Below are 50,956 nucleotides of genomic sequence, written 5' to 3'. Positions count from 1 at the left end.
AATAGCACGACGGCAAAATAGCAAGATATCTAAATTTGTATTTACAGTTTATCACCTGCTCATCTTAATTAAGATAATAAAGATGAGCAAAAAAGATTGTATAAAACAAATAGTACAAATACTGAACTATATTGTATGCCCCCCCCCAAAAAAAAAAAAAATCTGACCATAGCACCGCCTGGAGTTTGGTAAAAGGCATTGGCACTTGGATTGGAACTAGTGCTATAGTCAGAGGACATGAAAATAGAGCTGTTTGGCCACACACACCAGTGGTGGATTTGGTGTTGAAAAACAGAAGCATATGCAGAAAAGTACCTCATAAAATATAGGGGTGGATCTTTGATGTTATGGGGCTATTTTGCTTCCACTGGTCCTGGAGCTCTTGTTAAGGTCAACGGCAGGATATCAAGCATTTTCTCCAATCTCATAAAACATTTTAGAAAAAGGCTCATTGTCGTTATCCTCACAAGGGGAGGGTGCTGGAGTATGGAAAACAGGAGTGTTAATAATTTAGACCCCTATCTTCGTTTCTTTTACTTTTGAAACAAAATCTATTTTTTTTCTAAGCAATTGTATTAAAAAAATATATACATTTTTGTTGTTGTTATTGCATGCATTATAGCTTAGTATTTTTAGTATTTATTTTATAATATTGTTTGCTCATCTTTAGCAAGGATGCCAATAATTATGGACCTCGCTGTATATATCGGTACCACTAGTTTAAGAGGATGACATTTGTCTCAGCAAAACTCCTGGACTGTTTAAAACCCCTAGTTGTGGTTTTTTTGAAAACTTTATTCTCCTGACATTGTCTCTGCGCACTCTCACTTCTCTGTGTTTCTAGCGATTTTTTAATCCAGATAAAATCAAGGCTAATGCTTCATTAGCAGGTATTTTTACATAATGATCCTCATGATGCGCTGTTAATTTTTTTTGTTAACGCAATTACCAGGCTCTCAGTGGACGGGGTCTGAAAGGTCTAATTACCCTGTGGCATGCTGGGAAATAGTTGTTGGTGTCTTTGGGCAGGTGGCCCGGGAGGTGGGAGTCAGGAACAGGGCATGCCGAGGCGGGCAATTACTGGATGAATTTCACTTTAATAAATGTTGAGCTACATTTGGAAATGCAGATAACAGAGCTTTCTGCCTAATGGGTGCCGCACTGAAGCCACTTGAGCAAGGGAATGATCTGAAAGAGGGTTTAATTAACACAAGCTACATGATCCAGAGAGAGACAGACTGAATGTTAGAGTGAGGGGGAGAACGCTACAGGGATAATGTGGAAATTAGAGGAGGAGAGGAAGGGAGCGAGCGATATGGAGGGGGTGCCACCTGTGTTTTCACTCGTTTATAATCTCAGACACTCATATATTGACATAGACTGACACATCAATGACACACACACACACACACACACACACACACACACACACACACACACACACACACACACACACACACACACACACACACACGCATACATATACACACACACACACACACACATTTCTATGTACTAGCTAATATGTGTGTGTGTCTGTGTGTGTTTGCACACACATTTTATTGTGTATATAGAATTTCTAGAGGGATGTATGTATGACCTCTGAATATACAATCATATTATATAGTCTTCTCATACAAAGTTCTGTGTAGACAAGTTGTATTTATTTTCCCGTAGTGTACCATGTGTCTTTGTGTGTATACCATGTGTTCTTGCATGTGGGTACTGTAGAGCCTACAATGTATGGTGTGTGTGGATGGTGCGTGTGTTTGTGTCAGTAGTGTAAATGTGTGGTTTTGTGTGTGTAGGGTGCTCCTGGCTGTGAGCGGCCTGGTCTCCCTCCACTCTGCTGGAGCTAAAAGCCCTGAAACGGGACGGTAATTGCCCAATTAGGCCCCTCGCTCTGTGGGCCGCAGAGCACTACGCGCCTCCACACGCTCACAGAGTCACATAATTGAGCTGAAAGCAAACGAACGGACGGCAGACAAACAAGCTACTAGAAAATAATTACTTGGAGTGTTTCTTTTCAGTACCTGTACAGCGGATTTCATTATCGTCAATAGCCTCTAAAGCTGCTCGAAACGCTGGTAGTTGTCATTTTCATAGAGACTTGATAATGACATTAATTTGTCTTAATGGGTAGTTCTATTGTTATAAATAGTGAAATGAGCTGAAATTGTCTTGCCATGGCAGGCAGAGAGGACTTCATCGCGCTCCCGGCAGACATGAGGAGATAATTTAGTGTGCTTGTCAAATTTCCAATAATTTGTTATATGGAACATGAGTAATGCTAGTGCCATTAATGTTCATTTTCCTGTAAATTCATTACTACCCTTTTCCCTTTTATGTTTTTAATGCCTCTGCCCATTTTTCTCTGCCTCAAGTGGTTACACAAGGACTTACTAAAAACACGGACCCAGACCCCTACCACACACACACACACACACACACACACACACACACACACACACACACACACACACACACACACACACACACACACATGCACACTGAAGACTTGTATACACAAACACGTAAATACTTCTGCACAGTGAACTCAAACACATATATGTAAACACAGAATACTCATACTTGGCTACATGCAAACTTTATAGATTCATTTAAATGACAAAAATACACGTTTGTTAGATGTTTTCAGACCTTAAAGGATGACTGCACTTCCTGATTTGTCCTTGTTTTTCATTCTGGCTCATCAAGAAATGCTTGCTGTCATGACTGAAGGAAAACGACAGTTGTCTTGGGGGTGTGGTTTGATGTGGGTGTTTCTTAGCCATTCAATCACAACAAACAAGGGCAGTAGTGAGTACAGTTAGGTCAGTTAGGTCAGCTAGCTAGCTTTGCTATGGAGAGAACAACGCCATCTCAAGATGGTGATAGGATAGCCAGCTGCAGCTATCTAGCTGATGTTTCTCTGTCAAATCCGTTTTGGACTAGACTGACTTTATGACCAAAAGTATTCTATTTACACTTTGTAGTCCATTTGTACTCTAGATGTAATGTTTTTGACTCATATCGATGCGACATAGGACATTTAAAACCAGAGAAGTTGGTTCTAAGGGGAAGTTGACCTTTAAAAGTTGTCTATTGGGAGAGACCATCTACCATCATCAGTTTTAACCATGAAGCTGTGTAAGCACCATAGTGGGAACAAACCTTGAAGAATGGAAATCCAGGAAGATAAGATACCATTAATGTCCTTCTGACTAAGTTTGCATACTCATTGACATTTTTAAAAAGAGAAATGGATAGAGCTACTTTTAATTTCATGTTCACATTTTCATTGTGTCACGACATATAGTGTAGTGTCCTTCTGGACTGACAGGTACAGGGTCGTAAGTTCAGGTCAACATCAGGCTAACTCCTGAATTTCCTACATTGGTGTCAGAAATGAAATGGGAATACTAAGGCACCAGCAGTGTTGTATAAAGATGCAGGTTTGTGTCCCTGCAGATTACCCCCCAAATTTGCTACAATCACACTGCTACTTATAGTAACATCATATCACTGAATCTACCTTTAAGGTAGTATTTTATACCTTTAATTTAACTAGGCAAGTCAGTTAAGAACACATTCTTATTTTCAATGACGTCCTAGGAACAGTGGGTTAACTGCCTTGCTCAGGGGCAGAACGACAGATTTTTACCTTGTCAACTCTGGGATTCGATTTTGCAACCTTTCGGTTACTAGTCCAACGCTCTAACCACTAGGCTACCTTCGCCCCCACTGGCTGTATAATGTACAGCATATCTAATATCTAAGCGTTAAAACATTATCAACCTTCCATTGTATTATATTGTGTTTTTGACCCTGTCTTGTGTCTTTTTTTAAGTAATGAGGGAATCTTTGTAGAGTTGATGATTGGTCTCATTCCACCGAGATGAACAGTATCTAACTATCATCTTCAAGTTCCCAATGAACAATGAGCTTTGGGATGCTTTTTCCTCCATTGCTGCTGTTGACAAACCCTAATATCAAGTTCATTATTTGAAATACCAAAACGGATTTATCGTTAAATATTGTCATTCATTTGGCTTTAACTTTGTGCTTCCTTACATTGATTGATAGATGCATTTTCTATTATCTAGGTGTGCCTGTGTGGGTGTGTGCTTACACGTATTTACCTGTGTCTCACTGCAAATGTCCGTATGTGTGGGTGTGTCTGAGTCCTTTGAGAGTGTGCATAATATTATTTCGAAGTGAGATGAGAGGGTCCATAGAGGAAGGGCGCAGTGACTCAGGAGCTGATTGGTGACGAGGGGATGAAGCCGTACTCCTGATGGTGACTTCTTGTGTAATGCCATCTAATAATAGTTTTTAAACAGCCCTGTTTTACCTTTTCATCAAGCCAGTGGGAAATACAGTATCAAAGAGTAATTCTTGAAATAATATCTCATTAGTATTAGTAGCTCATAGGCCTGTGCCTCACACCCTCGCCACAGAAATAGCACAACACCACATAATGGAGCTGGAAACGGCGCAAAACTGGAGGTGCAACGTGGGGATAGAGCAAGACAGGAACTTCTACTATCGATACATTTAGTGTTTTGTGTGTGTTTTTGTTGTGTTTTGTCTTTGTTTATTTGAGCGAATGTGTTGCTTCTATACATTACTGTGCTTGCGTTTTATATGCAGTTGTGTGTATTCGTTTGCATGTGGGTTACTTTGTGTGATGATGTGTGACACACTCCAGATTAAAAGTCTCAGAGCCTCTCAGATCCACACAACAGCCAATGAAGAATCGGTGACTTTTATTGGGGTAGAATAAAAGGATGTGATGAAAGAGTCAAAGCCTAAAAGAGAGAAAAAGGGATTCAGAGGGAGGGGCGAAAGAGTGCAGAACAAGGCCCCATCCATCACGGGTGTGGAGGAGAGGAGACGCATTCCAACGCTCAGAGCAGGAGGATACACTCACTCAACGCCACAATGGAGGGGGAGGCAGGGAGGGGAGTCCATCAATACACATCCTTTCCCATGGACTTTCTGTCCACACAGTCTTCATTTGGCTCCCAGTCCAATTCACTGCCCTCTGTGGACATGACAATTATACATTTTTCTGATGCCAAAAGCATTCATACCCACCACAATGTACCAAAAACAAAATCCCACACATCTCTACTGCACAGATAGCTGATAGTTTAGATCTTAGGTTGTTGGTTTCAGTGTCACTTATGTCTTCTCCGGGTTTCGCATTTTGTTGTCTCTGCTACTCAGTCTGTTCCTGTGTTGGTTTCATTATTTTGAAGGACTCTCTCTCTCTCGCTCTGTCTCTTTCTCTCTCATACACACTCTCTCTTTCTCCCCACCCCAGTCTGTCAAAGTAGGCAGTGAGGAGCAGGGGGTGGTAGGAGGGTTCGGGGTGGGAGGGTTAGTGGGGATTGGAGGGCGGAGGGAGCAGGTGATGGCTTTCTGGAGTGCACCCTTTCACACCCCTCTCTTTCTCTGTCTGCGCAGCGTGAAGAGGTGGGAGAGATGAGGGGCCTCCGCCTCACACCCCCAGGGGCTGCACCTGCCATGGGTGAGGGCGGCGGGTGTGAACTTTGACCTTGTACCCTCCGGGCCTGCTCACTTGACGGCCATTTACAGCTAATGTACATATACAAATGCACAGTTACACACACACACACATGTTGAGACCCTATCATTCAAACATATTTTGTATTCACAAGCACACACACTTCACACACAGCTCAGCATGCTTATTGATTGACTCCCATTTGAAATATTTGAAAATGGAATTTCTTTCAGCATTGTATTTGGTGTTTAGGAATTAGGACTTGTTCGGCTTTTGTTTGTTTTCGAGCACTGTCGATTACTTTTAGTTCTGTGTTGTGACGATTGGATATTTTATGTAGAATATTACCTATCTCGTGAGTATGTATAGTTCTGAATGTAGTGCTGAGAAGTCCTGCACCAGAGGGTTCTGCTCCATGATGTGGGGTTTGGGTCTGTACTGGTCTGTGTCATCTTGGAGTGGTTTTGTTTGGATCTTTTCCAATTCATCTTATTCGCCTGTGGTCCATCATGGGAGTGGCAGCCCAAAGAGTAGGTCTCATTTATAAAAGTAATCTGTGCAGACAGGCTGTCATAGCGATGCTGGCAGCTCTTGTTATGTTTGACAAACTGGCTACAAATGGGTATTATTCAGTTTGCGGAGGTCCATTTGGGTTCTGTCAGGACTCAGAGCAGTGCGAGGGCCGGTGTCAGTGGACCCCTGGCCCGGGCCAGCTGAAAGTCAGTGTATTGGTTTCTATGGTAATGGGGAGTAGTAACCCCCACCCAGGAGCGTCCTGCCGCGTGTCGCCTCCTCAATAGAGCGCATCTGCAGAAAACTGGGGACCCTCTGAAATGGGCAGTGACCCGTCCCCAGCAGCCACAAAAAAAAAACACAAATGTTTATACCCCAGAACTGGCTTTTTCTCAGCGCTTACGTCATAACTCAGAGACAAAAAGCTGGGACAGAGCCCTGCACTGTCAAATGCAGAGAGAGGGAGAGAGAGGAGTGGTCGCCCCGGTCATTAGGGTGGGGGTAAAAGTCAGAGGCAGGAATGAATGAGAGAGAAAAAAAATCTAACAAAATCTTGAACAAAAGCAGACTCTAAAACACAATGCCTGCCATAGAGATTTGGGAAGAAAGGGGGATATTGGGTTATGAAAATGATTCAGGGGCCTATTCTTACTCATGCAAATGTCCCCAAATTTCTCATTCATTACCCTGAAAGTGTCACTCTCGCCTTGGCAACGGCTCACTCATTTTCAGGACTGGGTACAGTTTTACATTTCCATCAGAATTTATACACTGAATTGAGCGAGTCGACCTTCACAACAGCATTTCCACACCATGTCTTTCCTGCTGTAGCACCACTTCAGAAATAAAATTGCCTACAAAAAATAGGCTACTGCCTTAATATAATACTGTTTTACCAATTATACTGCAAAGTAACCAATGCCGGAATTCACGAAACATACCTTCTCTTCTATTCTAAAGCACTGCTTCAAAATACTTCAAATACTGAGTAGAAAACAATGCTTACATTAATATGACATTTTCTTCACCACAATAAACAAATAGAAAATTATACTGACTCTTAGAAGGAGACTTATTGGAGAGAGATGGGAAGGAAATAGTGAAAACAACAGGAGTTCTGGAAATGAAAAGGATATAAGCCACGCCTACTGAAGCCCGATCCTGAGAGCTTAATTATACCATCCCATTATTGTAATTAAAATACTGTAGTTGGAGTCAGAAATGGAAATAAACAAGTAATTACAAACACAATAGTTGATAGTAATGTTGACATAAAGTGTTTGTAGGCAGCCCCCCCTCCTCTATTCTCCCCCTCCCTCCCATGGCTCAGCTGTCATTCCCAGGGGGGATCCAATTAATTCAATTAACTGAATACACAAGTACTGTGGGACTCTATCAAATAGCCTTTGGTTTACTCATTCAAGTAAATCTGAAACGAGTTAGTTTGTTCACTAAGAACACATATTTTTTTAAATATATATATTTAGTGAATTTCAACATGTATTCCTCAACTTCCAACTTTAATCACAGGACAATACTCTATATTTGGTCAAAATAAAAAAAAATATTAGTATAATTGGAAATTGATTTAAGGATAGCATGGCAATTTTAGAAAAGTCCTTCAAAATCTGCACTTTCTCTCCATGAGCCAATGTAGCCAGTTCATAGAGAGACATAAGATAAACAAAAAGAGGGAATGACGGAGGAACAGATAAGTAAAACGGTGAAAAGGAGGGAGGAGTAGAAGAGAGACAGGCAGCACTCGTTTGGGTCATAACTCTGTGCACATGACTAGTTTCTGTGGGTTTCTTCTGACTTTTTCGAAGGAGCGGGAATGACAGTGGTGGAGAAAGTGCTTTTCATTCTTTCACATATTGTTGTTAGAGAGTGATTGGGTGTGAAAGAAAGGAAGAAACCTCAACACTTTGAACAACTTGTCAATGGAGATGCTGAAGTGGCCACATTCTAAGCATTCTGTCACATTTGTGTACAAACCCCTTGAAAAAGCTTACTGACCTGCCAATCGCCCTTTATTGCCGTTCAAATGGCAAGACGCTCGCATTGTGTCTGGGAGAGTTCATTAAATTCATTGGTTTGACCTGTTATTTTTTAAAGCCAAAAAGTCGACTGAATTGGACAAATCTGAGTCAGCCATATAAAATGGACCAATGACCTCCATAGAGAAACAAATCCCTTTGAGCAGCATGTCAAGGCTTTCAAATGAGAATGAAAGCCAAAGGGGACATTTTAAACATATCTATACCATAACAAATGGATTCACATCAAAAGTTTTTTTTAAATCAACCCATAATATTATGTATGCAAAGTGGCGTTATCAAATGTCCATTAGCTCTATACTTCAGTATAGTTTGATGGACATTTCGTCAAAATGCCTTAGGTGAACATGAGTTTTCAGTGTAGGCTACACAGATGGTAGGTCTAATTGTTGTAGCAAAGCATCAGGACTGCACATATAATCTCACTGACTGTAGAAAAAAGGGTCTGACTTCGGCAGCAAGGGCGAGACGCTGAATCAACACTTGAGTTCAATCGAACACGCCGCAGCAATTTTTACAGTGTCTTTCAACTACTGCCCTCAAATACTACTTAAGCACCTACTTGTCAGGGGATTCTGTACTGTTCGACCATGGGAAAAACAGCAACTCCATAGATACTAAAATGCGGGTTCGATTGAATTCAACATGGTTGATTATTATCGAATACTGTTACTCTGTTAATGCATTCCTTCATTGGGCATTATGAACTGGTATAATGTTGTAATGATTAGTCATAATATTATCTCATGATTTTAGAAGTATTCAGGTGACTCAGTAGGACAGTAGAGCTGCATCCCCTCAACACTTCCCAGAGACAGATAACCTGTAAATCGCTCTGGATGAGAGCGGCCGCTAAATGCAATCAAATTTGTCTTGATGTTCAAGTTCATCTTGATTGCTACCAAATGAATCGGGATACACACACACACACACACACACACACACACACACACACACACACACACACACACACACACACACACACACACACACACACACACACACACACACACACACACACACACACACACACACACACACTTAAGGATTCATTAGTCCCCATAGTGTGCTGCACATATTGCACTACTCAGCTGGTAGTTGGGTTAGCAGTGTCATCTGTTGGACTGGTGGCTCTGTTGAGCATATGAATGATAATCAGGCCTTTGTGTGCCTACCCATAGTGGTGCAGCAGGACCTGCAGTCTGTGCAGTCGCCTCGGGGGAAGATTAGGAGGGGGCAGGCGGCCCTCTGTGTCACATCGACAGTCACAGCACCCGTCCAGCTCGGCCAAACCCCACTGGGACCCTAAATCCTGTTACACTGTCAGCTAAGACCATCCCTCCTATTAGAGATGTGTGGGTGTAAAATGTGTGTACATATTAAGTACGGGGGCGGAGTGTCTCAAAACGATGAATAATTCATACTAGAAGAAAAGGAGATATTGACGACATCCCCATGAACTGAGTGCCCTCTTTATTTTATCAAATGGGAGCTCTTAAGACTCAAACACAAACCCATGAAAATACCCTTTTATGGTGGCACAGCGGGTGCTGGCCAATGTCATCATCATCATCATTATTATGCATAAAAGATATTTGACTGGAAACATGACTATTATTTATTTGAATATTTTATTAATGGTTTGCTGTATTTCAGTTGTGTTTTTTCCCCAGTTGTATAGTTTGTGTCATAACACTATTGGATACTTATTAGTGGGTTAGATGAAATGTTTATCGTATTGTTATTGTGTTTGTGGTTGGACGTGACTGAGGATTGTATTGGTTCTTGTTCTAATTGTAGCAGTTCACGCTGTTTGATTTGTTTCCGTGACAAAGTCCTTATGTTGAAGGGGATTCCTTGCACTTCTGGCCTGCGCCTCCAGAGGGACATGTTTTCGGAGGTCAAAGCTATTTTGTCGGTCTACAGTTATGGATACAAATGAGGATGAGCCTCCCTAAATAGCCCCTATATTCCTACCCACGGGGTGACAGCTATGATCGTAATTGTTTAAACGATTATCTTTGATAATATCTTGAAGCAATGGAGTATAGCCTACTCTAAACACCAACCAGCCAAGCATATGTCACTGTTATAATATTGACCAAACAATTAAATTCAACCCTCCTCTCCATGTTGAAACAGCACCAATTCCAGACCAATTGTAGCCTATTGTGCCACTGCCTTGTGAGATCATACCCCAACATACTCTGAGCCTCTAATTATTAAAAATGTTGATGTGAAAAGAAGGAAATGCATTCAATGAATTATGTGTTGCATTAACACAACATTATTAGACCATTTTGTAATTAAGGTTTAGAATAGCCTACAGCATGGAATTGAGAGGGGATGTGGCGGGTCAGGGAACTGGAGCAAGATTGGCCCATTAGTTAATGGAGGACGCCTGGCATGCGGAGTCCAAGAGAATGAAAGGCCTAATCCCACTCTGTCGCAGATAACAGGCTCTTGTCCGCATGACTCTGTACCTACAGCTTGTTTAAGGGTTTAATTGCTCCTAATTTGTGCGTTAAAGACCTGCTATTATGTCGCTGCAAAGTTGCGACCAAATTATACCCTTTATGCGAGTCGAGTGGTATTTTTCACAGAGCAGAGTCCATGGTCATTTTACAGGAGTTAAAACAAATAGGTTTTTGGCCCATTATATGGGCAGGCTCGGTTCTAGACTGAAAAGCATGAGCGGTGGAGCAGACAGGTAATTGTCACGCTTGTCAAGGACCACCAGTGACTCCAACGTCGCAGCCAGTAGGCCTAAGAAGTGTCCAGTCTCCTATGTGGTCATGTTCTGACCATATGTATTTTTGTAGATTTCCAAAATGAACAGACTAATAATACAATTTCATATACAGCCCATTGCATCATATTCCATTAGCCTACAAGTTGGTATTGTCATTCGTGGGAAAGCAATGCCATGCCATGGGAATTACAGAGTTCTGGACGTCCCTCCATATAGCGCAGCAAGCAGACTGTCTACAGCAGCCTGTGAAAAACGCATGTAGAAAGTGCACTGTCTACAGCAGCCTGTGAAAAACGCATGTAGAAAGTGCACTGTCTACAGTAGCCTATGAAATCGGTATGTAGAAAGCACACTGTCTACAGCAGCCTGTGTAAAATGCATGCATGTAAAATATAACATTTAACATACGAAAAAGGAAGAAGCCCTAGTCATGTAGCCCAAACGGGTGACAAAAGCTTATAAGACTAGTTCATATTATGATTTTATCAAGTGGCTATCTGATATATATGTAAAAGCGTTATAACCACCCACTGGGCATATACTGGTTGAATCAATGTTGTTTCCATGTCATTTCAATGAAATTAGGTTGAACCAACATGGAATAGATGTTGAATATATGTCTGTGCCCAGTGGGCAATTATCCATCTGATTTGCTCTCTCTTCCTCTGAGAAAGGACCGTTTTTTGAAGTTTTTCAGTTTTCATCTCAGTTTTCTGAGAGAGAAAAAAGTAGATAGGCTAATGTGGAGAAAAAATAGGGAAGCTTTTTAGGGACCATTCAAAAACAAAAAATAAAATAAACAATACGGTTGGGAGGAATATCAACCACATTCCACTGTTTACTCACACATTATTGGTTCCCATCCCTTTGAAGGTCTTGTTTAGAAGACCTAAAGTGAAAGAAAATGTTTTCCTATTACTTAATTCAATCAGAGCGAGGCGGGGGCTTTCACGCGCCACGCATTCGGCCTCTCAGTGACAGAGTCGCTTTTGTGTGAGTCTATCCGCCGCTGTCACACACTTTAATTCGAGTCTCTTTCTCTTGCATTGAAAACTCTCCACAATGACATTCAATAAGAGCCGGCGAGTGAAAACCTGGTTATTTTTATATATTCTTTCCCGGACTCGGCGGGGGCCGCGCACAGGAATTAATCACTGTTTTTTAACCGCATTGCCTTCAGGTTGTGACTTGGCCTGTGGCTATACATTGGCCTCAAAATGAACAATAACATTCACACGTTTTAAATTAAACACTTTGTGTTCTTGCATATAGGCTAGTCCTAACTGCATAGACCTGACTTTAGAAGCACTCATTATACATATATAGGCTATGTTTACTATGCCTTTGACCTAAAAAAAAAGATATGTCCTTTAGGCCTATATAAATGATGTGTTGACAAACATTACGACATACTTGCAAGTTCAACATTGAAGTCTTATCGATCCAAATTATGCGGATATGCATATGCTTGTATTCCAAGAAATATCAACATGTATAGCCTATTCTAAGTTAACATTACAGAGCAAATACCACTCCACTCCCCAACTTTCACTCATGGATTGATCGAGTCAAACATTCTTAGCTGTTAAATTACGAGGATATTGTAGGATAAATTCTGACGTTCCATAAATACAGGTCTCTTCTAAAAAAAAAGAGAGACCTTGGTCTCCATGTTAAAATAAAGGGTAAACATTTGAAGATTTTCGGAAAACAGAAAAAACAATAGAATGGACTACCCCAGTATATTGCCAAAATGTTTATTTCTCAAATTATAACGGCCTATATTAAAACGTCCTATAATACATGAGAGCGAAGCTAAGGGGAGAAGGGGTTCTGCCGCCTCTTGCGGCGTGGGTGGGGCTGACAAGAATAGACTACATTATGCAGTTAATTTAGTTAACAAGTGAAATAATGGGGAAGCGTGCAGTGTGAATGCCAAGAGAAAAGGCACAAACCCCTATTGAGAGCTCTTAGACGTTCGCGTCGTAACCGTCACATGGCCCATACCGGGACTACAACTATTTAAAGAGCAACAGTGTCCTTTCAGCACCACTCCGCTGTCCATCCGCCAAGCAACCAGTTCAGAACGAGACTCCGCGCTGACTGAAAAAGTTTACCAAGAAGTACTGAGCAGCACGTTTGCAAAGATGCCGAGGTCCTTTCTTGTGGATTCCTTGATTTTGAGGGAGGCAAATGATAAAGGGAGTGAAAACAATCCACCTTTATTTCCCTACGCTATGCATCCGTCCCACCCACTCCATGGGTTGTCCTCGGGTTCTTGCCACTCACGGAAGGCTGGCTTGCTGTGCTTCTGTCCGCTATGCGTATCCCAGCTACACCCGTCACCACCAACCTTGCCACTCCTCAAGGCATCCTTCCCTACCTTCGGCTCCCAGTACTGCCATTCCGCACTATCGAGGCAACACACGTCCTCCACTGGAGTCAACCTCAACCATGGTCCGGGGATATATCAAGCAACCTATTCGGTTCCAGACCCACGCCAGTTCCACTGCATCTCCATCGGTGAGTAAAACTTATGGAATGCGCTACGGATACCTTTGCACATAATGAACTGATGTTTTATTTAGCATTTTGGATAACTTACCTAAATTTGTATTTTTTGTGTTTTTACAGAAAACAACAACAGCCAACTTCAGAGCAGCAAGCGCATGCGCACAGCTTTCACCAGCACACAACTTTTGGAGTTGGAGAGAGAGTTCACTTCCAACATGTACCTCTCCAGACTTCGGCGCATTGAGATCGCCACATATCTAAACCTGTCAGAGAAGCAGGTCAAGATCTGGTTCCAGAACCGCAGAGTCAAACACAAGAAGGAGGGGAAGAGCGGCGCGCACAGAACCGGCTCCCACAGTTGCAAATGCTCATCCATGTCATCTGCACGGTGCTCGGAGGAGGAAGACGATATGCCTATGTCTCCCTCCTCATCGGGGAAAGAGGATGATGGAGAGCTGTCGGTCTCCCCCTGAACTTCCTCTGATCCTCAACAGAGACAATTGGTCCTCATTGCACCTGTGGAATTCTGAATGCAACCAAAAAGTCGACTGTTCTTATCGTGTTCAGTCACCTGTATATAGGAAGAGAACAAAATATATAAAAAGGGAATTCCCCTGGAATGTTGTATAATTGTATACATGTTGTACGTTTGGTATGTATTTTTTTTCTAAAAACGGTCTATTTGCTGTTGCCTATCCAAATGGATGCTATTACAACCAGACAGTTGGATATTTGTATCATGATATAGACCTACCCAAATAAATAGCAACATTTGTTAGTATTATTTTTGGGAAACAATAGCTGTATTTTGTATAATAGTGAACACTGGCTTAAGCACATCTATTTGGATGGAAATGTGACGGAGATATGGAATGTGTGCGGGACGGAACATTTTTTCCCTCACAATGTCACATCACTGAGATCAAATTGTTATTATACCTTCAGTGTATTTGAAAATATGTATTTATTTAAAAATGTTAATATTTAAATAAAGAATATTTCTTAGTGTTATACTCATGGCTTTGTGTCAAATGTTTTACACTGGCGCACCACTGGGAGCGCACACACAGAGCGGGTGCGCACTGAGTTCATGCGTATTATCAACCATAGTCCACAACACGGTCGGGAAACTTTATCAGAAATTTGCTTCAGACATAATGAGTAGTACAAGCAAAAAAACGACGATATGTTTTGTCAAAATATGTTACCAACAGAGTGTTGGATATGGCATTTGGGTCAAAAAAATTGTGCCATCCTCAGAAGGCATGTTTTGTTTGTTGCAACATTATCCATTTCACATGTATTTGTGTCTGCATGTTCACATACCATATACATCAAGTATATACATTATTCTATAGATTAATTCATGAATCCAAAGTAGGTGTTCGTTTATATCAGATTTTCGTAGGCAATGCTGAGTATTACGCACAAATACACTTGGTAATGTATGCTTCCCCCTTGCTACATTCAAATGGTGCAGCTTTACATTTAAGATGCCCGTTTGAATCCAGCTACAGTGCAGAAGAAGCCTGCGCGCAAGGAGTGAAAGTGTTCCAAAATATTTCCTTGTTTCCCTCTCAAAACAAGTGCTATGGTTATGATAATCTCAGTCAAGAAGTCCCAAGAAGACATTCATGTGGGTCCTCTCATGCTTTCCCTGGGGAGTGCTCTCAAAGCCCGCGTTAACATGCAGGGGCCATTGGATCTCCACACATCGGCTCTCACTCTTGTCATATCAGAAATCCGCTTCATCTCAATGTCCTGGTCCGTCTCGTGCGAGGGAGTTAATAACCACTACGGGGTGTATTAACGAGTGAATAAAAGTGAGCAAGTGAATACATTCATCACTGTGTAGGCGACATTTAAATAAATATGCTAAGATAAAGGCTCATATGCTATCCATATAATTCATTTTGATCTGTAATTATGTTGGTAAGCTCGTTGATCTCCAAGGTTGTTTTTATTCCTGGTAACTGAATTATCAAGACAACTAGGCTATAACTATGCCTATGTGTTAGGCTCCATGTCATTCCTGAAATACATTCAAATATATCTACTTCACGTTGCTGCTTACATTTAGGGACAGTTCTGCCAAAAAGCAATGATGAAAAAAATACTTAATATAGAGAGAATGCATATCAAGTGACTAGATTTTTTTTTTTTAATTAAAAAAATAAACGCCTGGTTTTGGAGACCATGGAGTGACAATGGGGCCAAGACTGTGAATAAGCCTGCTATTCTCGCGCCACATGTTTTCCTTGTTCATTACTGGCTTCTCAAAACTACATTACATTGAAATAGGATTTAAATGCTATTTACTTCTCCGAAAACTTATCATCAGCCCTCGGTGACAACAAAGACTCATCTAGGACTGCACATTCACTAAATTATTCAAGTTATTGTGCCTTTGGGCGAGAAGTTGCACTTGTAAACTTTCCTTTAATTGTTCACTTAAACATTTTAACAAAACTCCAATATTAGCATTTGTTAAGATAGGGGATTAGGCCATTTTGTTAATTGCACCATAGAGCCCAATTTTGCGTCCAAAGCGCCCTTTATCCATTCAATAGCCCGGGGGTATGCGCCCTGGAGGAGCTTATAAACCCAGTGCTCCAAATGCTCAATTTATTTATTCTTAATTTTGAGCCGATCAATTCATTGAAGCAAAAAAGGCTACAGTGTCTTTTTAAGAGAAGAAAAGCGAATTGTTGACGTGACCTTGACGGGGCTGCTGAGAGGGCTACCCGACGCTCGAGGACCGCTTGAGTCAACAGGCGCCCATCTAGCAGACTCGCCCTTGTCTTTATTCCAACTAATTTTTCATTTACGGCTTTTCTTAGACATGTCTCTTATCTATCAGATTAAAAGAGCAGCTTGTAACAAATCAGTCTGTCCGATTTACAAGAGCATTATGCGTGGACAAAGGGAGCAGGCCGTCAGTACCTGAGTCTGGTAGACGGTGCGGCGCTGCAGCTGATTCGATGGTTTGAAAATGCGCACGAAACAAAATACTTGAATCCTGAAAAAAAGAGCCTTTGTACGTTTCTTTAGAAATCAAGAAATTCTGCATGACAAAGGACAATTAATAAGCCGTCTTTTCACGACCAGCAGCTGGTTTCCCCGTCAAGGAAAGTTGGAAAAAATTCAGACTGAATGCGCGCAAAAGCCTTTTGCGCGCAGACAGCTACCCAAGGTGACCCATTTGGCACAGTTAAAATAACCAAGCCGAAGCAAAAGCGAGGGAACTGTCAAAAACATTTAAGCTGGAATATCTTGAAATTGCAAATCCCTTTATGTGGAGGGACGCTGCCGATGTGGGTTACTCTTACAATGGAGGTGGTTAAGTTGGAGAGGCTTTGGAAACGGACACGTGGCTTCTCAATGAGAGCTCCTTTGGACTCGCGTGGCTCGCTGCGGCACTACACATTCAAATCAAGTTTAAACACTATATTTAATCAAATAAATACACAAATACTATGCAACATCATTTTGCTAACACATCGTAATAGATTATGTATTCTTAATTTAAAAAAATACATGTTGTTTACATACAATTGTAAAGTAAAACCATAGAGCACACGGTGAATTTTTTCTATCCTCAGCTTTGCACATCAAGAATGATTATGAATCACTGGGCAGGCTATATGCTACATCTTTACCACTTTATTTCTGAAAAGGCAGTTAAATGTTTTCTTGCCTTGTACCAACAACATATTTAGTGAATAATTTGTTGTTCTCTGCCAGAACAATGGATCCATTATCTGAACAATGTTACGGTTGGAAATGGGAAAGCATCCACGTGAGAAAAAAACCTTAGCATACTGCAAAAAGCGATCGGCTATTATACAAGTGATCTACTTCCATCTTACTTTGACCTTATACAGGCTATTCAAAACAAATTAGGCTACCTTTAGATATAATCGTGTTGGCTAATATATATATATATGTTTTAAGCCTGCTCTAGCTAAAACAGCCAGTGAACTTCATGGGAGCGAAGATAAATAGTTTTTCACGACGGCTTTCATATGGGCTGTTTTTGTTCGTTTTTAAGCGATTTGCTCCGGGCTGTTGTAATGATGGTTTCCGAGCCAGTCTGTTAGAGTCCAGATTGCAACTGTGTAATGAGATCTTTTTCCATTTCACTAAGTTTGGTTTAAAATGTCTAGACTTGCATGGAGATCGAGGCCCTCAGAGGTCCTGGCTCGCGGGTATACGGGGCCGTTGGTTGGGGCCATCCAGGGAGACAGGGTCAACGGCTATGGTTCTGATTGTGGCGACGCACCCAGTCAGGTAATCGATCACGATAGGGCAGTAGTCATCGATCATGACCTTGTTAAACTCAATCCCATTTGGCCGTCAGCCTGTCACTCGTCGTTTCATTTTTCTTTGAAGATATAGCCATAATCCCAATAGCCTTTAAATTTAGGATCGACAACCTAATTCCACAAACATAGAACCTAGAGCATTGTGTGTATATATATATATATATATAGATATATATATGTGTGTGTGTGTGTGTGTGTGTGTGTGTGTGTGTGTGTGTGTGTGTGTGTGTGTGTGTGTGTGTGTGTGTGTGTGTGTGTGTGTGTGTGTGTGTGTGTGTGTGTGTGTGTGTGTGTGAAAGAGGGAGAGAGAGTGCGCGCGACACTTAAGAAATAACGCAACACTTTTCCTATTATCTAATATCCTAGTTGCCCTAGCCTTAAATAGTGAAATCAGTTAACGAAGTCTATTGTTGTGTTAACGGTAGCCTAACCCTTCTAAATCTGCAACATGTAGTTCTACTGTTGTTCAGTATATAGGGAACTAGAATTTGCAGCTATTGGTGTCTGCACCTGCAATGTCAAGGCTTCGCAAAATAATGAACTGCGCTGAATTGGAACTGAGCTTTCAGTTAACCTTTGTAAGCGATATAGAGACATGAGAACAATACCATAGGGTGCAAAAATTATGTGGCACTCACGTTTCCGCCCGCATGTACCTCAAGTGTATACCGAACTGTTACAATCTCTAAATGTATCCTTTTGGTATAATTTTGCACAGCTGAACAATTCTCACTACCTCATATGCTATTGAAATCTTTCTAACCTTCTTGCTAACAAAGTGCGCTTGGCTGCGGTCAAATGGGCATGTTTCGCCCGATCACATTTAAATATGCGAATTAGTCATGAGTCTTGACGCAAACTGCCGAAGTTGCTCATTTGTTTTCACTATGGAGAAGGAGGGAGGTTACTACAGTCATCATTTTGAATTTAGCGTCGAGGTGATAGACCTCTTTAAGCAGTCTTTTACCGGAATGTCATAACAAGAAAATGATCTGGAAACGAGAATTCGCACATGCCGCCAGGGAATGACAGCTGTCACAATAGATTATCTTGTTGCATTTTCTCACTTATCAGCCTTTTGTGGTGTACCTTGTGTATGATACCCTTCCTGACACTAGCAGAATACGTAAAACAAATCTGAGAGAGAGACTGAAGAGAAATGTGGAGATTTTATGACAGGCAGCAATATAGGCCTTTACTTTAATCCCAATTTATGACGTTTGATAACCACATCCACAATGGCCTAGACTCATCATTGGATGTAGCTACCTAGGACAAATACTTACGGCAAAACACAGAAATTGTACGTGAAATATGTTGTCAGTCTCTGCTCATCGCCAGGGAAGGAAACAAATCGTGCTAGCCACAGGCTGGAGTAGGAGCGTCATCTAGTGACGATATTATTCAACACTTCTTTATTTGGAATGCTCCTCTTCCTTACATAGGCGGCCTATGTAAAGAGGGGGAGCGTTCCAAATTATAGATATGTTAGGCCTATGATAGGCCGAATGAGTTAGGAGTTTACAGATGAATATTTCTGTGGGGATATGGAGGTAGACTTGATTTCAAACAATACATGTTAAGGCTGAAACAGGGAGTCCTGTCATAGTGGCCGTGGTAGTGTGAAAAATGTAGTCAACATCACTAACATCCACATTATCAGTTGTCTGTTCTGGTGAGATACAATAAAAAAAAAACATAGTCTATACTATATGTTTTTGGATTCACTTCTGAAGACTAATAAGATTGAGTGTGGTGGGCTACAACCAACCAACTCAATGCACCAAGTACACATGTCGATCAGGAGCTCTACCGGGACAGTCCCATTAGTTCTCTTATATACAGACAAGTGATATTTGCATAATTTAGCTTATTCATCACTCATCAGTAATGCACATTAAAGCTTTCTTCATGCATGTGAAAGACCAATACCTCACAAGGCTTCTTCTTTCTAAGCTGAGACCTTGAAACTCAGATATCCCTTTCTCAAAACAAGGGTCTGGGCGTACTGCCAAATTGCAGATACTGATAGTGAGGATTTGTTTAATCAGTCACTTGCATGAACACATAAATGGGTTATTAGAAAAGCACAGAAATACTACACAGAAATGAGTTATTAGAAAAGCACAAACATAAAATGTCCTGCATCTGCAGGAACCCCTCTTTATACTTCTATTCGTCAATCTTTATGCTATGACTCCATTACATAGGCGGGAGGCGCTCCAGTACAGTAGATGGCGGGAATGCACCATAACGTTGGATGCCAACCGCCGATTAACCTCACAGAAGAAGAAGAGGCGGGCACTGTTTTCCCGCGGTTTTGTTAACGATGATGGCGAGGGCAGGTGTTTCCACAGGCGGGAGCGAAGGACACTGTGTGCTTGCTTAGCCAGCTAATATTGTAATGTGCATGTCTCAATATATTATCTTTAATAACCTCTTCTGGAAAGGACCCTACATCTCAATTTCCGCCTAAAATGACATACCCAAATCTAACTGCCTGTAGCTCAGGGCCTGAAGCAAGGATATGCATATTCTTGATACTATTTGAAAGGAAACACTTTGACGTTTGTGGAGATGTGAAATTAATGTACAGTGGGGCAGAAAAGTATTTAGTCAGCCACCAATTGTGCAAGTTCTCCCACTTAAAAAGATGAGAGAGGCCTGTAATTTTCATCATGGGTACACTTCAACTATGACAGACAAAATGAGAAAAAAAATCCAGAAAATCACATTGTAGGATTTTTAATAAATTTATTTGCAAATTATGGTGGAAAATAAGTATGAGGGGTTGGGTGCGAAGCCAGAGATAGCAGTAGCAGCTGATTAGATTTCATAAATTGTTTTGTTCCAAGTTGAAAGAGTCAGAATACATGCAAAACGCTGTATACAACATGGATTGTGTTAGGATGTAAAAATAGATTTTTATCAAACAAAATAATGCTACATTTTATCTCTGTGACCCTCAGGATGACAAATCAGAGCAAGATAACTGCATGTAAATACATTATTTACCATCAGAGGTGAATGTATCAAACCAGATGCCTTGATAAAAGTGCTTTGTTGTTGTGCACTATCCTCAAACAATAGCATGGTATTTTTTCGTAATAGCTACTGTAAATTGTACACTGCAGTTAGATTAACAATCATTTAAGCTTTCTTGACATTTGTTGTTTACAACGCCATTCTAGCAACATTTCGCATATTGAGCAGCAACTGTCCCGATATCGGGACACTGATCCCACTGTAATGTGCAGGTCTCAATATATTACCTTTAAGACCTGTCACAACTATACCCCATATCCCTCAGAATAATCTATTAGGAAAATGCATCTGAAGTAATCGAGGCCCAAAGGATCTGCTGATGATTGGTATATATTTTATAGGTAACTGAATTAGATCTACGAGATCAGTCAAGTTGTTTATTGCGGAAGATTTTCCTATGGAATGCAAAACAGATAATGCCGCTCAATACGGCAGCAGAAGCACCATAGATTGGGGGTAACTTGGTGGCCTGTCTAGAAAACCCACTGATATGTGAACAGATTGAACCTACCTAGAGTAGACTAGCCTATGTATGGAAGGGATAAATAAACACGCTTCAGCTAAGCTTTAAAACAAAAAGGGACTTGAAACAAAAACTGAGGGACTTGAAACAAAAAAACATAGAACACCTCAACAGGTGACAACAGGTGACTTACCTGGGAAATAAAGCATTCAATATTTATTGACTGGACATTACGTTTCGGAATAACACGCTGACCACACCGCTCGTGCACGTGCGTCTGTGTGAGCCATCGTGTGCATGTTGATTTTGTCCACCAACACCAGACACGATCAGGACACGCAGGTTGAAATGTCAAAACGATCTCTGAATCAACTATATTCATTTAGGGACAGGTCATAAACCATTAAACATTTATGGAAATTTAGCTAGCTAGCTTGCTGTTGCTAGCTAATTTGTCCTGGGATATGAACATTGGGTTGTTATTTTACCTGAAATGCACAAGGTCCTCTACTCCGACAATTAATCCACAGATAAAAGAGTAAATCAAGTTATTTTCTAGTAATCTCTCCTCCTTCAGGCTTCTTCTTTCTCTTTGGACTTTATGTGGCTGTTGGCAACCAACTTTAAGGTGCATTGTTGGCAACCAACTTTAAGGTGCATTACCACCACCAACTGGACTGGAGTGTGGACCTCAGTTCCTCTTTCAATCACCCAGGTGGGTATATGCTCCTAAAAACCAATGAGGAAATGGGAGAGGCAGGACTTGCAGCGCAAGGCAGTGTGGGTGCAATGATTGAATAACATGTATGTGTAAATGTATTTTGAAACGCTTGCACAGACGACACTGGCGGTGTGGTCAGCATGTAAGGCGGTTCATGCCGAAATGTAGGCCTGTTCATGTCCCGTCAATAAATATATGCCGAAACAGTGCTCCCTTTTCTTTATTTCCCAGGATAGTCACCTGTTGAAGTGTCCTCTGGTATATATTTTTTGGATACTCTAAGGATTGTGTCTAATAATCCTTTTACTTGACACACCGGTGTGGTGAGATAACTCGATCCGTTTGAATATGGCGATACCAGCGCTTATTTCAAAGAGCATTCCGCACTCCGTATGCCACGTCCCAGTGAGCAGAGGTAGGCATGTTGCACTGGAATACGTTTTAATATGATGAAAAGCCTCTCAATTTACAATGGGTCCGCCATGGCTCTTTATAATTGCCTTATGCTAATATATTTGAGATCAATGCAGTTCATTTCGTCTTTGACTTAATAAGTAAAATATCTTTGAGTACTAAACAGGGAAACAACAACGAGTCGTGGACAGTTTGCAATAGAACAAAGGGGCGCACCGTTTGATTTTAGAAGTGCGGGGACATATTTTTTTATGTTTTATTTCAATTTTTTTTATCCAGTTGGATAAACACACCAAACAGCCTACCCAACCGCTCGCATGAGTCCGCATGGTCCTAAAGCACACTGTTGCACCATTTGGGGGGGCAATTTCATAATGTGTGTGTGTGCGTGTGGTGGTGGTGGTGGTAGGGGGGGTCAAATAGACAGAATTAAATTGTATTTTCTGAGCCTGGCTGACATGGACTGTTTCCTCACCTTATTCTCCTTGTGGATATCCATGGTTGTTGGTTATTTGCCAGGTAACAATAAGTGAAAACGAAACAAGGACTGAGCAATGGACTCCTGATTTTACTCAACTTATTTTATTCAACTATGAAATGAATTGTGTTTCTTTGAGAAGATGGGCTTGGCTGCCAAGAAAAATACGTTATGGGGAAAGGATCCACAGACAGAGGCTGATTATCTTTCTGCACATCTCTTTATTTACAATGCTGGCTTCCATTGTTAACAAAAATGCAGTGTGGCTCAGTTGGTACAAAACATTTTATCCACTCACTACTGTAAATTGCTCTGTATAAGAGTGTCTGTACCCCCTTTAAGTTACACATGGCCATGGACTGTGGCTATTTGACCATAATATAGGCCAACCAGAGTTTCTTATCATCAGAAAATGGAGCAAATGCATCCCATAACATGTTAACATGGAAATAGCTGTTCAATCAGCCCACTGTAGCAGCCAATGTGTGGTGTTCAATGTAGGCCTACATTCCATGAGACTTTTGAAAAAAAAACATGCAGGGCTTGACATTGACCTGTTTATCCACTTGTCCTTCAGACAAGGAGGTGACTGAAAATGCTGTTGTGTTGTTTGATGCAAGAAACCACTTTTACAAAATAAAATGCATTATTATTCTCATACCATTATTACAGAGAATCAGACAAATTATGCTGCCCTCTGCCTATTGGCTACTTGGCTTACTCAAGCCTATCTCAAAATACAACATTGCCCATTTAAGACAAAAAAAAAACAGCTCTTTACCAGACTGGCTTTTCAAAGATGTCTTATTAACACTTTGTTCTAGCTAGCTATTTGTGTAGGTGGCTATCAAGTAAACCCAATTTTATGTACAAGTTTTGTGCTCTTATAGGAAGCAATCACTCCCCTATTGCTGACTACAAGTTATCTATTACTGGGCTAACAACTCACTAACTAGCAAATTATATGATCAAAATGAGTACAGGTGGCTGGCTACATGCAGCTCTCCCTTTGATCTCAAAACAAGCGCATATACTCATTACCGCTCATGATGTAATCACAATCTAGTTCAAAGTAAATGGCACAGATCCGTATATGGTAATGATCTATTTGCATATAGGCCTACTGCAGCTCTGATTGTTTATGGCTCATCGGTCTGTGTAGAGTGCGGGCTGAGGAGTGCATGTCAATTCAATAGAATCCTACTCGGATGCGCTATGCCTACAACAAAATATCATGTCTCAATCACAATTGCTATAGTAAAGGCAAACGTTGATAGTGTTGACAGGGAAAAGTGTAGAACAGCGGTGTACCAACCTTTTCTGAGTCAAGATCACTTTCTGAGTGAAAATGCAAGCACATTTTTTTAACACGATTTAAGAAACGTAAGCCTATGCAACAATAACCAATTAAAACAGTATTGTAGCAATGAGGTTTGTGCAGTAAACTATAGGTCCAATACATTATCACTGCATATTAGCTTCGCTTGAATTGCCTTGCCAATGCATTGTTGTTTGGGACATTTTTTTAAATTCGACTTTAAAAAATTGAGGTAGGCTATATGATTACACCGGTAATTGATCCTTTGTTGAGCATTGTAAATAAAGAGATGTGCATAAAGATTACCAGCCTCTGTGTCTGTAGATCCTTTCCCCTTAATGTTTTTATGTCTTTCATGTCAGCCAGGCCCATATTTTCAAAGAAACACCATTTATTTAAATCTCTAGTTGAGTAAAATAAGTATATCGTTTTGTACTGGTCACAAAATAATCCAGAAAATTGTGGTAAATAGTGCCACACTCAGGCAGAAAACGGAATGTTCTATTCTCAACTCAGCCCATCTTTTCAAAGAAAACAACATTTAATTCTATCTCTATTTGAGCTAAATAAGTAGTTTTGTTGTGCTCACAAGAAAATCCTTACAATTCAGGTAAAGAGCGCCACAGTCATGCAGAAAAATGTTCTATCATAAAGTGAGAACAATTAGTTTCCCTGGCTGATATGGCTGCTACTTAGAAATATACTGAACAAAATATAAACAAAACATGCAACAATTTCAAAGAATTTGCTGAGTTACAGTTCATATAAGGAAATCAGTCAATTGAAATAAAATGATAAGGCCCTAATTTATGGATTTCACATGACTGGACAGGGGTGCAGCCATGGATGGGCCTGGGAGGGCTCAGGCCCACCCACTTGGGAGCCAGGCCCAGCCAATCAGAATATTTTTTTCCCCACAAAAGGGCTTTATTACAGACAGAAATACTCTTCCGCACGTGGTCTGCAGTTGTGAGGCCAGTTGGAAGTACTGCCAAATTCTCTAAAACGATGTTGCAGGCGGCTTACGCTAGAGAGGCTAATATTCAATTCTCTGGCAACAGCTCTGGACATTTTTGCAGTCAGCATGCCAATTGCATGCTCCCTCAAAACTTCAGACATCTGTGGCATTGTGTTGTGTGACAAAACTGCACATTTTTAGAGTGGCCTTTTATTGTCCCCGGCATAAGGTGCACCTATGTAATGAGCATGCTGTTTAATCAGCTTCTTGATATGCCACACCTGTCAACTGGATGGATTATCTTGACAAAGGATAAAATGCTCACTAACAGGGATGTAAACAAACACGCTTTTGGTGTGCATGGAACGTTTCCTTGATCTTTTATTTCAGCTCATGAAACATGGGACCAGCACATTACATGTTGCATTTATATTTTTGTTCTGTGTACTATAACAGTAAATTAATAGATGACATTGACTGCTATAAACCTGTCTCCAATATAATCACAGAGTTTACACAGACCCACCGCAGACCTTTGACAAATAAATCTCTGTGTGAAAAGGTGTCCCATGGTCTGTTTTGTCAACAAACTCAATGTATTCCAAACACTGGTGGTGACCATGATCCCAATAAGTAGCCTAGTAAACGATGCCCCTTCTGGTATGTTCTATTGTAAACTGTCTGGGACTCGTTGTTGTTTCCCTGTTAACTACTCAAATATATTTTACTTATTAAGTCAAAGACAAAATTAACTGCAATACACTAGTCTCAAATATATTAGATTAACTAGGCCACACAGAACCACGGCAGACCCATTGTAAATTCTTCTTCTTCTTTTTTGGGATTGGGTTGGCAACCTCAACCTGCCTTTCTCTCACCGGGGACCTCCAATCTCTAGCCCCATGGGCACCCCCACAGCTAACACACAAAACTTTCTCCTCTAATACTACACATTCCTTTGTCCCATGCCCTCCTGCACACTTCTCACATCTAGGAGTCTCCCTACTACACACTGCTGCAACATGACCATAAGCTTGGCACCTAAAACACTGTAGTATTTTCGGAACCAAAGCTCTCACAGGATAACTGACATCCTAACTTGACCTTGTCAGGCAAAGACACTGCATCAAAACTCAGCAGGACAGACAATGTCTTCTCCGTTTCACCAGGCTTTCCACTGGATCTGCGTCGCACCAAATGGCAGGCATCACAGACACCAGGAATCTTCCATTTCAGCTGATCTTCCTCAACACTTAATGCCACCCTCCTTTCAGCGGCACCCTGGTCCGGAGAGCAAAGCAAGTCACAGTTTTTGTCCCGAGTCACGTGGGCGAGAGTGCCCGTTCCCTCTGAACAGAAGAAACAATAAATCATCACGAGTCCACTTCTCTTTACTTTCACCAACTCGACAGTCCTGAACTTCTTCTCCACCAAACCTGACACTACATATGGATCAGCAAGAATACAAGGATCCATTCTCTCAACAAATCTCACTCCCACTGGGCCGGAATCATCCATGTCATCATCGGGATGAGGCTCGAACTCAGTGGTCCTCACTGCAGGTACTTAATCTTCACTCACTTCAGGTTCCATCTCTGAACTACTGGAACACATATCTCTCTTTTTGCACTTGACGCCAACCTTTCTCATCACATCACTTCCCTCTACACTCAGCTCCTTCTCAGCGATCATCACTGCACCTGCCACCGCATTTAATTCATCCTTACTCTCATCACATTCAATTTCCTTTTCCAGGGCTTCCAAAAGTTCTGTGCAATTTACTCATATGTTACATTTTCCTCAATTTTTCAATTTCTGCCATCTTCCAAGAGGACAACCGATTCCCCTCCACTCAGTTCACCCCATTGTAAATTAAGAGGCTTTTCATCATATTAAAACGTGTCCCAGTGCAACATGCCTAGCTCTGCCCACTGGGGCGTGGCTTACGGAACACTGTTTGAAATAAGTGCTCCTAAAGCAGTATTCCTACGGATCTCACCACAGCGGTATGGTCAGATATGGAACAGACTCAATTGTATACCACTAATATACAGACTCTCCACATTTCTTTACTCTACTTGAAATTGGTATAACGTCTGTGACAGCATGTGCAGCACCACTGAGGCGATCTCCATTTTAAAGTAGTACATTTTATTTTTCATAATTGGCCGACTACTCCCAACTCAAAGGAATACCAACCCAGTTGACTACTTTAAATTGGTGGAAGCGCTCAATGGCAACGTCCATGTTAAAGCGGGTTATATCCATGATGAGTCCTCTTTCTATCTCTACGACAACAGGCACAACTACATAAAGTTTTTTTTTTTTTAAGTTGTCAAAATACAATGTGCACCCACTTATAGCAGTGGATTCATAACAACCTAACCATTACAAAACTTCTATTAGATCAAATAAGCCTCACGTAGCCTCAGGATTTGACCTCGTTTTTTCTCCGAAGTTCGCAGTTGTCTTAAAAGCAACGTTAGGGCCCAGAGTTTTTTCCTGGTCAGCTCAAGTGGGCAGAATTATATTTTTTTTCAGTAGGCTAGCTAACTAGCTAGATTGGTTTGCCATTTTAAAGGCTCTAAGATATAGAGCAGCCCACATTTTGTGAGCATGGAGAGGTCAGGGATAGCCAGACTAGTAAATTGGGCTAAGGAACAGAAATTGGGTATTGGAGAAAGGCCCTCAGTGCGTGTTCTGCAAACAATACAGCGGATGAAGACATGCATGCACGTGGTGATTGGATAGATGTGGTTATGGACAGCGAGGAAGAAGAAGAGCCGAGTGCAGCGGGAAGATGTGTGTTCAGGGAGAATTGCACCAAGTACAAACCGTACCCTGCTGTCTTTGATGGCTCAGAAATTGAACCTGACGAGCATGAGGATGAATTACCTGTGGTGGCAGGTGTGGTGAAGACCTCTGAGTAAGAGCCTCACCCCGATGGTCATGCAAAGGATAACCATGGATAACCTTGCATTTTGGTTGACCCATATGTAGTCTCAGGATGGGTAGAAAATAATTTGGGAACTGTTAAATCGGTGATGGTAGCTCGATATGGACTTGTTAGGATTTGTCAGTTATCCCATGAGAACTTTTGTGCCGAACCCACTAAGGTGTTTCAGATGCCAAGCTTATGGTCATGTTGCAGCAGTGTGTAGGAGGGAGATTCTGAGATGTGAGAAGTGTGCAGGAGGGCATGGGATAAAGGAATGTGTAGTATCAGAGGAGAAAACTGTATGTGCCAATTCTGGGGGTGCCCATGTTGCTGGAGATCAGAAGTGCTCGTGCAAGAGAGACAGGTTGAGGTTGCCAGGGTCAGAGCAGAACAGGTGTCATATGCTGCGAGGCAGTGAAGAGTAGGGGATAATGGGTCAAGGGTGAGTAGTAGACCTAAGCCAATACAGAGTGATACGAATTTCTGCTTCAGTAAAGTTCGCTTCTTAGCATTCATTGCCATGGTTATCAACTGTACCGCAGAAGTGGAACGTAAAATTACAGAAAATATATGTTGCGGTGGCAGCTGCAGAGAAGTACTTGGGTGTAATGAGGTTTTACTGCAGAAGAGTTACAAGGTGTGTTGAACTATAGACTTCTGTCCACCCAGGCTGTTTGCCTGGTGTAGGGTCAGTTAGGGTCAAAATAGTGGAATGGGGTGGTGTTTATTTTTCTGATTAAAAAATGTTTTTTTTAAATAGCGATCTATCGGTGTAGGGTTAGTTGGTGGTGCACATTTTTCCTTTCCCCCTTCCTTTTTATTTTTGTTTCACAAAATATAACCACACACTCCCGCACAGTAGATGGCGGCATGCACAAACAAAATGTGCGAACTCCATGATACCAGTGAATAAGAAGAAGCAGCTAGCTAGCAAGATCACACAAACCCACGTTTTCCCTCCAGTGTAGGGTGTGGCAGGAGTCGAACTATTCAGTCGGAATCTTGTCCTCCTCACCCCTCCGTCGCAGTACAGAATGGCGTCTCCACTAGCAAGGCATTTCAGCAGGATTTTCCAATTAACGTTACATGTCCAAAGAAAACCTGTTACGTTTTCCGGTGAGTAAGCTAGCTACTATACACGTTTGATTTATGTCGCAACTATTAAACGTATAATTATTCCAGTCATCCACAAACAACTTATACAGGTGGCGCTAACGTTAACTTTACAACCAAAATACAGTGAACAAAGTAACAGCTAACTTAGCTACCTAAAGCAGAGATTCTTTTTCTAATACCTCTGCCCAATGCTAGCTGACGTTAGCGGCTAGCAATCTAGTTAGCTAACTTTTGCTTACTGCTAAATGCATAGTTAGCTAACTTTTGCTTATTGCTAAATGCATAACGAAAAACATTGAGTTGTTACTGACAAGCTAACTAGACAGATTTTCAAAATTAATCAATGTTTCTACAAAATCACTGCTTCAAAAACCCAAGTCGGTTAGTGATCTTCCTTCCCTAACTCAATTTTCTATCATCGTTCCCCATCTTTTCTTATCTCCTTTCCTAGCTCCCTTTCCTCATTACCTAGTTTCCTTACTCTGCTGTCTTAGCTTCCTTTCCAATGATTAACAACATCCAGTAGAAAGGGAGCTAGGCAAGGAGTAGTGGAGGAAAAGTGAGGGGAAACGAATCTAGGAAAAGAGGATGAAGGAATAAAAGGGAGCTAGGAAATGTGGAAAGGTAGTGAGGAAAGGAATCTAGGAAAGAAAAGGAGTTAAGGCATACAGTACCAGTCAAAAGTTTGGACACCTAGTCATTCAAGGGTTTTACTTTTCTACATTGTAGAATAATAGACATCACAACTATGAACTAACACATGGAATCATGTAGTAACCAAAAAAGTGGTAAACAAATATTTTTTTAGGTTCTTCAAAGTAGCAGTTTGAGAGCTTTGCACACTCTTGGCATTCTCTCAACCAGCTTCACCTGGAATGCTTTTCCAACATTCTTGAAGGAGTTCCCACATATGCTGAGCACTTGTTGGCTCATTTTCTTTCAGTCTGCAGTCCAACTCATCCCAAACCATCTCAATTGGGTTGAGGTTGGTTGATTGTGAAGGCCAGGTCATCTGATGCAGCACTCCATCACTCTCCTTCTGGGTCAAATAGCCCTTACACAGCCTGGAGGTGGGTTGGGTCATTGTCCTGTTGAGAAACAAATGATAGTCCCACTAAGCTCAAACCAGATGGGATGGCGTATCGCTGCAGAATGCTGTGGTAGCCATGCTGGTTAAGTGTACCTTGAATTCTAAATAAATCAGACAGTGTAACCAACAAAGCACCATCACACCACCTCCACCATGCTTCACGGTGGGAACTGCACATGCAGAGAATCTGTTCATGTACTCTGTGTCTCACAAAGACACACAAGTTGGAACCAAAAATCTAATTTGGATACATCAGCCCAAAGGACAGATTTTCCCTGGCTAATGTCCGTTGCTCATGTTTCTTGGCCCAAGCAAGTCTCCTTCTTATTGGTGTCCTTGAAGTGGTTTCTTTGCAGCAATTCAACCATGAAGACCTGATTCATGCAGTCTCCTCTGAATAGTTGATGTGTCTGTTAATTGAACTCTGAAGCATTTATTTGGGCTATCTTCTGTATACCAGCCCTGCCTCGTCACAACAACTGATTGGCTCAAATGCATTGAGAAGGAAATAATTTGTTGAATTTAACTTTTAACAAGGCAAACCTGTTAATTGAAATGCATTCCAGGTGACTGACATCATGACGTTGTTTGAGAGAATGCCAAGAGTGTACAAAGCTGTCATCAATGCAAAGGGTGGCTACTTTGAAGAATCTCAAATATAACATTTATTTTGATTTAATACTTTGGTTACATGATTCCATATGTGCTATTTCATAGTTTTGATGTCTTCACTATTATTCTACAATGTAGAAAATGGTAACAATAATGAAAAACCCTTGCATGAGTAGGTGTTCAAACTTTTGACTGGTACTGTATGTGGTAGGAATTAACCAAGGCCAGCAGAGGAAAAGAAAATGAGTGAGGAAAAGTGGAGTCTAGTAGGGATGTGCATCGTGCCCTTTCAATATGATTCAACACATCTAGATGAGATATGATACAGGAACAATATGTCTAATCAAACCGAATCGTTTAACTAAGAGAACGAATGCTATTTGATGCACTAACATTTTCAGTAACAAGTTAATTGTCCAATCTAAGTTAATATCTGCTTCTGATGGAGCTCATGAGCTGGGCCTTTGAGCTGGATCTGTCTGAGCTGATGTCAAAAATCAAATTTTATTTGTCACATGCACTGAATACAACCTTACCATGAAATACTTACTTACAAGCCCATAACCAACAATGCAGTTTTAAGAAAAATAAGAGTTAAGAAAATATTTACTAAATAAACTGAAGTAACACAATAAAATAACAATAACGAGGCTATATACAAGGGGCACTGGTACTGAGTCGATGTGCGGGGCTACAGGTTAGTCGAGGTAAATTGAGGTAATATGTACATGTAGGTAGGGGTAAAGTGACTGCATAGATAGTGTGTAGCAGCAGCGTCTTTTTTTGTTAATGTATGTAGTCCGGGTTAGCCGTTTAACTGTTCAGCAGTCTTATGGCTAAGAGGTAGAAGCTGTTAACCTCTAGCGTCGAGCAATCCCGTATCCGGGAGTGTAATCATAGCCTCAAGCTCATTACCATAACGCAACATTTCCTATTCATGAAAATCGCAAATGAAATAAATATATTGAAACACAAGCTTAGCCTTTTGTTAACACTGTCATCTCAGATTTTCAAAATATGCTTTTCAACCAAAGCTACACAAGCATTTGTGTAAGAGTATTGCATAGCATAGCATTAACCTCTTGATCCTACTTGAGACGCAGACGTCCCAACTAGAGCTCTGGAAATGCAAATGCGCTACGCTAAACGCTAATAGTATTAGTTAAAACGCAAACAAAAAAATACACATGCTTGGTATTGAATTAAAGCTACACTCGTTGTGAATCCAGGCACCAAGTCAGATTTTTAAAATGCTTTTCGGCGAAAGCATGAGAAGCTATTATCTGATAGCATGTAACACCCCAAAAGACCCGTAGGGGATGTAAACAAAAGAATTAGCATAGTCGGCGCTACACAAACCGCACAAAATATAAAACATTCATTACCTTTGACCATCTTCTTTGTTGGCACTCCTTGATGTCCCATAATCAATACTGGGTCTTTTTTTCCGATTAAATCGGTCCATATATAGCCTAGATATCGATCTATGAAGACTGTGTGATAAACGGAAAAAAATAGCGTTTCATAACGTAACGTCATTTTTTTAAAGTTAAAAAGTCGACGATAAACTTTCACAAAACACTTCGAAATACTTTTCTAATGCAACTTTAGGTATTAGTACACGTTAATAAGCGATAAAAATCATCAGGAGGCGATGTAAATTTGATAGCTGGTCGTCTGGAAAAAATGTCCGGAAAAACACCGAGCCAATGCATCAAGTTGGTGGTCGGAGGGAATCGGTTCCCTTTGGTCGGTTCTACCAAGAATCAAATCCGAATCAAATGAGAAGACTCTATACATCCTGTGGAAGCTGTAGGTACTGCAACCTCGGCCTCATTTAATACGGTTCACCTTTAACAATGGGTTGAAGTGGCGCATGGATATTTTTTTCCATTTCCAGTGATCAGATTTTCCTGCGCTTTTCGATGAAACAGACGTTCTGTTATAGTCACAGCCGTGATTTAACCAGTTTTAGAAACGTTACAGTGTTTTCTATACACACATACTAATCATATGCATATACTATATTCCTGGCATGAGTAGCAGGACGCCAAAATGTTGCGCGATTTTTAACAGAATGTTCGAAAAAGTAGGGGGTAGGCTTAAGAGGTTTTAAGCCTAGCATTCAGCAGGCAACATTTTCACAAAAACAAGTAAAAGCATTCAAATAAAATCATTTACTTTTGAAGAACTTAGGATGTTTTCAATGACGAGACTCTCAGTTAGATAGCAAATGTTCATTTTTTCCAAAAAGATTATTTGTGTAGGAGAAATAGCTCTGTTTTGTTCATCACTTTTGGCTAAGAAAAAAGAAAATGCAAAAAACCCAAAATAGCTCCAAAATGCAGTCACTACAACGCCAAATACTGCAGCTGGAGATTACGCAATAATTGTGACGGAGGACACCAAGCGACCACCTGGTAGATGTAGTCTCTTATGGTCAATCTTCCAATGATATGCCTACAAATACGTCACAATGCTGCAGACACCTTGGGGAAAACGTAAGCTGACTCCTAGCTCCTCCACAGCCATTATAAGGAGTCATTGCCATGAGGCGGTTTAAAAAAATGTGGCACTTCCTGATTGGATTTTTATATGGGTTTTTTCTGTAACATCAGTTCTGTGGCACACAGACATCTTTGCAGTTTTGGAAATGTCAAGAGTGTTTTCTTTCCAAAGCTGTCAATTATATGCATAGTCGAGCATCTTTTTGTGACAAAATATCTTGTTTAAAACGGGAACGTTTTTCATCCAAAAATTAAAATAGCGCCCCCCTATATCCAAGAAGTTAAGGAGCCTTTTGAACCTAGACTTGGCACTCTGGTACCGCTTGTCGTGTGGTAGCAGAGAGAACAGTCTATGACTAGGGTGGCTGGAGCCTTTAACAATTTCTAGGGCCTTCCTCTGACACCGCCTGGTATAGAGGTCCTGGATGGCAGGAAGCTTGGCCTCAGGGATGTACCCTCCTGTAATGCTTTGCGTTTAGATGCCGAGCAGTTGCCATACCAGGCGATGATGCTCTCAATGGTGGAGCTGTAGAACTTTTTGAGGATCTGAGGACACATGCCAAATCTTTTCAGTCTCCTGCGGTGGAATAGGTGTTGTCATGATCATGATAGTTTGTTGATGTGGACACCAAGGAACTTGAAGCTCTCAACATGCTCCACTACAGCCCCGTTGATGTGAATAGGGGTGTGCTCGGCCATCCTTTTCATGTAGTCCATGATCATCTCCTTTGTCTTGATCACATTGAGGGAGAGGTTGACCACACTGCCAGGTCTGACCTTCTCCCTATAGGCTGTCTCATCGTTGTCGGTGATCAGGCCTACCACTGTTGTGTCGTCTGCAAACTTAATGATGGTGTTGAAGTCGTGTTGGCCACGCAGTGGTGGATAAGCAGGGAGTACAGGAGGGACTAAGCATGCACCCCTAAGGGGCCCCCGTGTTGAGGATCAACGTGGCGGCTGTGTTGTTTCCTAGCCTCACCTCCTTAGGGCGTCCTGTCAGGAAGTCCAGGATCCAGTTTCAAAGAGAAGTGTTCAGTACCAGGATCCTTAGCTTAGTGATGAGTTTGGAGGGCACTATGGTGTTGAACGCTGAGCTCAAGTCACTGAACAGTATTCTCACTTAAATGTTCCTTTTGTCCATGTGGGAAAGGGCAGTGTGGAGTACAATCGAGATTGTCATCTGTTGGGATGGTATGCATGTTTGAGTGGGACTAGGGTGTCTGGGATGATTGTGATGTTGTGAGCCATGACCAGCCTTTCAAGGCATTTCATGGCTACAGATGTGAATGCTATGGGGAGGTAGTCATTTAGACTGGTTACCTTGGCTTTCTTCGACACAGCGACTATGGTAGTCTGCTTGAAACATATAGGTATCGAGTATCAGAGCCAGTATAGTAGGATTCTGTCTTAGTGCCGTAATGATGCTTTGCCTGTTTGATGGTTCGTCGGCGTGCGTAGCGGTATTTCTTGTCCGGGTTTGTGACCGGCTTCTTGAACGCGACATCTCCAGCCTTTAGCTCAGTGCGGATGCTGCCTGTAATCCATGGCTTATGGGTTGGATATGTACGTACGGTCACTTTGGGATGTTGACAAATGCTCTTATTAATGAAGCCAGTGAATGATGTGATATAGTCCTCAATGCCATTGGATGAGTCCCGGAACATATTCCAGTCTCTGCTAAGGTTGTCATGATACTGGGATACCTACTTTTCCATGGAAAAAAGGAAAACACAAAGCTGACTTTACTCTTTGATCCTTTAAAAACCTATTGTGTGTAAATATATTGTGTTCTTGGAAAATAAATGTGATTCTGGGTGACACAAGGCTGCTTGTTTCCAACATTAGGACTGTTTTCCTCAAATGTTGTCCACTTCATGTTTTGCTTCCTTGCCACGATACCTCGGAGTATCATAATACTGGTATCGTGACAACCTAACTTCTCTGCTAGCGAAACGAGCTTAGCAACGGCTTCATCGAACCACTTCCATATTGAGCGCTTCAGATTTGCCAAATAGTGGGAGAGCTTTGTGTGTGGGGGAGGGTGTAAAGGTGGTCTAGAGTGTTGATTAAAATATTTTTTACCTCTAGTTGCACAGGTGACGTGCTGCCTTAAAATCACCAGCCACTAGGATCGCAGCCTCTGGATGAGCGTTTTCTTGTTTGCTTATAGCCCTATACAGCTAATTAAGTGTGGTCTTAGTGCCAGCCTCAGTTTGTGGTGATAAATGGACAGCTATGACAAATATAGATAAACTCTCTTGGTAAATAGTATGGTTTACAGCTTATCATGAGGTATTCTAACTCGGGCAAGCAGAACCTCGAGACTTCCTTAATATTAGAGATCGTGCACCAGCTGTTAAGACACACTTCCTCCCTTGAGCTTTCCCAACGCTGCCGTTCTGTCCTGCCGATGCATAGAAACACCAGCTAGAGTATTATCCATGTCCTTGTTTAGCTAAGTTTCAGAGTAACATAGAATATTACAGTTCTTCAAGTCCCTTTTGATAGGACGGTCTTCATCGGCGATCCACCAGTTTGTTCTCCAGTGATTGTACATTCAGCAATACAACGGATGGTAGAGGCGTTTCTTTTGTTCGCTGCCATAGTTTCATCAGCCAGCTGCATCCCACCCTGCAGCTAGCTAGTTACAAGTAGCTACCTAGCTATTGCAAGCCTGCAGCTAACTTGGCTAACTCGCCAGCAGATATTCATCAGTTGTTAGTATTATGACACTTTCAAGACAAGTCATTACTCGGAAACTCTTTGTAAGAAAATGAGCTCCGAGTTTCCCACTTGGAAAATATCAGAATTGACCAATAGGAGGCTCTATGCAACAAACAAAAAAATACACATTTTTATTCAGTTTACGAGTTGTTTTGAAAGCACCATTAGCTAGCTAGTCAGAACAGACCATGATTAGTCAAAGGTGTGACAAGACCAGTGTTGTTCGAGACCACCCAAGACCCGGGGGAACATATGGATTTTATAGCCATTCAGAATGGTGGAAATATGTATTGAGGGCAAATAGTCACCCTTCAAATGATCACTAACCATAGTCTGTAAAGGATAGATACAGACCATGATAAACTTACAGTTTGCCCCGGGCTTCTAGGGGAGCAAGGAAATTCTGAAGAGCGTGACAAGGTTTGAGGATATGTTTCAACAAAAGTAAAGGACAGTAATGTAAAAAGCCCAGGTTTTAATAGGCTATAAGATATACATGTCATGAAATGAGTGTGGATCTCTGGCTTGGCAAAGCACTTTTTTTATGCACTGACTGAACTGGGGCTGATAATTCAGATTTTTTTACTCCACTGGGGCATCATTTAGAAACCTTGCATAACCACAAAGTATGCCCCAAAACATGCGTGTGCCAGTTATCATGTAGAAGTTGGCATTTATGAAACTCTTGATGTATCTTGACGTAAGAATGTGCTTCTCCTCCCGCAATCTTCAGACCATTCGTACGCACAGTTTCTAGTGGTTTAAGGTATTGCATTTCAAGAATGCAAAAGTAGCCTAGGAGTAGACTTGGGCAAATAGGAATATACAGTATGATGACACGCTTAATCATTAAAAAAATAACATGTAGCTAAATATAATACGAAGATGCATTCATTTGCCGTTAGTGAGAAGAGCAAAAATCTACGCCTATATATTTTCTTTGGATTCTAAAATAATTAGAAATAGTCACATGTTTAAAAATACATTTCCATGTTCATTGCAGAATAAATTCCTTTTCTGACTCATGGTGTTATACTTGTGAAATACACTGAACAAAAACATAAATGCAACATATAGTGTTGGTCCCATGTTTCATGAGCTGAAATTATCCCAGAAATGTTCCATACGCACAAAAAGCGTATTTCTCAACAACAAAAATCACTAATTTGTTTACATTCCGGTTTGTGAGCTTTTCCTCTTTGCCAAGATGATCCATCCACCTGACAGGTGTGGCATATCAAGAAGCTGATTAAACGGCATGATCATTCCACAGGTGACCCATTGTGCTGTGGACCATAAAAGGCCACTCTAAAATGTGCAGTTTTGTCACACAACACAATGCCACAGATGTCTCAAGTTGAGGGAACATGGAATTGGCACGCTGACTGCAGGAATGCCCACCAGAGCTGTTGCTAGAGAATGTAGTGTTAATTTCTCACCATAAGCCGCCTCAAATGTAATTTTAGAGAATCTGGTAGTACGACCATGTGTATGGCGTTGTGTGGGTGAGCGGATTGCTGATGTCAATGTGGTGAACAGAGTGCCCAATGGTGGCGGTGGGGTTATGGAACAAACAATTGCATTTTATCGATGGCAATTTGAATGGACAGGGATAGCTTGACAAGATCCTGAGGCCCATTGTGAGTCCCTTTTTCTTTTAAGGTATCTGTCCCCATCAGATGCATATCTGTATTCCTAGTCATGTGAAATCCATAGATTAGGGCCTAATTTCAATTGACTGATTTCCTCATATGGCCATGATGAGTTCATATTCACAAAGTAGCCATACAACGCATCTCATTTAATTGGGCCTATTAGATAAGCTATTATAATTTGTTTTTGTTTTATGCATCCGAAAAGGGGGCACGGTTTATAACACAGGTCAACAGTAGAATTAGACAGGTGAATCAGTGGATCTTTTGCATTGAAGTGTGTAGGCTGCAGTTCATTTGCTCAGCTGGCCATGGTCAATGTTTCAGAATTCGAGGGCACAGCAGCGTGTTTAGGTTAGGGAAAAAGTAAATGTAAATCATCTTTTTACAGGTCCAAAACAATTTAGCAATTGTTTTTGTGTTTCTGAAACAGTCCGATACAGCAAATGCCCCTGCAAAAAAACATTCTGCCAATACCTCACGATATTTGATCCAGTTCGCATTGCTACTTCCTTTAGATACCGTCTTGGCCTAATTCTAATACTTCCATGGTTTACAGCAAAGAAGGGTGTTGTTGTCACCATAAAAGGTGAATGATGGGTGTTTTTCAGATGGAGTTAGAAGGCTTGTAAAATTGTGCTCGCATGAACATCAGGTCTGATTTAACGGGCAACATGCATGTGTATATGGTTTATAAATCTCAATTTGTGTGTGCGCGCAGTCTTTTCAGAAATAGGGCACACAGCTATTTACAACGGTTATGAATTAGGCCCCTGGTCTCGGGAAGAACTAGCGAGTCCTCACTGGATGAGTAAAAATGCATCCGAGACCCTCTGTGATCTTGAGACTGGACTACAACACTTGACCCTCTGTGATCTCGAGACTGGACTACATCACTTGACAAGACGCATACAAATTGGAACCACAAACCAAACCATTGTAAAAGCACCACCATCTCCAAGTCACATGGGCATGGCTAGCTGTGTCATTGAGTGAAATCATGTATTTCAAGATTGACCCAATGGTTTGGGGGGAATGTATGCAAAACGTTGTTGTAATGTTTCTGTTTTCCAGGAGTGAGACACAAGTCGTCTACAGTGCAGTATGCAGCACGCCCTGACCTGCCGAAGCTGGCTTATAGAAAAGTGAAGGGGAAGAGCCCAGGTGTAGTCTTCTTGCCAGGGTTTGCCTCGAACATGGGGGGGAAGAAAGCAGAAGCCCTTGAGGAGTTCTGCCAATCACTAGGCCACTCTTACCTAAGGTAAATTAGCTATAGCGTTTTCAGTCATGAAAAATAGAGCTGTCTGATCTCTCTACACTCATGCATGTATGCATGTCATTCTTTGAGTTGGTCAAGACTTGTTGCCATTGTGTTTATTTTTTTTTGTCTGCATTGCTCTCATTGAGTTCTAAGCTGCTCATATCATGATGATGTAGTCTTTGGTCTTTCCCAGGTTTGACTATACAGGCTGTGGGTCATCTGAAGGTGAGATGGTAGACGGCACTGTCGGCACCTGGAAGAGGGATGTTCTATATGTATTGGACGAGCTTGTGGAGGGGCCACAAGTAAGGCGCTCCCCTCTGTTTCTATGATGAGATGAATTGTGGTCAGCCAGTGTAATACAAAGTATTATTACCTGAAATAGACCTGCACAGACTCATGTATAATAGTGGGATGGTAGTTTATGTAAACCTGTTACAGATTGCAGTGTGAATTGACCACTGAGTTAGTAATAAACCTAGGCCTGATGGCCATGTGGAGGATATTAGGTTATTATACCTCTACTTGTCCTGCAGAAGCCTTTGGTTCCTCCATGCATGCATTATTTACACTAGGGATATCCATGCTATCATTAGAGGGTCATTTCTGATCTAGACAATTATTCTGGTGTTGCAGATTCTGGTTGGCTCTAGTATGGGTGGCTGGCTGATGTGCCTGGCAGCCATAGCTCGTCCAGAAAGAACTGCGGCCATGGTTGGCATCTCTACAGCAGCTGACCACTTTGTAACTGTCTTCAATACACTTCCTATTGAGGTGAGTCAGCGTTCAGAGTCAGCCATCTTGAGTTGTCAATAACCTTAAAGCTCTACAGACCACTTTTCCCCTCATGACTGACACTTGATTAAATGGATCATTACAACAAACCAAAGGAGGGTTCAAAAGAAAGGGAACAAAAAATCCTTAATTCTGAAATGCATGCAGTTAGTTTTGAAATTGCAAGAACAAAATTCAGATGGCATTATAATTAAAACATCTTTCCTGAGAACTTTTTAAAATGGTTGCCATCTTAGATAATGTCTCCACCTCCAGAATCTAATTCAAGCATTTTGTCTAAATGCTACCTGTCTGTCATTCTAGGCGAGGAAGGAGATTGAAGAGAAGGGGCAGTGGGTGGTTCCTACCAAACACAACGAGGAGGGCTCCATCACGTTCACCACAGAGTTCCTGAAGGAGGCAGAGCAGCACTGTGTTCTGCAGAGCCCCATTCCAGTGACCTGCCCGGTGAGGCTCATCCATGGGATGAAGGACCAGGATGTACCCTGGCACATCTCCATGCAGCTAGCCGAGCGTGTGCTGAGCAACGACGTTGACGTCATCTTGCGCAAGCATGGCCAGCACCGCATGGCAGAAAAGGAGGACATCAAGCTCATAGTCTACACCATCGATGACCTAATAGACAAGCTGACCACTTTGGTTTGATTGGCCAAAACTGGACCATGCTATGGGTGACACCTCCCACCCCGATCCCAACTTTCCTGCACTAGGACTGCTGTTCCTGATGCGTTACAAAATCGAGGTGCTACTTTACAAAATACGTACTGTGAAGAAAAGGAGCTCTTACACTTTCTCCTGGCTCTCTCCATAGCTTTTGTTAGGATTTTTATTTACTGGTGCCATGCCACTTTGTTCACACTTCTCCCGAACTTATTGGGATTTTGGTGTAGTTTATTTTATTCTCACAATGTGGTTTGATAGTGATTTCGTTAAACCGTTAATGAGTAGGGCTCACTCCTATTACAATAGCACATCAGGTACAGGTGTGTTACGTCCACCTGTGAGCAAACATTTATTTTCCTCCACTGTCAATTTTACTCCCAACAAATACAAGTGTAATGGGCAGTTGTGCCTTTATGTATGCATGTGCACTTAAAGACCAGTAGGAGGCAGCAAATGTCACTAGTATTTTAGGCACTTCGCTATATAACATGTCTCCAGCAGAATAGATTTCTAGGGGGGGGGTTGTCTGTGAAGCGATCAGTTGGCAAAATTACTTCAACTGTACTGTATGATTCTCGTGCTGATTTCCATGCACTGCTCATTTCCCATGCTGTCCGGATTTGCGCTTTTGGTTCCATTGCTGAAGGAACATATCTATTTTCGTATTGATATGTCCGTGCCATTTGACTTTGCACACAAGGTCAGAACAGCATATTGACTGCATGACAACTCATGTATGAAGAACTTTATGTAGATTCAACTTATGTTACTTTCAATGTTGGCTCAGTTCATATGGGTTTTGTTGCTAGTGGGTCCTATTCCAAAATGACAGATCTTAAAGAAACGATTGAACAGTAGCATCATGAGATGTTAGCCTGGTTTGAGTGACTGCCACAAAATCACGTTTTTGGGGAGTTGTTAGGTGAAAAACATTGCTGTGTAGGGAGCAGCCCATGTTTAGATTTTCCTGTTTAGTATAGTAAACATTCTGTTTTGCTGGTTAAAGCCAGGTTTTTCTGGTTGGTTTCCAACATCTCACAACCTAGATCCTAAATGTTTAATCTTGTGAACTAAGTTTATTTATGCCATGTTAAATGTTTATAGGTGATATCACTATGTGGCAGAATTGATGGGCTAGTTCACCGAAACACTGGTCATATCTGTTTATTGATGATAACAAGCAATACCATCTGACGCTTTATGCCAATAAATAAAGTAACAATGTATGGATCTGGCTTTTCAGATACATCTAACACGTTGGTTTGTTAATCTCACACCTAAGGTTTCATTTTAGTTTTTTTTTTTTTTTTTAATTAGACATTTCAAGTGAATCTCATTTCTTAACATATACAATGAGTATACCAAACATTAGGAACACCTTCCTAATATTTAGTTGCACCCACCCTCCCCTTTTGCCCTCAGAACAGTTTAAATTCATCGGGGCATGGACTCTAAGGTGTGTCAAGTGTTCCGAAGATATGCTGGCCTCCATTGATGACTCCAATGCTTCCCACAGTTGTCAAGTTAGCTGGATGTCCTTTGGGTGGTTGACCGTTCTTGATGCACACAAACGTGAAAAACCCAGCAGCGTTGCAGTTCTTGACACAAACAGGTGCCCCTGGCACCTACTACCGTACCCCGTTCAAAGGCACTTAAATATTTTGTCTTGCCCATTCACACCCTCTGAATGGCGCACAGTGTATTTGGAAACTATTCAGACCCCTTGACTTTTTCCACATTTTGTTACGTTACAGCCTTATTCCTAAACTGATTTAAATAGAAATCTCAGCAATCTACACACAATACCCCATAATGACAAAGTGCTTTTTTTTTGTGTGCGAATGTGTGTGTATGTATAAACTATACCTTATTTAAGTATTTAGACCCTTTCCTTTTGTCCTTGAGGTTTCTAGAACTTGATTGGACATGATTTGGAAAGGAGCACACCTGTCTAAGGTCCCACAGTTGGCAGTTCATGTCAGTAAAAACCAAGCCATGAGGTCAAAGGAATTGTCCGTAGAGCTCCGAGACAGGATTGTGTCGAGGCACAGATCTGAGGAAGTATACCAAAAAAATGTGCAGCATTGAAGGTCCCCAGGAACACTGCCTCCATCATTCTTAAATGGAAGAAGTTTAGAACCACCAAGACGTGCTGGTCGCCCAGCCAAACTAAGCAATCGGGGGAGAAGGGCCTTGGTCATGGAGGTGACCAAGAACCCGATGGTCACTTTGACAGAGCTCCAGAGTTCCTCTGTGGAAATGGGAGAACCTTCCAGAAGGACAACAACCCTAAGCACACAGCCAAGACAATGCAGGAGTGGCTTCGGGACATGTCTCTGAATGTCTCCCTGAACATCTCTGGAGAGACCTGAAAATGGCTGTGCAGCAATGCTCCCCATCCAACCTGAGTGAGTTTGAGAGGATCTGCAGAGAAGAATGGGAGAAACTCCCCAAATACAGGTGTGCTAAACTTAGTCATACTCAAGCAGATTCAAGGCTGTAATCGCTGCCAAAGGTGCCTACACAAAGTACTGACTGTTGGGTCTGAATACTTACAGTACCTGTCAAGTTTGTACAAACCTACTCATTCCACTATTTTCTACATTGTAGCATAATAGTGAAGACATATCACATATATAGAATCATGTAGTAACCAAAAAAGTGTTAATATATTTTGATTTATGTTTGAGATTCTTCAAAGTAGCCACCATTTGCCTCTGACAGCTTTGCACACTTGGCATTCTCTCAACCAGTAGTCACCTGGAATGCATTTCAATTACCAGGTGTGCCTTAAGTTAATTTGTATAATTTCTTTCCTCAATGTGTTTGAGTCAATCAGTTGTGTTTTGACAAGTTAGGGGTGGTATACAGAAGATAGCCCTATTTGGTAAAATACCAAGTCTATATTATAGCAAGAACAGCTCAAATAAGCAAAGAGAATGGTCAGTCAATCCGGAACATTTAAAGAACTTTGAAAATTTCTTCAAGTGCTATGATGAAACTGGCTCTCATGAGGATCGCCACAGGAAAGGAAGACCCAGAGTTACTTCTGCTGCAGAGGATACGTTCATTAGAGTTACCAGCCTCAGAAATTGCAGCCCAAATAAATGCTTCATAGAGTTCCAAGTAACAGACACATCTCAACATCAACTGTTCAGAGACTGTGTGAATCAGGCCTTCATGGTCGAATTGCTGCAAAGAAAACCACTACTAAAGGACACCAAGAAACATGAGCAATGGACATTAGACTGGTGGAAATCTGTCCTTTGGTCTGATTAGTACAAATGTAATATTTTTGGTTCCAACCACTGTGTCTTTGTGAGATGCAGAGTAGGTGAATGGATGATCTAAAAAATGTGTGATTCCCACTGTGAAGCATGGAGGAGGTGTGAGGGTGCTTTGCTGGTGACACCGTCTGTGATTTCTTTAGAATTCAAGGCACACTTAACCAACATGTCTACCAGCATATGTGGGAACTCCTTCAAGACTTGGAAAGGAAAACCATTCCAGGTGAAGCTGGTTAAGAGAATGCCAAGAGTGTGCAAAGCTGTCATCAAGGCAAAGGGTGGCTATTTTGAAAAATCTAAAATATATATATATATATATATATATATATTTTTTTTTTAACGTTTGGTTACTACATGATTCCATGTGTTGATGTCTTCAGTATTATTCTACAATGTAGAAAATAGTACAAATATAGAAAAATCCTTGAATGAGTACGTGTCAACTTTTGACTGGTACTGTATGTAAATGTCATTTTAGTTTATTTTATATTAGCAAACATTTCTAAGCAGTTTTTGCTCTGTCATTATGAGGAAGTGTGTGTAGAATGAAGAGGGGAATAAAACAAATCAGTTTTAGAATAAGGCTGTAACCTAAACAAAATGACCACGACTCCATTTTGTTGCTCCTAGCCTATAGACAGGAAACAGGAAGCCCCCACGCTCAGGTCTGTTCAACGCTGGTCCGACCAATCTGATTCCATGCTTCAAGTTTGCTTCAATCACGTGTATTGGGATATGTTCCGCATTGCATCATCCAACAACAACATTGACGAATACGCTGATTCGGTGAGCGAGTTCATTAGCAAGTGCATCGGCGATGTCGTACCCACAGCAAAACATTCCCAAACCAGAAACCGTGTATTGGTGGCAGCATTCACGCAAACCACTGCTTTTAACCAGGGCAAGGTGACCGGAAACATGACCGAATACAAACAGTGTAGCTATTCCCTCCGCAGGGCAATCAAACAAACTAAGCGTCAGTATAGAGGCAAAGTAGAGTCACAATTCAACGGCTCAGACACAAGAGGTATGTGGCAGGGTCTACAGTCAATCACGGATTACAAAAAAGAAAACCAGCCCCGTCGCGGACCAGGATGTCTTGATCCCAGACAGACTAAATAACTTCTTTGCTCGCTTTGAGGACAATACAGTGCCACTGACACTGCCCGCTACCAAAACCTGCGGACTCTCCTTCACTGCAACCGACATGAGTAAAACATTTAAACGTGTTAACCCTCACAAGCCCAGACGGCATCCACAGCCGCGTCCTCAGAGCATGCGCAGACCAGCTGGCGGGTGTGTTTACGGACATATTCAATCAATCCTTATCCCAGTCAGCTGTCCCAACATGCTTCAAGGGGGCCACCATTGTTCCTGTTCCCAAGAAAGCTAAGGTAACTGAGCTAAACGAATACCGCCCCGTAGCACTCACTTCCGTCATCATGAAGTGCTTTGAGAGACTAGTCAAGGACCATATCACCTCCAGCCTACCTGACACCCTAGACCCACTCCAATTTGCTTACCGCCCCAATAGGTCCACAGACGACGCAATCGCAACCACACTGCACACTGCCCTAACCCATCTGGACAAGAGGTATACCGATATAAGAATGCTGTTCATTGACTATAGCTCATCATTCAACACCATGGTACACTCCAAGCTCATCATTAAGCTCGAGGCTCTGGGTCTGAACCCCGCACTGTTCAATTGGGTCTTGAATTTAAAGACAGGCCGACCCCAGGTGGTAAAGGTAGGAAACAACACCTCCACTTCGCTGATCCTCAATACTGGGGCCTCTCAAGGATGCGTTCTCAGCCCCCTCCTGTACTCTCTGTTCACCCATGACTGTATGGCCACGCAAGCCTCCAACTCAATCATCAAGTATGCAGACATCACAACAGTAGTAGGCCAGATTACCAACAATGACGAGACAGCCTACAGGGAGGAGGTGAGGGCCCTGGGAGTGTGGTTCCAAGGAAATAACCTCTCACCCAATGTCAACAAAACAAAGGAACTGATTGTGGACTTCAGGAAACAGCAGAGGGAGCACCCCCCTATCCACATCGACGGGACGGTAGTGGAGTGGGTAGAAAGTTTTAAGTTCCTCAGCGTACACATCACGGACAAACTGAATTGGTCCACCCACACAGACAGCGTGGTGAAGAAGGCGCAGCAGCGCCTCTTCAACCTCAGGTGGCTGAAGAAATTTGGCTTGTCACCAAAAGCACTCACAACCTTTTACAGATGCACATTCGAGAGCATCCTGTCGGGCTGTATCACCGCCTGGTATGGCAACTGCTCCGCCCACAACGGTAAGGCTCTCCAGAGGGTAGTGTGGTCTGCACAACGCATCACCGGGGGCAAATTACCTGCCTTCCAGGACACCTACACCACCCGATGTCACAGGAAGGCCATAAAGAAAACAACCACCCGAGCCACTGCCTTATTCACCCTGCTATCATCCAGAAGGCGAGGTCAGTACAGGTGCATCAAAGCAGGGACCGAGAGACTGAAAAACAGCTTCTATCTCAAGACCATCAGACTGTTAAACAGCCACCACTAACATTGAGTGGCTGCTGCCAACATACTGACTCAACTCCAGCCACTTTAATAATGGAAAATTGATGTAAAAAATGTATCACGAGCCACTTTAAACTATGCCACTTAATATAATGTTTACATACCCTACATTACTCATCTCATATGTATATACTGTACTCTATACCATCTACTGCATCTTGCCATCTTTATGTAATGCATGTATCACTAGCCACTTTTAACAATGCCACTTTTATGTTTACATACCCTACATTACTCATCTCATATGTATATACTGTACTCAATACCATCTACTGCATCTTACCTATGCCGTTCTGTACCATCACTCATTCATATATCTTTATGTACATATTCTTTATCCCTTTACACTTGTGTGTATAAGGTAGTTGTTGTGGAATTGTTAGGTTAGATTACTTGTTGGTTATTACTGCATTGTCGGAACTAGAAGCACAAGCATTTCGCTACACTCGCATTAACATCTGCTAACCATGTGTATGTGACAAATAAAATTTGATTTGATTTGAAATGTGGAAAAAGTCAAGGGGTCTGAATACTTTCCAAAGGCACTGTACAGAATCCATGTCTCAATTATCTCAAGGCTTAAAAATCCTCCTTTAATGTGTCTCCTCCCCTTCATCTACAGTACACTGATTTGAAGTGGATTTAACAAGTGACATCAATCAGGGAACATAGCTTTCACTTGTTCAGTCTGTCATTAATGTTTTGTATACTTGTGTATTTGCTTTCAAGACTGAAAGGCTTGTCCTTTTACAGTAAAAAAAGCAATTTGTTTACATTCAGAGTAGAATCAAAGTGTCTGTACAGGATCTCTACTATGTGAGCGTCAGTGCTAGACTTGTTTTTAAGAGATGGCGAGCACCAGCCCAGCCAGGCAAGTTTCGGTGAAAGGCCTAGTTCTATCTGAGCTCTAGCACAGAAACGGGTTGCTACAGTTCCTTGCAAGCTTAATCGTATTCATTCCTTGGGGATTTCTGCAAGCCCTGTGAAAAAGTCCTGTCCCCTTGACATCTGTTTGTGAGATTCTGGAGAGAATCTCTCAGAACCTCTCACGCATGCCACAGAGCAACAGCTTCAGGTAAATCTCACTTATTTCTGCTACTGTTACCAGAACTCCCTTTAACAGGTTTTATATATATATACACAGTTGAAGTCAGAAGTTTACATACACGTTAGCCAAATACATTTAAACTCACTTTTTCACAATTCCTGACATTTCATCCTAGTAAATATTCCCCGTCGTAGGTCAGTTAGGATCACCACTATATTTTAAGAATGTGAAATGTCAGAATAATAGTAGAAAGAATAATTTATTTCAGCTTTTATTTCTTTCATCACATTCCCAGTGGGTCAGAAGTTTACATACACTCAATTAGTATTTGGTAGCATTGGCTTTAAATTGTTTAACTTGGGTCAAACGTTTCTGGTAGCCTTCCACAAGCTTCCCACAATATGTTGGGAGAGTTTTGGCCCATTCCTCCTGACAGAGCTGGTGTAACTGAGTCAGGTTTGTAGACCTACTTGCTCGCACACGCTTTTTCAGTTCTGCCCACACATTTTCTATAGGATTGAGGTCGGGGCATTGTGATGGCCACTCCAATACCTTAACTTTGTTGTCCTTAAGCCATTTGGCCACAACTTTGGAAGTATGCTTGGGGTCATTGTCCATTTGAAAGACCCATTTGCGAACAAACTTTAACTTCCTGACTGATGTCTTGAGATGTTGCTTCAATATATCCACATAATTTCCCCCCGTCATGATGCCATCTATTTTGTGAAGTGCACCAGTCCCTCCTGCAGCAAAGCATCCCCACAACATGATGCTGCCACCCTCGTACTTCACAGTTGGGATGGTGTTCTTCGGCTTGCAAGCCTCCCCCTTTTTCCTCCAAACATAACGATGGTCATTATGGCCAAACAGTTCCATTTTTGTTTCATCAGACCAGAGGACATTTCTCCAAAAAGTACAATCTTTGTCCCCATGTGCAGTTGCAAACCGTAGTCTGGCTTTTTTATGGCGGTTTTGGAGCAGTGGCTTCTTCTTTGCTGAGCTGCCTTTCATTTTATGTCGATATAGGACTCATTTTACTGCGGATATAGATACTTTCTTACCTGTTTCCTCCAGCATCTTCACAAGGTCATTTGCTGCTGTTCTGGGATTGATTTACACTTTTCGCACCAAAGTACGTTCATCTCTAGGAGACCGATTGCGTCTCCTTTCTGAGCGGTATGACGTCTGCGTGGTCCCATGGTGTTTATACTTGCATACTATTGTTTGTACAGAAGAACGTGGTACCTTCAGGTGTTTGGAAATTGTCTACATTTTTTTTCTGAGGTATTGCCTGATTTCTTTTGATTTTCCCATGATGTCAAGCAAAGAGGCATTGAGTTTTAAGGTAGGCCTTGAAATACATCCACAGGTACACCCCCAATTGACTCAAATGATGTCAATTAGCCTATCAGAAGCTTCTAAAGCCTTGACATCATTTTCTGGAATTCCCCACGCTGTTTAAAGGCACAGTCAACTTTGTGTAAGTAAAATTCTGACCCACTGGAATTGTGATACAGTGAACTATAAGTGAAATAAACTGTTTGTAAATAATTGTTGGAAAAATGAATTGTGTCATGCACAAAGTAGATGTCCTAACCGACTTGCCAAAACTATAGTTCGTTAACGAGAATTGTGTGGAGTGGTTGAAAAACGAGATTTAAGTGTTTGTAAACTTTTGACTTCAACTGTGTATGTGTGGAGGTTTGTTAAGTGTCCAAAGAAGTGCCAGATGTATTCAGAATGGTGTTGTCTGCGTAAAGGTGGATCAAGGAATCACCCGCAGCAAGAGCGACATTGTTGATATATATAGAGAAAAGAGTTGGCGCGAGAATTTAACCCCGTGGCACCACCATAGAGACTACCAGAGGTCCGGACAACAGGCCCTCCGATTTGACACACTGAACTCTATCTGAGAAGTAGTTGGTGAATCAGGCGAGGCAGTCATTTGAGAAACCAAGGCTGTTGTGTCTGCCGATAAGAATACGGTGATTGACAGAGTCGATTCGAAATGGTCAGTGATCTGTTTGTTAACTTGGCTTTCGAAGACTTTAGAAAGGCAGGGCAAGATGGATATAGTTCTGTAACAGTTTGGGTCTAGAGTGTCACCCCCTTTGAAGAGGGGGGTTGCCGCGGCAGCTTTCCAATCTTTAGGAATCTCGGGCGATGCGAAAGAGGTTGAACAGACTGGTAATAGGGGTTGCAATAATGGCGGCATATAGTTTTTATTTGTACGGGTCCAGGTTTTGCAACTCTTTCAGAACAACTGCTATCTGAATTTGGATGAAGAAGAAGCTGGGGAGGCTTGGGAAAGTAGCTGCAGGGAAAGTAGGTGCAGGGCATGCAGAGCAGTTGGCCGGGGTTGGGGTAGCCAGGAGGAAAGCATGGCCAGCTGTAGAGAAATGCTTATTGAAATTCTTGATAATCGTGGATTTATCGGTGGTGACAGTGTTTCCTAGCCTCAGTGCAGTGTGCAGCTGGGAGGAGGTGCTCGTATTATTCATGGATTTTACAGTGTCCCAAAACGTTTTGGAGTTAGAGCTACAGGATGGAAATTTCTGTTTGAAAAAGCTGGCCTTTGCTTTCCTAACTGACTGAGTGTATTGGTTCCTGACTTCCCTGAAAAGTTGCATGTCGCGGGAACTATTCGATGCTAGTGCAGTCCGCCACAGGATGTTTTTGTGCTGGTCGAGGGCAGTCAGGTCTGGAGTGAACCAAGGGCTATATCTGTTCTTAGTTCTACATTTTTTGAAAGGGGCATGCTTATTTAAGATGGTGAGGAAATTACTTTTAAAAGGGCCGGGCACAGTGCAGGCTAACCATGTCGCTAGGTGCACAGTGTTTCCTCCGACACATTGGTGCGGCTGGCTTCCGGGTTGGATGCGCGCTGTGTTAAGAAGCAGTGCGGCTTGGTTGGGTTGTGTTTCGGAGGACGCATGACTCTCGACCTTCGTCTCTCCTGTGCCCGTACGGGAGTTGTAGCGATGAGACAAGACAAGACTAACAATTGGATACAATGAAATTGGAGAGAAAAAGGGGGTAAAAATATATATTTTTTAATTTAAAAAAATGTTTTTTAAAGGCCTGATCGCAGAAGTGTTTTAGGGAGCGTTTGACAGTGATGAGGGTTGGTCATTTGACCGCGGACCCATAGTGGATGCAGGCAATGAGGCAGTGATCGCTGAGATCCTGATTGAAAACAGGTGTTTTTGGAGAGCAAGTTGGTCAGGATAATATCTATGAGGGTGCCCATGTTTACGGATTTAGGGTTGTACCCGGTGGGTTCATTGATAATTTGTGTGAGATTGAGGGCATCTATCTTAGATTGTAGGACTGCCGGGGTGTTAAGCATATCCCAGTTTAGGTCACCTAACAGAACGAGATGGTAAGTGATCCATGCAGTTACAGGTGAAAAAGTAGACTCAATACTAATGAGAGTAGCTGTGTTACCTGCAACAAAACACATTTTGTTTTAGTGGTTTACACAACTGTATTAATATCTTATTTCATCAGGTCAGAAACATGAAAATCTGGATTAGTTTTGCCCTCAGTGGTAAGTGTGTATATAAAATGTTTTGGTACATTTTAAAATGG

The 50,956-nt window shown here is 41.7% G+C and overlaps 2 protein-coding genes across 2 annotated transcripts; both read left to right on the top strand.

Moving 5' to 3' along the window:
- Positions 1-12,922: 12,922 nt before the first annotated feature.
- On the top strand, positions 12,923-14,301 carry LOC112228150 (GS homeobox 1). Its single transcript, XM_024393274.2, has 2 exons — positions 12,923-13,378; positions 13,490-14,301. Exons 1-2 carry the CDS (start codon positions 13,003-13,005, stop codon positions 13,840-13,842), a joined length of 729 nt encoding a protein of 242 aa, XP_024249042.1. The 5' UTR covers positions 12,923-13,002; the 3' UTR covers positions 13,843-14,301.
- Positions 14,302-28,931: 14,630 nt separating this feature from the next.
- On the top strand, positions 28,932-41,679 carry LOC112228918 (palmitoyl-protein thioesterase ABHD10, mitochondrial). Its single transcript, XM_024394690.2, has 5 exons — positions 28,932-29,145; positions 38,805-38,991; positions 39,185-39,296; positions 39,628-39,765; positions 40,090-41,679. The coding sequence occupies exons 1-5, from the start codon at positions 29,064-29,066 to the stop codon at positions 40,429-40,431; spliced, it is 861 nt and encodes a 286-aa protein (XP_024250458.1). The 5' UTR covers positions 28,932-29,063; the 3' UTR covers positions 40,432-41,679.
- The last annotated feature ends 9,277 nt before the right edge of the window (positions 41,680-50,956 follow it).

The sequence above is a fragment of the Oncorhynchus tshawytscha genome, linkage group LG30, assembly GCF_018296145.1.
Source record: "Oncorhynchus tshawytscha isolate Ot180627B linkage group LG30, Otsh_v2.0, whole genome shotgun sequence".
NCBI classification, from domain to species: Eukaryota; Metazoa; Chordata; class Actinopteri; order Salmoniformes; family Salmonidae; genus Oncorhynchus; species Oncorhynchus tshawytscha.
This window is presented reverse-complemented; position numbering and strand designations above follow the sequence as displayed.

Coding starts and splice junctions, on each gene's coding strand:
- LOC112228918 (XM_024394690.2), top strand. CDS start 29,064: ATGGCGTCTCCACTAGCAAGGCATTTCAGCAGGATTTTCCAATTAACG. Junction 29,146..38,804: donor AAAACCTGTTACGTTTTCCG/GTGAGTAAGCTA, acceptor TCTGTTTTCCAG/GAGTGAGACACAAGTCGTCT. Junction 39,297..39,627: donor AGCTTGTGGAGGGGCCACAA/GTAAGGCGCTCC, acceptor CTGGTGTTGCAG/ATTCTGGTTGGCTCTAGTAT.
- LOC112228150 (XM_024393274.2), top strand. CDS start 13,003: ATGCCGAGGTCCTTTCTTGTGGATTCCTTGATTTTGAGGGAGGCAAAT. Junction 13,379..13,489: donor GTTCCACTGCATCTCCATCG/GTGAGTAAAACT, acceptor GTGTTTTTACAG/AAAACAACAACAGCCAACTT.